The following is a 68907-nucleotide window of genomic DNA, read 5'->3' as shown; positions in this document are numbered from 1 at the left end:
CATTCAATTTACAGTTGTTACCAAATATTGGCTCTATTCCCCATGTTGTACAATACATCCTTGTAGCCCGTCTTACACCCCAAAGTTTGTGCCTCCCACTCCTCCATCCCTGTAGTGCCCCTCCCTCATCCCTACTGATAAGCACTAACTAGTTTGTTCTCTGTATCTTTGAGTCTGCTTCTTTTTTTGATATATTCACTAGTTTGTTGTATCTTTTAGATTCCACCTGTGAGTGATATCGTGCATTATTTGCCGTTCCCTGTCTGACTTACTTCACTTAGCATATTGCCCTCCAAGTCCATCCATGTTGCTGCAAAAGGCAAAAGTTTGTTCCATTTTTATGGCTGAGTAGTAGTCCATTGTACATATACAGTACCTGTTCTTTATCCATTCATTTGTCGACGGACACTTAGGTAGCTTCCATATCTTTGCAATTGTAAATAATGCTTCTGTGAGCATTGGGGTGCATGGATCTTTTCGAATTAGTGGGGTTTTGAGGGGATATATACCCAGGAGTGGAATTGCAGGATCCTATGGTAGTTCTGTTTTTAGTTTTTTGAGAAACCTCTATGCTGTTTTCCCCAGTGGCTGCACCAATCTTACATTCTCCCAACAGCGTACAAGGGTTCCCTTTTCTCCACATCCTTACCTACATTTGTTATTTGTGTTCTTTTTCATGAGAGCCATTCTGACTAGGTGTGAGGTGATATCTCTTTGTGGATTTGACTTGCAGTTGCCTGATGATTAGTGATGTGGAGGATCATTTCATGTGCCTGTTGGCCATCTGCATTTTCTCCTTGAAAAAATGTCTATTCAGTTCTTCTGCCCATGTTTGTAATTGGGTTGTTTGTTTTCTTGATGTTGAGTTGTATGAGCTGTTTATATATACTGGATATTAATCCTTTGTCAGTCACTTCAGCTGCAAATCTTTTCTCCCATTCAATAGGTTGTCTTTTAGTTTGGTCAGTGGTTTCCTTTGTTGTGCAAAAAAGCTTTTAAGTTTAGTTAGGTCCCATTTGTTTATTTTTCCTTTTACTTCTTTTCCTTAGGAGATAGGTCCAAAAAAATATTGCTGTGATTTATGTCAAAGAGTGTTCTGCCTGTGTTTCCCTCTAGGAGTTTTATAGTATCCGGTCTTACATTTAGGCCTTTACCCTATTTTGCATTTATTTTTGTTTATGCTGTTGGACAATGGTCTAATTTCATTCTTTTACATGGAGCTGTTCAGTTCTCTCAGCACCACTTTTTGAAGAGACTGTCTTTTCTCCAGTGTATACTGTATTCCTGCCTAGTTTGTTGTAGATTAATTGACCATAGGTGCGTGGGTTTATTTCTTTGCTTTCTATCCTGTTCCATTGATCTATTTGTCTGTTTTTGTGCCAGTCCCATACTGTTTTGATTACTGTAGTGTGAAACCAGGGCGTATGATTCCTCCAGCTCTGTTGTTCTTTCTCAAGATTGTTTTGGCTCTTCAGGGTCTTTTGTGTTTCCATAGAAAATTTTAAATTATTTGTGCAAATTCTGTGTAAAATGCCAAGAGTATTTTCATAGGAATTGCATTGATTGCAGTTCTGTAGGTTGACTTGAGTAGTATGGTCATTTTAACACTACGGATGCTTCCAATTCAAGAATGCAATGTTATCTTTCCATCTGTTTGTGTTGTCTTCAGTTTCTTTCATCACTGTTATACTTTTCAGGGTACAGGTCTTTTGCCTCCTTAGGTAGGTTTATTCCTAGGTATTCTATCATTGTGATGCAATGGTAAATGAGATAGTTTCCTTAATTTCTCTTTCTGATACTTTGTTTTTAGTGTATACAGATGCAACTGATTTCTGTATATTAATAATAGTATTTAATAAGCTTCAGTTTCTATGTTTGTGAATGGTATTGACCACATATATTTGTACTGATCCAATACAAGGCTGAATTTTGGTATTTGTAAAATCAACTGGGAAACACTCCTTCATAGTTTGTGATCCCAACCTAGATAACACAGCATTGCAATAGGAATTTACTTGGAAATGTGAAAGTAATTACCAGTACAATTAATGGCCACCGGGTTGTTCTTCGGGACACCACGTCGTCGGCTCAGTGGTGCGTGCCCTGCTGTGGGACTGTCCTGTGCCCACCATAGGGCAGGGCCAGGCCCCAGGCATGTGGGCCATAGCGGGAGGGGCTTCCCTGCGGGGAGCAGGCATTGCCAGCACACATCGTCCTGGAGAGAGGCCACATGTGGCGCCCTCAGGAAGGGAGACTGTGGGGGGATGGAGGGCCGATGGGTGGGGTGTAGCGGAGGCACCTTGTTGGGGACCCTGGGGGGGGGACCCGTGGGGTCCGGTGGCCGTTAGAAGTTCCTCTCTGTGTTATCATGCCCTCCGTTCAATGGTTTCAGTCAATGTTTCTCTTTAATAAATTTCTCGGAACGTTTCAGCTGAGTGTGGCCTCCGCAGTGGGCAATGGAGGGAAAGGATTGCTGCGGGTGAGGGTGGGGGTCCAGAGTCGGATTCCTGCTCAGCACCTGTGGGACACCTCTCCAGTGAGAGGGTAGGGTAGGCACTTTGCAGACCCAGACATGGTGAGGGTTCTTCTTCCATTTCATAGGTGAATTGTAAAGTTTTAGCGAAAACTGATAATTGCCTGAAAAGGCAGTAGAGAAGTTAAAATGTAAATGAAAAACTTGATTATCTCAGCAGGAAAAAGGGAACATAGGAGCAACAATAGTTGGACTGACAGTGCTACGGACTGAATATTTGTAATCCTCTCCCCCTCATTCACCTGTGAAATTCTAACCCCCAAAGGGATGGGATTTGGAGGTGGGGCGCTGGGAAGTGATTAGCCCATGATGGGGGAGCCCTCATGGATGAGATTAGCTCCCTTATAAAAGAGACCCCAGACAGCTGCCTCATCCTCTTGTGCCATGTGAGAAGGTGGCTAGTTGATACAACTAGACAAGAAATCAGTCCATATAAAGAAGAGCTTTATTACTGTTGCTTTATTACTCAGCTGTACAAAGGAACGAAATGGGTCGTTTGTAGAGACGTGGATGGATCCTAGAGACTGTCATACAGAGTGAAGGAAGTCAGAGAGAGAAAAACAAATATCGTATATTAATGCATATGTGTGGACCCTAGAAAAATGGTACAGATGAACCGGTTTGCAGGGCAGAAACAGAGACACAGATGTAGAGCACAGACATGTGGACACCAAGGTGGGAAAATGGTGGGGGCGGGGGTGGTGGTGTGATGAATTGGGAGATTGGGATTGACAAATGTACACTAATATGTACAAAATGGGTAACTAGTAAGAACCTGCTGTATAAAAGAATACATAAAATAAAATTCAAAAATTAAAAAAAACAAAAGAAATCAGAATAGGTTTATGACATTATCAATCACAGTAGAAAACCACCTGTAAAGACAAATTGACATATTTGCCACAATGGGCTCTGCTTCGCCAAGTTTGCTCCCCCAACTCCACAGCCTTGCAGGGAGGCCTTCCTATTGGTGCAAGGCCAATGGGCGTGTCTTTTGCCTCCAGAGGCGCCAAACCTTGGGACCTCAGACCCTCAGTGCGCAAGGCTTCTGCTGCTTCCATAGCAAAGCGCCTCCTCACGTGCTCTTCTCATCCAACCACTTTCTCTGTAAAGAGACGTCTAGAACTTTCTCCCGAATCTTCCTGGAGCTTCCGGGAGCACCCGGAAACCCGCGTGGCGTTCGCACGGAGTGCCTGGGACCGTCGGCTGCTGAGACGAGCTCTTCAGCCCCTTCTGAGCGGGACTCCGGAGTCATCCACAGAGTCAGAGCAAGTCAGGAGACAGGCGGGGGCTTTGCCGGGGGCTGGACTCCGCAGGTACCAGGGGCCCTGGGAAGGAGTGGAGGTGGGGGGAGGGCTACGGGCTGCTCGGTTGGGAGTGGGGGAATGGCGGCAGAGGGCAGCGGGTTGAAGGGGGGCTGAGGGAAGGGTCCCCCTGTGTTCGGTTCCGAGGGGAGGATCGCTGGCTGGTGGGGTGGCTGGTGGGGGGCGTTTTCGAGTCGGAGCGTAGAGGGTGGGGCTAATGTCTAAGCGTGGGGGGGCCCGGAGCGGAGGGCTTCCTGCTGGGCGGGTGTGGCCGGCCTTGGGGCCAGAGGAGAGGAGGACTGGCTGAGGGGGTGGGGAGGTTGGGATGGGCTGGCCCCCGCCCCAGGGGCCTACAAGGGAGAGGAGGGCTAAAGGCTGCTGCGTGTGGCGGGAGGAAGGGGGAGGTACTCCTGGCTGAGGCGGGGGTCGATGGGGAGGACTCCTGGGCGCAGGTGCGTTAGGTAGGCGTTAGGGGAGGTCCCGCCGGGGCGGGGCGTGGGTTGGGGGGCGACGACGCTCGTGACAGGAAGGGGGCTCAGGCTCCCGGGTGGGCGGGGGCACGAGGGTTGGGCTCTGCGTCTCGGGTGCGAGAACCGAGAGCCCCTGGCGCTGAGGGTGCTCGTGGGAGGACTCTCCCGTGTGGGGAGGTGAGAGAGGCACTCAGATGTCTGTGCATGAGGGGCCGCCAGCGGAGAGTCAAGGTGAGGAGCCGAGGGAGCGCTGAGGGACCCCCGCGGGATCATCTCAGCCCTGAGAAGCCCTGGGCTTGGTGGCCTGATGTTTTGTCCATAGATTCCCCCTGGGGCTCTCGGGACAGTGAAAGCCTTGGTGTGAGGGTCCGGCCTCGGGTGAACACAGGGGGCGTCCCCGGACCTGCCAGGGCTCAAGCTGAGGACTCTGAAGGAGGACAGAGGGGACCCCACTGATCCCCGCCCCTGCCATCAGCCCTGGGCAGTCCCGGGCCGGAATGAGCACTTGGCAAGGAGATTTGACTTCCGCCTCCAGGTCTCAGAGACACTGGGGACCTGGTGTAAGGGACGGGGCCTAAAGAGGGCGGAGGGAAGAATCCCAGGACCTGCCGGGAGTCGAGGTGAGGAACCTGAGGGAGGAATGAGCGGACCCTGGACCCCAGAAGAGAGGGGCCCCTGGGGAGGCGATAGGGTGGGATGACCCCATGCAGCACTTCCTGACATCCGGGTCTCAGAGACCCTGGTGAGGGGTTAAAAGGGGCGGGGTCTCAGAGAGGCTGGGGAGGGGGTATAAGGGGCGGGGTCTCAGGCGGGCACAGGAGAGAATCCCAGGTCCTGCGTGGAGTCAAGGTGAGGGCCCTGAGGGAGGACTGAGGGCAGCCTGGACCCCAGAACAGAGCTGGCCCTGGGAGGCCATAGGGTGGGATGAGCACAGCAGCACATCCTGACATCCGGGCCTCAGAGAAGCTGGGGACCTGGGATAAGGGGCGGGGTCTCATGAGGGCAGAGGGTAAAATGTCAGGTCCCTGGTGGACTAGAGTTAGAGCCCTTAGGGGACCCTGAGAGAGGACAAAAAGGACCCACCAGGTTCCCGCCCTGGCAGGTGGCCGTGGGAGGCCCCGGGGCGGGATGAGCACAGTAGGCCTGTCCTGACGTCCTGACGTCCGGGTCTCTGAGAGACTGGCGCCCTGGTAGAAGGAGCAGGGACTCACAGTGGCAGACGGGACAATCCCAGGTCCTGCCCAGAGTCCAGCCTGCACGCGAGGAAGCCAGGATTGAGGACGTTAGACCCCAACACAGGGAGGGATCCTTTGCCCTTCCGCGGGGGCCTTGGAGGCGCCAGAGCACGGTCAGCAGATGAGATGTTTCCTGACTTCTGGCTCAGGGTCCTCGGGAGGTCAGGTGTTTGGTGTGAGGGGTGAGGCTTCAGGTCCGCAGAGGGTGGACTCCCAGGACCCCGAGGGCAGACTGAGCAGACCCTCAGTCCTGGTACGGGGGCCTCCACAGAAACCTGCCCCTGTGGTCAGTGCTGGGAGGCCAGGCAGGAGGTGAGGACCCAGAATGTCCCCACCCTAGGACCCTCGGGAGGCCCTGGACAGGTGCGGCCACATGTGGGGCCCCCTCACTGCTTTCTGTTCAGACTCGGGGTCTTGTTCTGAGTTTCCCCTCAGGCCCACAAAGGGGAGAGTCCAGGCCCTTAAGGGGAACGGTGAGCACTACGAGCCAGCCCCGAGGAGACCACCCACCCCAGAACCCAGAACTGGGGGGATCTCACAGAGTCCGGCCCATCCCTCCTACCAGCACCGAGGGGCCCAGGGCTGTGCCACAGTCTACACAAGGGGTGCCCCCTCCATCCCTCTTACAGGGGCTCCAGGAACCGGGAGGCGAAGGCCCAAGTCTGAGGACCGTGTCCTCAGGCCACAGAGCAGAGGAGGCGCAGGCAGTGCCAGGAGTCAAGGGGAGGTGCGTGCCCTGAGTGTGTACCCAGGGGCTCCCCCTCCCAGAACAGAGGGGACCCCACAACACCCGAGTCACCCCACCATCCTGTTCAGCCCCAGAACCTGGGGCCGTGCTGGCTGCACCCTGAGGAGCCCCCTCACTTCCTTCTTCAGGTTGGCAGGGGACAGGCCGCCCAGGAGGAGCGCCCCTGTGAGGCCCGAGGGCACCCCTGAAGACGAGACCTGTAAGTGACTTTTGTCAGAGCTGCCCAGGGTGCCTTTCTCCGCCGAGGCCGCTCACACGCCCTGTCTCCCCCAGGTCCGTGGTCCCTACCTGTCACCCCTGCCCACACTCCCGTCGGCGGCCCGACCCCAGGCATCATGCCCCTGGTCGAGATGAGTGAGCTCCGCCAGCCGGAGGCAGACTTCCAGACCCCAGTCCCGGTCCAGGGCCTGGTGGAGGCACAGCTGTTGGGGGCTGAGGGGGAGGAGGCCGTATCCCCCTCGTCCTCCTCTTCTTACTCTGACCTGTTCCTGGGCACCTTGGAGGAGGTGGCTGATGCTGGAGAACCCAGTCCCCCCCAGAGCCCCTCCCCCACTGCCATGGCCACCCCTCCATGGAGCCAATCTGAAGACGACGGCCTCAGCCCCCAAGATGAGGAAGGGCCGAGCACCTGGCATGACCAGGAAGATGTGCTCCAACATGCTCTATGTCAGAAGGTGGATGAACTGATGGGGTTCCTGCTGTTCAAGCATCACACCAAGGAGTTGACCACAAAGGCAGAAATGCTGACCATCCTCGAAGATTACCAGGACCACTTCCCCATGGTCTTCAGGCGAGCCTCTGAGGACATGCGGCTGGTCCTTGGCCACGACGTGAAGGAAGTGGACCCCAGCAATCACTCCTATGTCCTCGTCCCCACCCTGGGCCTCACCTACGATGGGATGCTGAGTGACAGGCCGAGCATGCCCAAGACCGGCCTCCTGTTGCTGCTCCTGGGCCTGATCCTCCTGGAGGCCGACTCTGTTGCCCCTGAGGAGGTGGTCTGGAGAGCACTTAGCAAGATAGGTGTGTGTGCCGGGAGGGAGCACTACATCTATGGGGAGCCCAGGGAGCTCCTCACCAAAGTGTGGGTGCAGGAGGGCTACGTGGAGTACCGGCAGGTGCCCCACAGCGACCCCGCCCGCTACGAGTTCCTCTGGGGTCCCCGGGCCTACGCGGAGACCAGCAAGTGTCAGGTCCTGGAGCATCTGCACAGGGTCAGTGAATGGGATCCCAGGTCCTTCCCATCCCTGTCTGCAGAGGGTGTGAGCGACGAGGAACAGGGACCCTGAGCCAGAGCAGCAGCCAGGCTCCTTCCAGGCCCACGTCCAGCAGCTTCTCCCGTGGGGCAGGAAGGGAGGCTGATCCTTCACTCTGAGTTTGAAGAGGGAGTGGTCAGCCTTCTAAGCAGTGAGGGCCCGGGCAAGTTGGGGCAACCCGGTGTAGCATCTTTGTTTTCCTGTTTTCTAAGATAACGTGGAAATTCATCTGTTTCCTTTAGTGCTTTTTCAAATGTTGTTCTTTTTCATAGAAGATGTTTTAAATGCCAATACTTTGTATTTTTTATACAATTTTTAAAGGTTACATTCAATTTACAGTTGTTACCAAATATTGGCTCTATTCCCCATGTTGTACAATACATCCTTGTAGCCCGTCTTACACCCCAAAGTTTGTGCCTCCCACTCCTCCATCCCTGTAGTGCCCCTCCCTCATCCCTACTGATAAGCACTAACTAGTTTGTTCTCTGTATCTTTGAGTCTGCTTCTTTTTTTGATATATTCACTAGTTTGTTGTATCTTTTAGATTCCACCTGTGAGTGATATCGTGCATTATTTGCCGTTCCCTGTCTGACTTACTTCACTTAGCATATTGCCCTCCAAGTCCATCCATGTTGCTGCAAAAGGCAAAAGTTTGTTCCATTTTTATGGCTGAGTAGTAGTCCATTGTACATATATAGTACCTGTTCTTTATCCATTCATTTGTCGACGGACACTTAGGTAGCTTCCATATCTTTGCAATTGTAAATAATGCTTCTGTGAGCATTGGGGTGCATGGATCTTTTCGAATTAGTGGGGTTTTGAGGGGATATATACCCAGGAGTGGAATTGCAGGATCCTATGGTAGTTCTGTTTTTAGTTTTTTGAGAAACCTCTATGCTGTTTTCCCCAGTGGCTGCACCAATCTTACATTCTCCCAACAGCGTACAAGGGTTCCCTTTTCTCCACATCCTTACCTACATTTGTTATTTGTGTTCTTTTTCATGAGAGCCATTCTGACTAGGTGTGAGGTGATATCTCTTTGTGGATTTGACTTGCAGTTGCCTGATGATTAGTGATGTGGAGGATCATTTCATGTGCCTGTTGGCCATCTGCATTTTCTCCTTGAAAAAATGTCTATTCAGTTCTTCTGCCCATGTTTGTAATTGGGTTGTTTGTTTTCTTGATGTTGAGTTGTATGAGCTGTTTATATATACTGGATATTAATCCTTTGTCAGTCACTTCAGCTGCAAATCTTTTCTCCCATTCAATAGGTTGTCTTTTAGTTTGGTCAGTGGTTTCCTTTGTTGTGCAAAAAAGCTTTTAAGTTTAGTTAGGTCCCATTTGTTTATTTTTCCTTTTACTTCTTTTCCTTAGGAGATAGGTCCAAAAAAATATTGCTGTGATTTATGTCAAAGAGTGTTCTGCCTGTGTTTCCCTCTAGGAGTTTTATAGTATCCGGTCTTACATTTAGGCCTTTACCCTATTTTGCATTTATTTTTGTTTATGCTGTTGGACAATGGTCTAATTTCATTCTTTTACATGGAGCTGTTCAGTTCTCTCAGCACCACTTTTTGAAGAGACTGTCTTTTCTCCAGTGTATACTGTATTCCTGCCTAGTTTGTTGTAGATTAATTGACCATAGGTGCGTGGGTTTATTTCTTTGCTTTCTATCCTGTTCCATTGATCTATTTGTCTGTTTTTGTGCCAGTCCCATACTGTTTTGATTACTGTAGTGTGAAACCAGGGCGTATGATTCCTCCAGCTCTGTTGTTCTTTCTCAAGATTGTTTTGGCTCTTCAGGGTCTTTTGTGTTTCCATAGAAAATTTTAAATTATTTGTGCAAATTCTGTGTAAAATGCCAAGAGTATTTTCATAGGAATTGCATTGATTGCAGTTCTGTAGGTTGACTTGAGTAGTATGGTCATTTTAACACTACGGATGCTTCCAATTCAAGAATGCAATGTTATCTTTCCATCTGTTTGTGTTGTCTTCAGTTTCTTTCATCACTGTTATACTTTTCAGGGTACAGGTCTTTTGCCTCCTTAGGTAGGTTTATTCCTAGGTATTCTATCATTGTGATGCAATGGTAAATGAGATAGTTTCCTTAATTTCTCTTTCTGATACTTTGTTTTTAGTGTATACAGATGCAACTGATTTCTGTATATTAATAATAGTATTTAATAAGCTTCAGTTTCTACGTTTGTGAATGGTATTGACCACATATATTTGTACTGATCCAATACAAGGCTGAATTTTGGTATTTGTAAAATCAACTGGGAAACACTCCTTCATAGTTTGTGATCCCAACCTAGATAACACAGCATTGCAATAGGAATTTACTTGGAAATGTGAAAGTAATTACCAGTACAATTAATGGCCACCGGGTTGTTCTTCGGGACACCACGTCGTCGGCTCAGTGGTGCGTGCCCTGCTGTGGGACTGTCCTGTGCCCACCATAGGGCAGGGCCAGGCCCCAGGCATGTGGGCCATAGCGGGAGGGGCTTCCCTGCGGGGAGCAGGCATTGCCAGCACACATCGTCCTGGAGAGAGGCCACATGTGGCGCCCTCAGGAAGGGAGACTGTGGGGGGATGGAGGGCCGATGGGTGGGGTGTAGCGGAGGCACCTTGTTGGGGACCCTGGGGGGGGGACCCGTGGGGTCCGGTGGCCGTTAGAAGTTCCTCTCTGTGTTATCATGCCCTCCGTTCAATGGTTTCAGTCAATGTTTCTCTTTAATAAATTTCTCGGAACGTTTCAGCTGAGTGTGGCCTCCGCAGTGGGCAATGGAGGGAAAGGATTGCTGCGGGTGAGGGTGGGGGTCCAGAGTCGGATTCCTGCTCAGCACCTGTGGGACACCTCTCCAGTGAGAGGGTAGGGTAGGCACTTTGCAGACCCAGACATGGTGAGGGTTCTTCTTCCATTTCATAGGTGAATTGTAAAGTTTTAGCGAAAACTGATAATTGCCTGAAAAGGCAGTAGAGAAGTTAAAATGTAAATGAAAAACTTGATTATCTCAGCAGGAAAAAGGGAACATAGGAGCAACAATAGTTGGACTGACAGTGCTACGGACTGAATATTTGTAATCCTCTCCCCCTCATTCACCTGTGAAATTCTAACCCCCAAAGGGATGGGATTTGGAGGTGGGGCGCTGGGAAGTGATTAGCCCATGATGGGGGAGCCCTCATGGATGAGATTAGCTCCCTTATAAAAGAGACCCCAGACAGCTGCCTCATCCTCTTGTGCCATGTGAGAAGGTGGCTAGTTGATACAACTAGACAAGAAATCAGTCCATATAAAGAAGAGCTTTATTACTGTTGCTTTATTACTCAGCTGTACAAAGGAACGAAATGGGTCGTTTGTAGAGACGTGGATGGATCCTAGAGACTGTCATACAGAGTGAAGGAAGTCAGAGAGAGAAAAACAAATATCGTATATTAATGCATATGTGTGGACCCTAGAAAAATGGTACAGATGAACCGGTTTGCAGGGCAGAAACAGAGACACAGATGTAGAGCACAGACATGTGGACACCAAGGTGGGAAAATGGTGGGGGCGGGGGTGGTGGTGTGATGAATTGGGAGATTGGGATTGACAAATGTACACTAATATGTACAAAATGGGTAACTAGTAAGAACCTGCTGTATAAAAGAATACATAAAATAAAATTCAAAAATTAAAAAAAACAAAAGAAATCAGAATAGGTTTATGACATTATCAATCACAGTAGAAAACCACCTGTAAAGACAAATTGACATATTTGCCACAATGGGCTCTGCATCGCCAAGTTTGCTCCCCCAACTCCACAGCCTTGCAGGGAGGCCTTCCTATTGGTGCAAGGCCAATGGGCGTGTCTTTTGCCTCCAGAGGCGCCAAACCTTGGGACCTCAGACCCTCAGTGCGCAAGGCTTCTGCTGCTTCCATAGCAAAGCGCCTCCTCACGTGCTCTTCTCATCCAACCACTTTCTCTGTAAAGAGACGTCTAGAACTTTCTCCCGAATCTTCCTGGAGCTTCCGGGAGCACCCGGAAACCCGCGTGGCGTTCGCACGGAGTGCCTGGGACCGTCGGCTGCTGAGACGAGCTCTTCAGCCCCTTCTGAGCGGGACTCCGGAGTCATCCACAGAGTCAGAGCAAGTCAGGAGACAGGCGGGGGCTTTGCCGGGGGCTGGACTCCGCAGGTACCAGGGCCCTGGGAAGGAGTGGAGGTGGGGGGAGGGCTACGGGCTGCTCGGTTGGGAGTGGGGGAGCGGTGGTGGAGGGCAGCGGGCTGAAGCGAGGCTGAGGGAAGGGTCCCCATGTGTTTGGGTCCGAGGGGAGGACCGCTGGCTGGTGGGGTGGCTGGTGGGGGGCGTTCTCGAGTCGGCGTGCAGAGGGTGGGGCTAATGGCTAAGCGTGGGGGGGCCCGGAGCGGAGGGCTTCCTGCTGGGCGGGTGTGGCCGGCCTTGGGGCCAGAGGAGAGGAGGACTGGCTGAGGGGGTGGGGAGGTCGGGATGGGCTGGCCCCCCGCCCCAGGGGCCTACAAGGGAGGGGAGGGCTAAAGGCTGCTGCGTGTGGCGGGAGGAAGGGGGAGGTACTCCTGGCTGAGGCGGGGGTCGATGGGGAGGACTCCTGGGCGCAGGTGCGTTAGGTAGGCGTTAGGGGAGGTCCCGCCGGGGCGGGGCGTGGGTTGGGGGGCGACGACGCTCGTGACAGGAAGGGGGCTCAGGCTCCCGTGTGGGCGGGGGCACGAGGGTTGGGCTCTGCGTCTCGGGTGCGAGAACCGAGAGCCCCTGGCGCTGAGGGTGCTCGTGGGAGGACTCTCCCGTGTGGGGAGGTGAGAGAGGCACTCAGATGTCTGTGCATGAGGGGCCGCCAGCGGAGAGTCAAGGTGAGGAGCCGAGGGAGCGCTGAGGGACCCCCGCGGGATCATCTCAGCCCTGAGAAGCCCTGGGCTTGGTGGCCTGATGTTTTGTCCATAGATTCCCCCTGGGGCTCTCGGGACAGTGAAAGCCTTGGTGTGAGGGTCCGGCCTCGGGTGAACACAGGGGGCGTCCCCGGACCTGCCAGGGCTCAAGCTGAGGACTCTGAAGGAGGACAGAGGGGACCCCACTGATCCCCGCCCCTGCCATCAGCCCTGGGCAGTCCCGGGCCGGAATGAGCACTTGGCAAGGAGATTTGACTTCCGCCTCCAGGTCTCAGAGACACTGGGGACCTGGTGTAAGGGACGGGGCCTAAAGAGGGCGGAGGGAAGAATCCCAGGACCTGCCGGGAGTCGAGGTGAGGAACCTGAGGGAGGAATGAGCGGACCCTGGACCCCAGAAGAGAGGGGCCCCTGGGGAGGCGATAGGGTGGGATGACCCCATGCAGCACTTCCTGACATCCGGGTCTCAGAGACCCTGGTGAGGGGTTAAAAGGGGCGGGGTCTCAGAGAGGCTGGGGAGGGGGTATAAGGGGCGGGGTCTCAGGCGGGCACAGGAGAGAATCCCAGGTCCTGCGTGGAGTCAAGGTGAGGGCCCTGAGGGAGGACTGAGGGCAGCCTGGACCCCAGAACAGAGCTGGCCCTGGGAGGCCATAGGGTGGGATGAGCACAGCAGCACATCCTGACATCCGGGCCTCAGAGAAGCTGGGGACCTGGGATAAGGGGCGGGGTCTCATGAGGGCAGAGGGTAAAATGTCAGGTCCCTGGTGGACTAGAGTTAGAGCCCTTAGGGGACCCTGAGAGAGGACAAAAAGGACCCACCAGGTCCCCGCCCTGGCAGGTGGCCGTGGGAGGCCCCGGGGCGGGATGAGCACAGTAGGCCTGTCCTGACGTCCTGACGTCCGGGTCTCTGAGAGACTGGCGCCCTGGTAGAAGGAGCAGGGACTCACAGTGGCAGACGGGACAATCCCAGGTCCTGCCCAGAGTCCAGCCTGCACGCGAGGAAGCCAGGATTGAGGACGTTAGACCCCAACACAGGGAGGGATCCTTTGCCCTTCCGCGGGGGCCTTGGAGGCGCCAGAGCAGGGTCAGCAGATGAGATGTTTCCTGACTTCTGGCTCAGGGTCCTCGGGAGGTCAGGTGTTTGGTGTGAGGGGTGAGGCTTCAGGTCCGCAGAGGGTGGACTCCCAGGACCCCGAGGGCAGACTGAGCAGACCCTCAGTCCTGGTACAGGGGCCTCCACAGAAACCTGCCCCTGTGGTCAGTGCTGGGAGGCCAGGCAGGAGGTGAGGACCCAGAATGTCCCCACCCTAGGACCCTCGGGAGGCCCTGGACAGGTGCGGCCACATGTGGGGCCCCCTCACTGCTTTCTGTTCAGACTCGGGGTCTTGTTCTGAGTTTCCCCTCAGGCCCACAAAGGGGAGAGTCCAGGCCCTTAAGGGGAACGGTGAGCACTACGAGCCAGCCCCGAGGAGACCACCCACCCCAGAACCCAGAACTGGGGGTATCTCACAGAGTCCGGCCCATCCCTCCTACCAGCACCGAGGGGCCCAGGGCTGTGCCACAGTCTACACAAGGGGTGCCCCCTCCATCCCTCTTACAGGGGCTCCAGGAACCGGGAGGCGAAGGCCCAAGTCTGAGGACCGTGTCCTCAGGCCACAGAGCAGAGGAGGCGCAGGCAGTGCCAGGAGTCAAGGGGAGGTGCGTGCCCTGAGTGTGTACCCAGGGGCTCCCCCTCCAAGAACAGAGGGGACCCCACAACACCCGAGTCACCCCACCATCCTGTTCAGCCCCAGAACCTGGGGCCATGCTGGCTGCACCCTGAGGAGCCCCCTCACTTCCTTCTTCAGGTTGGCAGGGGACAGGCCGCCCAGGAGGAGCGCCCCTGTGAGGCCCGAGGGCACCCCTGAAGACGAGACCTGTAAGTGACTTTTGTCAGAGCTGCCCAGGGTGCCTTTCTCCGCCGAGGCCGCTCACACACCCTCTCTCCCCCAGGTCCGTGGTCCCTACCTGTCACCCCTGCCCACACTCCCGTCGGCGGCCCGACCCCAGGCATCATGCCCCTGGTCGAGATGAGTGAGCTCCGCCAGCCGGAGGCAGACTTCCAGACCCCAGTCCCGGTCCAGGGCCTGGTGGAGGCACAGCTGTTGGGGGCTGAGGGGGAGGAGGCCGTATCCCCCTCGTCCTCCTCTTCTTACTCTGACCTGTTCCTGGGCACCTTGGAGGAGGTGGCTGATGCTGGAGAACCCAGTCCCCCCCAGAGCCCCTCCCCCACTGCCATGGCCACCCCTCCATGGAGCCAATCTGAAGACGACGGCCTCAGCCCCCAAGATGAGGAAGGGCCGAGCACCTGGCATGACCAGGAAGATGTGCTCCAACATGCTCTATGTCAGAAGGTGGATGAACTGATGGGGTTCCTGCTGTTCAAGCATCACACCAAGGAGTTGACCACAAAGGCAGAAATGCTGACCATCCTCGAAGATTACCAGGACCACTTCCCCATGGTCTTCAGGCGAGCCTCTGAGGACATGCGGCTGGTCCTTGGCCACGACGTGAAGGAAGTGGACCCCAGCAATCACTCCTATGTCCTCGTCCCCACCCTGGGCCTCACCTACGATGGGATGCTGAGTGACAGGCCGAGCATGCCCAAGACCGGCCTCCTGTTGCTGCTCCTGGGCCTGATCCTCCTGGAGGCCGACTCTGTTGCCCCTGAGGAGGTGGTCTGGAGAGCACTTAGCAAGATAGGTGTGTGTGCCGGGAGGGAGCACTACATCTATGGGGAGCCCAGGGAGCTCCTCACCAAAGTGTGGGTGCAGGAGGGCTACGTGGAGTACCGGCAGGTGCCCCACAGCGACCCCGCCCGCTACGAGTTCCTCTGGGGTCCCCGGGCCTACGCGGAGACCAGCAAGTGTCAGGTCCTGGAGCATCTGCACAGGGTCAGTGAATGGGATCCCAGGTCCTTCCCATCCCTGTCTGCAGAGGGTGTGAGCGACGAGGAACAGGGACCCTGAGCCAGAGCAGCAGCCAGGCTCCTTCCAGGCCCACGTCCAGCAGCTTCTCCCGTGGGGCAGGAAGGGAGGCTGATCCTTCACTCTGAGTTTGAAGAGGGAGTGGTCAGCCTTCTAAGCAGTGAGGGCCCGGGCAAGTTGGGGCAACCCGGTGTAGCATCTTTGTTTTCCTGTTTTCTAAGATGACGTGGAAATTCATCTGTTTCCTTTAGTGCTTTTTCAAATGTTGTTCTTTTTCATAGAAGATGTTTTAAATGCCAATACTTTGTATTTTTTATACAATTTTTAAAGGTTACATTCAATTTACAGTTGTTACCAAATATTGGCTCTATTCCCCATGTTGTACAATACATCCTTGTAGCCCGTCTTACACCCCAAAGTTTGTGCCTCCCACTCCTCCATCCCTGTAGTGCCCCTCCCTCATCCCTACTGATAAGCACTAACTAGTTTGTTCTCTGTATCTTTGAGTCTGCTTCTTTTTTTGATATATTCACTAGTTTGTTGTATCTTTTAGATTCCACCTGTGAGTGATATCGTGCATTATTTGCCGTTCCCTGTCTGACTTACTTCACTTAGCATATTGCCCTCCAAGTCCATCCATGTTGCTGCAAAAGGCAAAAGTTTGTTCCATTTTTATGGCTGAGTAGTAGTCCATTGTACATATACAGTACCTGTTCTTTATCCATTCATTTGTCGACGGACACTTAGGTAGCTTCCATATCTTTGCAATTGTAAATAATGCTTCTGTGAGCATTGGGGTGCATGGATCTTTTCGAATTAGTGGGGTTTTGAGGGGATATATACCCAGGAGTGGAATTGCAGGATCCTATGGTAGTTCTGTTTTTAGTTTTTTGAGAAACCTCTATGCTGTTTTCCCCAGTGGCTGCACCAATCTTACATTCTCCCAACAGCGTACAAGGGTTCCCTTTTCTCCACATCCTTACCTACATTTGTTATTTGTGTTCTTTTTCATGAGAGCCATTCTGACTAGGTGTGAGGTGATATCTCTTTGTGGATTTGACTTGCAGTTGCCTGATGATTAGTGATGTGGAGGATCATTTCATGTGCCTGTTGGCCATCTGCATTTTCTCCTTGAAAAAATGTCTATTCAGTTCTTCTGCCCATGTTTGTAATTGGGTTGTTTGTTTTCTTGATGTTGAGTTGTATGAGCTGTTTATATATACTGGATATTAATCCTTTGTCAGTCACTTCAGCTGCAAATCTTTTCTCCCATTCAATAGGTTGTCTTTTAGTTTGGTCAGTGGTTTCCTTTGTTGTGCAAAAAAGCTTTTAAGTTTAGTTAGGTCCCATTTGTTTATTTTTCCCTTTACTTCTTTTCCTTAGGAGATAGGTCCAAAAAAATATTGCTGTGATTTATGTCAAAGAGTGTTCTGCCTGTGTTTCCCTCTAGGAGTTTTATAGTATCCGGTCTTACATTTAGGCCTTTACCCTATTTTGCATTTATTTTTGTTTATGCTGTTGGACAATGGTCTAATTTCATTCTTTTACATGGAGCTGTTCAGTTCTCTCAGCACCACTTTTTGAAGAGACTGTCTTTTCTCCAGTGTATACTGTATTCCTGCCTAGTTTGTTGTAGATTAATTGACCATAGGTGCGTGGGTTTATTTCTTTGCTTTCTATCCTGTTCCATTGATCTATTTGTCTGTTTTTGTGCCAGTCCCATACTGTTTTGATTACTGTAGTGTGAAACCAGGGCGTATGATTCCTCCAGCTCTGTTGTTCTTTCTCAAGATTGTTTTGGCTCTTCAGGGTCTTTTGTGTTTCCATAGAAAATTTTAAATTATTTGTGCAAATTCTGTGTAAAATGCCAAGAGTATTTTCATAGGAATTGCATTGATTGCAGTTCTGTAGGTTGACTTGAGTAGTATGGTCATTTTAACACTACGGATGCTTCCAATTCAAGAATGCAATGTTATCTTTCCATCTGTTTGTGTTGTCTTCAGTTTCTTTCATCACTGTTATACTTTTCAGGGTACAGGTCTTTTGCCTCCTTAGGTAGGTTTATTCCTAGGTATTCTATCATTGTGATGCAATGGTAAATGAGATAGTTTCCTTAATTTCTCTTTCTGATACTTTGTTTTTAGTGTATACAGATGCAACTGATTTCTGTATATTAATAATAGTATTTAATAAGCTTCAGTTTCTACGTTTGTGAATGGTATTGACCACATATATTTGTACTGATCCAATACAAGGCTGAATTTTGGTATTTGTAAAATCAACTGGGAAACACTCCTTCATAGTTTGTGATCCCAACCTAGATAACACAGCATTGCAATAGGAATTTACTTGGAAATGTGAAAGTAATTACCAGTACAATTAATGGCCACCGGGTTGTTCTTCGGGACACCACGTCGTCGGCTCAGTGGTGCGTGCCCTGCTGTGGGACTGTCCTGTGCCCACCATAGGGCAGGGCCAGGCCCCAGGCATGTGGGCCATAGCGGGAGGGGCTTCCCTGCGGGGAGCAGGCATTGCCAGCACACATCGTCCTGGAGAGAGGCCACATGTGGCGCCCTCAGGAAGGGAGACTGTGGGGGGATGGAGGGCCGATGGGTGGGGTGTAGCGGAGGCACCTTGTTGGGGACCCTGGGGGGGGGGACCCGTGGGGTCCGGTGGCCGTTAGAAGTTCCTCTCTGTGTTATCATGCCCTCCGTTCAATGGTTTCAGTCAATGTTTCTCTTTAATAAATTTCTCGGAACGTTTCAGCTGAGTGTGGCCTCCGCAGTGGGCAATGGAGGGAAAGGATTGCTGCGGGTGAGGGTGGGGGTCCAGAGTCGGATTCCTGCTCAGCACCTGTGGGACACCTCTCCAGTGAGAGGGTAGGGTAGGCACTTTGCAGACCCAGACATGGTGAGGGTTCTTCTTCCATTTCATAGGTGAATTGTAAAGTTTTAGCGAAAACTGATAATTGCCTGAAAAGGCAGTAGAGAAGTTAAAATGTAAATGAAAAACTTGATTATCTCAGCAGGAAAAAGGGAACATAGGAGCAACAATAGTTGGACTGACAGTGCTACGGACTGAATATTTGTAATCCTCTCCCCCTCATTCACCTGTGAAATTCTAACCCCCAAAGGGATGGGATTTGGAGGTGGGGCGCTGGGAAGTGATTAGCCCATGATGGGGGAGCCCTCATGGATGAGATTAGCTCCCTTATAAAAGAGACCCCAGACAGCTGCCTCATCCTCTTGTGCCATGTGAGAAGGTGGCTAGTTGATACAACTAGACAAGAAATCAGTCCATATAAAGAAGAGCTTTATTACTGTTGCTTTATTACTCAGCTGTACAAAGGAACGAAATGGGTCGTTTGTAGAGACGTGGATGGATCCTAGAGACTGTCATACAGAGTGAAGGAAGTCAGAGAGAGAAAAACAAATATCGTATATTAATGCATATGTGTGGACCCTAGAAAAATGGTACAGATGAACCGGTTTGCAGGGCAGAAACAGAGACACAGATGTAGAGCACAGACATGTGGACACCAAGGTGGGAAAATGGTGGGGGCGGGGGTGGTGGTGTGATGAATTGGGAGATTGGGATTGACAAATGTACACTAATATGTACAAAATGGGTAACTAGTAAGAACCTGCTGTATAAAAGAATACATAAAATAAAATTCAAAAATTAAAAAAAACAAAAGAAATCAGAATAGGTTTATGACATTATCAATCACAGTAGAAAACCACCTGTAAAGACAAATTGACATATTTGCCACAATGGGCTCTGCTTCGCCAAGTTTGCTCCCCCAACTCCACAGCCTTGCAGGGAGGCCTTCCTATTGGTGCAAGGCCAATGGGCGTGTCTTTTGCCTCCAGAGGCGCCAAACCTTGGGACCTCAGACCCTCAGTGCGCAAGGCTTCTGCTGCTTCCATAGCAAAGCGCCTCCTCACGTGCTCTTCTCATCCAACCACTTTCTCTGTAAAGAGACGTCTAGAACTTTCTCCCGAATCTTCCTGGAGCTTCCGGGAGCACCCGGAAACCCGCGTGGCGTTCGCACGGAGTGCCTGGGACCGTCGGCTGCTGAGACGAGCTCTTCAGCCCCTTCTGAGCGGGACTCCGGAGTCATCCACAGAGTCAGAGCAAGTCAGGAGACAGGCGGGGGCTTTGCCGGGGGCTGGACTCCGCAGGTACCGGGGGCCCTGGGAAGGAGTGGAGGTGGGGGGAGGGCTACGGGCTGCTCGGTTGGGAGTGGGGGAGCGGCGGCGGAGGGCAGCGGGTTGAAGGGGGGCTGAGGGAAGGGTCCCCCCGTGTTCGGGTCGGAGGGGAGGACCGCTGGCTGCTGGGGTGGCTGGTGGGGTGCGTTTTCGAGTCGGAGCGTAGAGGGTGGGGCTAATGTCTAAGCGTGGGGGGGCCGGAGCAGAGGGCTTCCTGCTGGGCGGGTGTGGCCGGCCTTGGGGCCAGAGGAGAGGAGGACTGGCTGAGGGGGTGGGGAGGTCGGGATGGGCTGGCCCCCGCCCCAGGGGCCTACAAGGGAGAGGAGGGCTAAAGGCTGCTGCGTGTGGCGGGAGGAAGGGGGAGGTACTCCTGGCTGAGGCGGGGGTCGATGGGGAGGACTCCTGGGCGCAGGTGCGTTAGGTAGGCGTTAGGGGAGGTCCCGCCGGGGCGGGGCGTGGGTTGGGGGGCGACGACGCTCGTGACAGGAAGGGGGCTCAGGCTCCCGGGTGGGCGGGGGCACGAGGGTTGGGCTCTGCGTCTCGGGTGCGAGAACCGAGGGCCCCTGGCGCTGAGGGTGCTCGTGGGAGGACTCTCCCGTGTGGGGAGGTGAGAGAGGCACTCAGATGTCTGTGCATGAGGGGCCGCCAGCGGAGAGTCAAGGTGAGGAGCCGAGGGAGCGCTGAGGGACCCCCGCGGGATCATCTCAGCCCTGAGAAGCCCTGGGCTTGGTGGCCTGATGTTTTGTCCATAGATTCCCCCTGGGGCTCTCGGGACAGTGAAAGCCTTGGTGTGAGGGTCCGGCCTCGGGTGAACACAGGGGGCGTCCCCGGACCTGCCAGGGCTCAAGCTGAGGACTCTGAAGGAGGACAGAGGGGACCCCACTGATCCCCGCCCCTGCCATCAGCCCTGGGCAGTCCCGGGCCGGAATGAGCACTTGGCAAGGAGATTTGACTTCCGCCTCCAGGTCTCAGAGACACTGGGGACCTGGTGTAAGGGACGGGGCCTAAAGAGGGCGGAGGGAAGAATCCCAGGACCTGCCGGGAGTCGAGGTGAGGAACCTGAGGGAGGAATGAGCGGACCCTGGACCCCAGAAGAGAGGGGCCCCTGGGGAGGTGATAGGGTGGGATGACCCCATGCAGCACTTCCTGACATCCGGGTCTCAGAGACCCTGGTGAGGGGTTAAAAGGGGCGGGGTCTCAGAGAGGCTGGGGAGGGGGTATAAGGGGCGGGGTCTCAGGCGGGCACAGGAGAGAATCCCAGGTCCTGCGTGGAGTCAAGGTGAGGGCCCTGAGGGAGGACTGAGGGCAGCCTGGACCCCAGAACAGAGCTGGCCCTGGGAGGCCATAGGGTGGGATGAGCACAGCAGCACATCCTGACATCCGGGCCTCAGAGAAGCTGGGGACCTGGGATAAGGGGCGGGGTCTCATGAGGGCAGAGGGTAAAATGTCAGGTCCCTGGTGGACTAGAGTTAGAGCCCTTAGGGGACCCTGAGAGAGGACAAAAAGGACCCACCAGGTCCCCGCCCTGGCAGGTGGCCGTGGGAGGCCCCGGGGCGGGATGAGCACAGTAGGCCTGTCCTGACGTCCTGACGTCCGGGTCTCTGAGAGACTGGCGCCCTGGTAGAAGGAGCAGGGACTCACAGTGGCAGACGGGACAATCCCAGGTCCTGCCCAGAGTCCAGCCTGCACGCGAGGAAGCCAGGATTGAGGACGTTAGACCCCAACACAGGGAGGGATCCTTTGCCCTTCCGCGGGGGCCTTGGAGGCGCCAGAGCACGGTCAGCAGATGAGATGTTTCCTGACTTCTGGCTCAGGGTCCTCGGGAGGTCAGGTGTTTGGTGTGAGGGGTGAGGCTTCAGGTCCGCAGAGGGTGGACTCCCAGGACCCCGAGGGCAGACTGAGCAGACCCTCAGTCCTGGTACAGGGGCCTCCACAGAAACCTGCCCCTGTGGTCAGTGCTGGGAGGCCAGGCAGGAGGTGAGGACCCAGAATGTCCCCACCCTAGGACCCTCGGGAGGCCCTGGACAGGTGCAGCCACATGTGGGGCCCCCTCACTGCTTTCTGTTCAGACTCGGGGTCTTGTTCTGAGTTTCCCCTCAGGCCCACAAAGGGGAGAGTCCAGGCCCTTAAGGGGAACGGTGAGCACTACGAGCCAGCCCCGAGGAGACCACCCACCCCAGAACCCAGAACTGGGGGTATCTCACAGAGTCCGGCCCATCCCTCCTACCAGCACCGAGGGGCCCAGGGCTGTGCCACAGTCTACACAAGGGGTGCCCCCTCCATCCCTCTTACAGGGGCTCCAGGAACCGGGAGGCGAAGGCCCAAGTCTGAGGACCGTGTCCTCAGGCCACAGAGCAGAGGAGGCGCAGGCAGTGCCAGGAGTCAAGGGGAGGTGCGTGCCCTGAGTGTGTACCCAGGGGCTCCCCCTCCAAGAACAGAGGGGACCCCACAACACCCGAGTCACCCCACCATCCTGTTCAGCCCCAGAACCTGGGGCCGTGCTGGCTGCACCCTGAGGAGCCCCCTCACTTCCTTCTTCAGGTTGGCAGGGGACAGGCCGCCCAGGAGGAGCGCCCCTGTGAGGCCCGAGGGCACCCCTGAAGACGAGACCTGTAAGTGACTTTTGTCAGAGCTGCCCAGGGTGCCTTTCTCCGCCGAGGCCGCTCACACGCCCTCTCTCCCCCAGGTCCGTGGTCCCTACCTGTCACCCCTGCCCACACTCCCGTCGGCGGCCCGACCCCAGGCATCATGCCCCTGGTCGAGATGAGTGAGCTCCGCCAGCCGGAGGCAGACTTCCAGACCCCAGTCCCGGTCCAGGGCCTGGTGGAGGCACAGCTGTTGGGGGCTGAGGGGGAGGAGGCCGTATCCCCCTCGTCCTCCTCTTCTTACTCTGACCTGTTCCTGGGCACCTTGGAGGAGGTGGCTGATGCTGGAGAACCCAGTCCCCCCCAGAGCCCCTCCCCCACTGCCATGGCCACCCCTCCATGGAGCCAATCTGAAGACGACGGCCTCAGCCCCCAAGATGAGGAAGGGCCGAGCACCTGGCATGACCAGGAAGATGTGCTCCAACATGCTCTATGTCAGAAGGTGGATGAACTGATGGGGTTCCTGCTGTTCAAGCATCACACCAAGGAGTTGACCACAAAGGCAGAAATGCTGACCATCCTCGAAGATTACCAGGACCACTTCCCCATGGTCTTCAGGCGAGCCTCTGAGGACATGCGGCTGGTCCTTGGCCACGACGTGAAGGAAGTGGACCCCAGCAATCACTCCTATGTCCTCGTCCCCACCCTGGGCCTCACCTACGATGGGATGCTGAGTGACAGGCCGAGCATGCCCAAGACCGGCCTCCTGTTGCTGCTCCTGGGCCTGATCCTCCTGGAGGCCGACTCTGTTGCCCCTGAGGAGGTGGTCTGGAGAGCACTTAGCAAGATAGGTGTGTGTGCCGGGAGGGAGCACTACATCTATGGGGAGCCCAGGGAGCTCCTCACCAAAGTGTGGGTGCAGGAGGGCTACGTGGAGTACCGGCAGGTGCCCCACAGCGACCCCGCCCGCTACGAGTTCCTCTGGGGTCCCCGGGCCTACGCGGAGACCAGCAAGTGTCAGGTCCTGGAGCATCTGCACAGGGTCAGTGAATGGGATCCCAGGTCCTTCCCATCCCTGTCTGCAGAGGGTGTGAGCGACGAGGAACAGGGACCCTGAGCCAGAGCAGCAGCCAGGCTCCTTCCAGGCCCACGTCCAGCAGCTTCTCCCGTGGGGCAGGAAGGGAGGCTGATCCTTCACTCTGAGTTTGAAGAGGGAGTGGTCAGCCTTCTAAGCAGTGAGGGCCCGGGCAAGTTGGGGCAACCCGGTGTAGCATCTTTGTTTTCCTGTTTTCTAAGATGACGTGGAAATTCATCTGTTTCCTTTAGTGCTTTTTCAAATGTTGTTCTTTTTCATAGAAGATGTTTTAAATGCCAATACTTTGTATTTTTTATACAATTTTTAAAGGTTACATTCAATTTACAGTTGTTACCAAATATTGGCTCTATTCCCCATGTTGTACAATACATCCTTGTAGCCCGTCTTACACCCCAAAGTTTGTGCCTCCCACTCCTCCATCCCTGTAGTGCCCCTCCCTCATCCCTACTGATAAGCACTAACTAGTTTGTTCTCTGTATCTTTGAGTCTGCTTCTTTTTTTGATATATTCACTAGTTTGTTGTATCTTTTAGATTCCACCTGTGAGTGATATCGTGCATTATTTGCCGTTCCCTGTCTGACTTACTTCACTTAGCATATTGCCCTCCAAGTCCATCCATGTTGCTGCAAAAGGCAAAAGTTTGTTCCATTTTTATGGCTGAGTAGTAGTCCATTGTACATATATAGTACCTGTTCTTTATCCATTCATTTGTCGACGGACACTTAGGTAGCTTCCATATCTTTGCAATTGTAAATAATGCTTCTGTGAGCATTGGGGTGCATGGATCTTTTCGAATTAGTGGGGTTTTGAGGGGATATATACCCAGGAGTGGAATTGCAGGATCCTATGGTAGTTCTGTTTTTAGTTTTTTGAGAAACCTCTATGCTGTTTTCCCCAGTGGCTGCACCAATCTTACATTCTCCCAACAGCGTACAAGGGTTCCCTTTTCTCCACATCCTTACCTACATTTGTTATTTGTGTTCTTTTTCATGAGAGCCATTCTGACTAGGTGTGAGGTGATATCTCTTTGTGGATTTGACTTGCAGTTGCCTGATGATTAGTGATGTGGAGGATCATTTCATGTGCCTGTTGGCCATCTGCATTTTCTCCTTGAAAAAATGTCTATTCAGTTCTTCTGCCCATGTTTGTAATTGGGTTGTTTGTTTTCTTGATGTTGAGTTGTATGAGCTGTTTATATATACTGGATATTAATCCTTTGTCAGTCACTTCAGCTGCAAATCTTTTCTCCCATTCAATAGGTTGTCTTTTAGTTTGGTCAGTGGTTTCCTTTGTTGTGCAAAAAAGCTTTTAAGTTTAGTTAGGTCCCATTTGTTTATTTTTCCCTTTACTTCTTTTCCTTAGGAGATAGGTCCAAAAAAATATTGCTGTGATTTATGTCAAAGAGTGTTCTGCCTGTGTTTCCCTCTAGGAGTTTTATAGTATCCGGTCTTACATTTAGGCCTTTACCCTATTTTGCATTTATTTTTGTTTATGCTGTTGGACAATGGTCTAATTTCATTCTTTTACATGTAGCTGTTCAGTTCTCTCAGCACCACTTTTTGAAGAGACTGTCTTTTCTCCAGTGTATACTGTATTCCTGCCTAGTTTGTTGTAGATTAATTGACCATAGGTGCGTGGGTTTATTTCTTTGCTTTCTATCCTGTTCCATTGATCTATTTGTCTGTTTTTGTGCCAGTCCCATACTGTTTTGATTACTGTAGTGTGAAACCAGGGCGTATGATTCCTCCAGCTCTGTTGTTCTTTCTCAAGATTGTTTTGGCTCTTCAGGGTCTTTTGTGTTTCCATAGAAAATTTTAAATTATTTGTGCAAATTCTGTGTAAAATGCCAAGAGTATTTTCATAGGAATTGCATTGATTGCAGTTCTGTAGGTTGACTTGAGTAGTATGGTCATTTTAACACTACGGATGCTTCCAATTCAAGAATGCAATGTTATCTTTCCATCTGTTTGTGTTGTCTTCAGTTTCTTTCATCACTGTTATACTTTTCAGGGTACAGGTCTTTTGCCTCCTTAGGTAGGTTTATTCCTAGGTATTCTATCATTGTGATGCAATGGTAAATGAGATAGTTTCCTTAATTTCTCTTTCTGATACTTTGTTTTTAGTGTATACAGATGCAACTGATTTCTGTATATTAATAATAGTATTTAATAAGCTTCAGTTTCTACGTTTGTGAATGGTATTGACCACATATATTTGTACTGATCCAATACAAGGCTGAATTTTGGTATTTGTAAAATCAACTGGGAAACACTCCTTCATAGTTTGTGATCCCAACCTAGATAACACAGCATTGCAATAGGAATTTACTTGGAAATGTGAAAGTAATTACCAGTACAATTAATGGCCACCGGGTTGTTCTTCGGGACACCACGTCGTCGGCTCAGTGGTGCGTGCCCTGCTGTGGGACTGTCCTGTGCCCACCATAGGGCAGGGCCAGGCCCCAGGCATGTGGGCCATAGCGGGAGGGGCTTCCCTGCGGGGAGCAGGCATTGCCAGCACACATCGTCCTGGAGAGAGGCCACATGTGGCGCCCTCAGGAAGGGAGACTGTGGGGGGATGGAGGGCCGATGGGTGGGGTGTAGCGGAGGCACCTTGTTGGGGACCCTGGGGGGGGGGACCCGTGGGGTCCGGTGGCCGTTAGAAGTTCCTCTCTGTGTTATCATGCCCTCCGTTCAATGGTTTCAGTCAATGTTTCTCTTTAATAAATTTCTCGGAACGTTTCAGCTGAGTGTGGCCTCCGCAGTGGGCAATGGAGGGAAAGGATTGCTGCGGGTGAGGGTGGGGGTCCAGAGTCGGATTCCTGCTCAGCACCTGTGGGACACCTCTCCAGTGAGAGGGTAGGGTAGGCACTTTGCAGACCCAGACATGGTGAGGGTTCTTCTTCCATTTCATAGGTGAATTGTAAAGTTTTAGCGAAAACTGATAATTGCCTGAAAAGGCAGTAGAGAAGTTAAAATGTAAATGAAAAACTTGATTATCTCAGCAGGAAAAAGGGAACATAGGAGCAACAATAGTTGGACTGACAGTGCTACGGACTGAATATTTGTAATCCTCTCCCCCTCATTCACCTGTGAAATTCTAACCCCCAAAGGGATGGGATTTGGAGGTGGGGCGCTGGGAAGTGATTAGCCCATGATGGGGGAGCCCTCATGGATGAGATTAGCTCCCTTATAAAAGAGACCCCAGACAGCTGCCTCATCCTCTTGTGCCATGTGAGAAGGTGGCTAGTTGATACAACTAGACAAGAAATCAGTCCATATAAAGAAGAGCTTTATTACTGTTGCTTTATTACTCAGCTGTACAAAGGAACGAAATGGGTCGTTTGTAGAGACGTGGATGGATCCTAGAGACTGTCATACAGAGTGAAGGAAGTCAGAGAGAGAAAAACAAATATCGTATATTAATGCATATGTGTGGACCCTAGAAAAATGGTACAGATGAACCGGTTTGCAGGGCAGAAACAGAGACACAGATGTAGAGCACAGACATGTGGACACCAAGGTGGGAAAATGGTGGGGGCGGGGGTGGTGGTGTGATGAATTGGGAGATTGGGATTGACAAATGTACACTAATATGTACAAAATGGGTAACTAGTAAGAACCTGCTGTATAAAAGAATACATAAAATAAAATTCAAAAATTAAAAAAAACAAAAGAAATCAGAATAGGTTTATGACATTATCAATCACAGTAGAAAACCACCTGTAAAGACAAATTGACATATTTGCCACAATGGGCTCTGCTTCGCCAAGTTTGCTCCCCCAACTCCACAGCCTTGCAGGGAGGCCTTCCTATTGGTGCAAGGCCAATGGGCGTGTCTTTTGCCTCCAGAGGCGCCAAACCTTGGGACCTCAGACCCTCAGTGCGCAAGGCTTCTGCTGCTTCCATAGCAAAGCGCCTCCTCACGTGCTCTTCTCATCCAACCACTTTCTCTGTAAAGAGACGTCTAGAACTTTCTCCCGAATCTTCCTGGAGCTTCCGGGAGCACCCGGAAACCCGCGTGGCGTTCGCACAGAGTGCCTGGGACCGTCGGCTGCTGAGACGAGCTCTTCAGCCCCTTCTGAGCGGGACTCCGGAGTCATCCACAGAGTCAGAGCAAGTCAGGAGACAGGCGGGGGCTTTGCCGGGGGCTGGACTCCGCAGGTACCAGGGGCCCTGGGAAGGAGTGGAGGTGGGGGGAGGGCTACGGGCTGCTCGGTTGGGAGTGGGGGAATGGCGGCAGAGGGCAGCGGGTTGAAGGGGGGCTGAGGGAAGGGTCCCCCTGTGTTCGGTTCCGAGGGGAGGATCGCTGGCTGGTGGGGTGGCTGGTGGGGGGCGTTTTCGAGTCGGAGCGTAGAGGGTGGGGCTAATGTCTAAGCGTGGGGGGGCCCGGAGCGGAGGGCTTCCTGCTGGGCGGGTGTGGCCGGCCTTGGGGCCAGAGGAGAGGAGGACTGGCTGAGGGGGTGGGGAGGTTGGGATGGGCTGGCCCCCGCCCCAGGGGCCTACAAGGGAGAGGAGGGCTAAAGGCTGCTGCGTGTGGCGGGAGGAAGGGGGAGGTACTCCTGGCTGAGGCGGGGGTCGATGGGGAGGACTCCTGGGCGCAGGTGCGTTAGGTAGGCGTTAGGGGAGGTCCCGCCGGGGCGGGGCGTGGGTTGGGGGGCGACGACGCTCGTGACAGGAAGGGGGCTCAGGCTCCCGGGTGGGCGGGGGCACGAGGGTTGGGCTCTGCGTCTCGGGTGCGAGAACCGAGAGCCCCTGGCGCTGAGGGTGCTCGTGGGAGGACTCTCCCGTGTGGGGAGGTGAGAGAAGCACTCAGATGTCTGTGCATGAGGGGCCGCCAGCGGAGAGTCAAGGTGAGGAGCCGAGGGAGCGCTGAGGGACCCCCGCGGGATCATCTCAGCCCTGAGAAGCCCTGGGCTTGGTGGCCTGATGTTTTGTCCATAGATTCCCCCTGGGGCTCTCGGGACAGTGAAAGCCTTGGTGTGAGGGTCCGGCCTCGGGTGAACACAGGGGGCGTCCCCGGACCTGCCAGGGCTCAAGCTGAGGACTCTGAAGGAGGACAGAGGGGACCCCACTGATCCCCGCCCCTGCCATCAGCCCTGGGCAGTCCCGGGCCGGAATGAGCACTTGGCAAGGAGATTTGACTTCCGCCTCCAGGTCTCAGAGACACTGGGGACCTGGTGTAAGGGACGGGGCCTAAAGAGGGCGGAGGGAAGAATCCCAGGACCTGCCGGGAGTCGAGGTGAGGAACCTGAGGGAGGAATGAGCGGACCCTGGACCCCAGAAGAGAGGGGCCCCTGGGGAGGCGATAGGGTGGGATGACCCCATGCAGCACTTCCTGACATCCGGGTCTCAGAGACCCTGGTGAGGGGTTAAAAGGGGCGGGGTCTCAGAGAGGCTGGGGAGGGGGTATAAGGGGCGGGGTCTCAGGCGGGCACAGGAGAGAATCCCAGGTCCTGCGTGGAGTCAAGGTGAGGGCCCTGAGGGAGGACTGAGGGCAGCCTGGACCCCAGAACAGAGCTGGCCCTGGGAGGCCATAGGGTGGGATGAGCACAGCAGCACATCCTGACATCCGGGCCTCAGAGAAGCTGGGGACCTGGGATAAGGGGCGGGGTCTCATGAGGGCAGAGGGTAAAATGTCAGGTCCCTGGTGGACTAGAGTTAGAGCCCTTAGGGGACCCTGAGAGAGGACAAAAAGGACCCACCAGGTCCCCGCCCTGGCAGGTGGCCGTGGGAGGCCCCGGGGCGGGATGAGCACAGTAGGCCTGTCCTGACGTCCTGACGTCCGGGTCTCTGAGAGACTGGCGCCCTGGTAGAAGGAGCAGGGACTCACAGTGGCAGACGGGACAATCCCAGGTCCTGCCCAGAGTCCAGCCTGCACGCGAGGAAGCCAGGATTGAGGACGTTAGACCCCAACACAGGGAGGGATCCTTTGCCCTTCCGCGGGGGCCTTGGAGGCGCCAGAGCACGGTCAGCAGATGAGATGTTTCCTGACTTCTGGCTCAGGGTCCTCGGGAGGTCAGGTGTTTGGTGTGAGGGGTGAGGCTTCAGGTCCGCAGAGGGTGGACTCCCAGGACCCCGAGGGCAGACTGAGCAGACCCTCAGTCCTGGTACGGGGGCCTCCACAGAAACCTGCCCCTGTGGTCAGTGCTGGGAGGCCAGGCAGGAGGTGAGGACCCAGAATGTCCCCACCCTAGGACCCTCGGGAGGCCCTGGACAGGTGCGGCCACATGTGGGGCCCCCTCACTGCTTTCTGTTCAGACTCGGGGTCTTGTTCTGAGTTTCCCCTCAGGCCCACAAAGGGGAGAGTCCAGGCCCTTAAGGGGAACGGTGAGCACTACGAGCCAGCCCCGAGGAGACCACCCACCCCAGAACCCAGAACTGGGGGGATCTCACAGAGTCCGGCCCATCCCTCCTACCAGCACCGAGGGGCCCAGGGCTGTGCCACAGTCTACACAAGGGGTGCCCCCTCCATCCCTCTTACAGGGGCTCCAGGAACCGGGAGGCGAAGGCCCAAGTCTGAGGACCGTGTCCTCAGGCCACAGAGCAGAGGAGGCGCAGGCAGTGCCAGGAGTCAAGGGGAGGTGCGTGCCCTGAGTGTGTACCCAGGGGCTCCCCCTCCCAGAACAGAGGGGACCCCACAACACCCGAGTCACCCCACCATCCTGTTCAGCCCCAGAACCTGGGGCCGTGCTGGCTGCACCCTGAGGAGCCCCCTCACTTCCTTCTTCAGGTTGGCAGGGGACAGGCCGCCCAGGAGGAGCGCCCCTGTGAGGCCCGAGGGCACCCCTGAAGACGAGACCTGTAAGTGACTTTTGTCAGAGCTGCCCAGGGTGCCTTTCTCCGCCGAGGCCGCTCACACGCCCTGTCTCCCCCAGGTCCGTGGTCCCTACCTGTCACCCCTGCCCACACTCCCGTCGGCGGCCCGACCCCAGGCATCATGCCCCTGGTCGAGATGAGTGAGCTCCGCCAGCCGGAGGCAGACTTCCAGACCCCAGTCCCGGTCCAGGGCCTGGTGGAGGCACAGCTGTTGGGGGCTGAGGGGGAGGAGGCCGTATCCCCCTCGTCCTCCTCTTCTTACTCTGACCTGTTCCTGGGCACCTTGGAGGAGGTGGCTGATGCTGGAGAACCCAGTCCCCCCCAGAGCCCCTCCCCCACTGCCATGGCCACCCCTCCATGGAGCCAATCTGAAGACGACGGCCTCAGCCCCCAAGATGAGGAAGGGCCGAGCACCTGGCATGACCAGGAAGATGTGCTCCAACATGCTCTATGTCAGAAGGTGGATGAACTGATGGGGTTCCTGCTGTTCAAGCATCACACCAAGGAGTTGACCACAAAGGCAGAAATGCTGACCATCCTCGAAGATTACCAGGACCACTTCCCCATGGTCTTCAGGCGAGCCTCTGAGGACATGCGGCTGGTCCTTGGCCACGACGTGAAGGAAGTGGACCCCAGCAATCACTCCTATGTCCTCGTCCCCACCCTGGGCCTCACCTACGATGGGATGCTGAGTGACAGGCCGAGCATGCCCAAGACCGGCCTCCTGTTGCTGCTCCTGGGCCTGATCCTCCTGGAGGCCGACTCTGTTGCCCCTGAGGAGGTGGTCTGGAGAGCACTTAGCAAGATAGGTGTGTGTGCCGGGAGGGAGCACTACATCTATGGGGAGCCCAGGGAGCTCCTCACCAAAGTGTGGGTGCAGGAGGGCTACGTGGAGTACCGGCAGGTGCCCCACAGCGACCCCGCCCGCTACGAGTTCCTCTGGGGTCCCCGGGCCTACGCGGAGACCAGCAAGTGTCAGGTCCTGGAGCATCTGCACAGGGTCAGTGAATGGGATCCCAGGTCCTTCCCATCCCTGTCTGCAGAGGGTGTGAGCGACGAGGAACAGGGACCCTGAGCCAGAGCAGCAGCCAGGCTCCTTCCAGGCCCACGTCCAGCAGCTTCTCCCGTGGGGCAGGAAGGGAGGCTGATCCTTCACTCTGAGTTTGAAGAGGGAGTGGTCAGCCTTCTAAGCAGTGAGGGCCCGGGCAAGTTGGGGCAACCCGGTGTAGCATCTTTGTTTTCCTGTTTTCTAAGATAACGTGGAAATTCATCTGTTTCCTTTAGTGCTTTTTCAAATGTTGTTCTTTTTCATAGAAGATGTTTTAAATGCCAATACTTTGTATTTTTTATACAATTTTTAAAGGTTACATTCAATTTACAGTTGTTACCAAATATTGGCTCTATTCCCCATGTTGTACAATACATCCTTGTAGCCCGTCTTACACCCCAAAGTTTGTGCCTCCCACTCCTCCATCCCTGTAGTGCCCCTCCCTCATCCCTACTGATAAGCACTAACTAGTTTGTTCTCTGTATCTTTGAGTCTGCTTCTTTTTTTGATATATTCACTAGTTTGTTGTATCTTTTAGATTCCACCTGTGAGTGATATCGTGCATTATTTGCCGTTCCCTGTCTGACTTACTTCACTTAGCATATTGCCCTCCAAGTCCATCCATGTTGCTGCAAAAGGCAAAAGTTTGTTCCATTTTTATGGCTGAGTAGTAGTCCATTGTACATATACAGTACCTGTTCTTTATCCATTCATTTGTCGACGGACACTTAGGTAGCTTCCATATCTTTGCAATTGTAAATAATGCTTCTGTGAGCATTGGGGTGCATGGATCTTTTCGAATTAGTGGGGTTTTGAGGGGATATATACCCAGGAGTGGAATTGCAGGATCCTATGGTAGTTCTGTTTTTAGTTTTTTGAGAAACCTCTATGCTGTTTTCCCCAGTGGCTGCACCAATCTTACATTCTCCCAACAGCGTACAAGGGTTCCCTTTTCTCCACATCCTTACCTACATTTGTTATTTGTGTTCTTTTTCATGAGAGCCATTCTGACTAGGTGTGAGGTGATATCTCTTTGTGGATTTGACTTGCAGTTGCCTGATGATTAGTGATGTGGAGGATCATTTCATGTGCCTGTTGGCCATCTGCATTTTCTCCTTGAAAAAATGTCTATTCAGTTCTTCTGCCCATGTTTGTAATTGGGTTGTTTGTTTTCTTGATGTTGAGTTGTATGAGCTGTTTATATATACTGGATATTAATCCTTTGTCAGTCACTTCAGCTGCAAATCTTTTCTCCCATTCAATAGGTTGTCTTTTAGTTTGGTCAGTGGTTTCCTTTGTTGTGCAAAAAAGCTTTTAAGTTTAGTTAGGTCCCATTTGTTTATTTTTCCTTTTACTTCTTTTCCTTAGGAGATAGGTCCAAAAAAATATTGCTGTGATTTATGTCAAAGAGTGTTCTGCCTGTGTTTCCCTCTAGGAGTTTTATAGTATCCGGTCTTACATTTAGGCCTTTACCCTATTTTGCATTTATTTTTGTTTATGCTGTTGGACAATGGTCTAATTTCATTCTTTTACATGGAGCTGTTCAGTTCTCTCAGCACCACTTTTTGAAGAGACTGTCTTTTCTCCAGTGTATACTGTATTCCTGCCTAGTTTGTTGTAGATTAATTGACCATAGGTGCGTGGGTTTATTTCTTTGCTTTCTATCCTGTTCCATTGATCTATTTGTCTGTTTTTGTGCCAGTCCCATACTGTTTTGATTACTGTAGTGTGAAACCAGGGCGTATGATTCCTCCAGCTCTGTTGTTCTTTCTCAAGATTGTTTTGGCTCTTCAGGGTCTTTTGTGTTTCCATAGAAAATTTTAAATTATTTGTGCAAATTCTGTGTAAAATGCCAAGAGTATTTTCATAGGAATTGCATTGATTGCAGTTCTGTAGGTTGACTTGAGTAGTATGGTCATTTTAACACTACTGATGCTTCCAATTCAAGAATGCAATGTTATCTTTCCATCTGTTTGTGTTGTCTTCAGTTTCTTTCATCACTGTTATACTTTTCAGGGTACAGGTCTTTTGCCTCCTTAGGTAGGTTTATTCCTAGGTATTCTATCATTGTGATGCAATGGTAAATGAGATAGTTTCCTTAATTTCTCTTTCTGATACTTTGTTTTTAGTGTATACAGATGCAACTGATTTCTGTATATTAATAATAGTATTTAATAAGCTTCAGTTTCTACGTTTGTGAATGGTATTGACCACATATATTTGTACTGATCCAATACAAGGCTGAATTTTGGTATTTGTAAAATCAACTGGGAAACACTCCTTCATAGTTTGTGATCCCAACCTAGATAACACAGCATTGCAATAGGAATTTACTTGGAAATGTGAAAGTAATTACCAGTACAATTAATGGCCACCGGGTTGTTCTTCGGGACACCACGTCGTCGGCTCAGTGGTGCGTGCCCTGCTGTGGGACTGTCCTGTGCCCACCATAGGGCAGGGCCAGGCCCCAGGCATGTGGGCCATAGCGGGAGGGGCTTCCCTGCGGGGAGCAGGCATTGCCAGCACACATCGTCCTGGAGAGAGGCCACATGTGGCGCCCTCAGGAAGGGAGACTGTGGGGGGATGGAGGGCCGATGGGTGGGGTGTAGCGGAGGCACCTTGTTGGGGACCCTGGGGGGGGGACCCGTGGGGTCCGGTGGCCGTTAGAAGTTCCTCTCTGTGTTATCATGCCCTCCGTTCAATGGTTTCAGTCAATGTTTCTCTTTAATAAATTTCTCGGAACGTTTCAGCTGAGTGTGGCCTCCGCAGTGGGCAATGGAGGGAAAGGATTGCTGCGGGTGAGGGTGGGGGTCCAGAGTCGGATTCCTGCTCAGCACCTGTGGGACACCTCTCCAGTGAGAGGGTAGGGTAGGCACTTTGCAGACCCAGACATGGTGAGGGTTCTTCTTCCATTTCATCGGTGAATTGTAAAGTTTTAGCGAAAACTGATAATTGCCTGAAAAGGCAGTAGAGAAGTTAAAATGTAAATGAAAAACTTGATTATCTCAGCAGGAAAAAGGGAACATAGGAGCAACAATAGTTGGACTGACAGTGCTACGGACTGAATATTTGTAATCCTCTCCCCCTCATTCACCTGTGAAATTCTAACCCCCAAAGGGATGGGATTTGGAGGTGGGGCGCTGGGAAGTGATTAGCCCATGATGGGGGAGCCCTCATGGATGAGATTAGCTCCCTTATAAAAGAGACCCCAGACAGCTGCCTCATCCTCTTGTGCCATGTGAGAAGGTGGCTAGTTGATACAACTAGACAAGAAATCAGTCCATATAAAGAAGAGCTTTATTACTGTTGCTTTATTACTCAGCTGTACAAAGGAACGAAATGGGTCGTTTGTAGAGACGTGGATGGATCCTAGAGACTGTCATACAGAGTGAAGGAAGTCAGAGAGAGAAAAACAAATATCGTATATTAATGCATATGTGTGGACCCTAGAAAAATGGTACAGATGAACCGGTTTGCAGGGCAGAAACAGAGACACAGATGTAGAGCACAGACATGTGGACACCAAGGTGGGAAAATGGTGGGGGCGGGGGTGGTGGTGTGATGAATTGGGAGATTGGGATTGACAAATGTACACTAATATGTACAAAATGGGTAACTAGTAAGAACCTGCTGTATAAAAGAATACATAAAATAAAATTCAAAAATTAAAAAAAACAAAAGAAATCAGAATAGGTTTATGACATTATCAATCACAGTAGAAAACCACCTGTAAAGACAAATTGACATATTTGCCACAATGGGCTCTGCTTCGCCAAGTTTGCTCCCCCAACTCCACAGCCTTGCAGGGAGGCCTTCCTATTGGTGCAAGGCCAATGGGCGTGTCTTTTGCCTCCAGAGGCGCCAAACCTTGGGACCTCAGACCCTCAGTGCGCAAGGCTTCTGCTGCTTCCATAGCAAAGCGCCTCCTCACGTGCTCTTCTCATCCAACCACTTTCTCTGTAAAGAGACGTCTAGAACTTTCTCCCGAATCTTCCTGGAGCTTCCGGGAGCACCCGGAAACCCGCGTGGCGTTCGCACGGAGTGCCTGGGACCGTCGGCTGCTGAGACGAGCTCTTCAGCCCCTTCTGAGCGGGACTCCGGAGTCATCCACAGAGTCAGAGCAAGTCAGGAGACAGGCGGGGGCTTTGCCGGGGGCTGGACTCCGCAGGTACCAGGGGCCCTGGGAAGGAGTGGAGGTGGGGGGAGGGCTACGGGCTGCTCGGTTGGGAGTGGGGGAATGGCGGCAGAGGGCAGCGGGTTGAAGGGGGGCTGAGGGAAGGGTCCCCCTGTGTTCGGTTCCGAGGGGAGGATCGCTGGCTGGTGGGGTGGCTGGTGGGGGGCGTTTTCGAGTCGGAGCGTAGAGGGTGGGGCTAATGTCTAAGCGTGGGGGGGCCCGGAGCGGAGGGCTTCCTGCTGGGCGGGTGTGGCCGGCCTTGGGGCCAGAGGAGAGGAGGACTGGCTGAGGGGGTGGGGAGGTCGGGATGGGCTGGCCCCCGCCCCAGGGGCCTACAAGGGAGAGGAGGGCTAAAGGCTGCTGCGTGTGGCGGGAGGAAGGGGGAGGTACTCCTGGCTGAGGCGGGGGTCGATGGGGAGGACTCCTGGGCGCAGGTGCGTTAGGTAGGCGTTAGGGGAGGTCCCGCCGGGGCGGGGCGTGGGTTGGGGGGCGACGACGCTCGTGACAGGAAGGGGGCTCAGGCTCCCGGGTGGGCGGGGGCACGAGGGTTGGGCTCTGCGTCTCGGGTGCGAGAACCGAGAGCCCCTGGCGCTGAGGGTGCTCGTGGGAGGACTCTCCCGTGTGGGGAGGTGAGAGAGGCACTCAGATGTCTGTGCATGAGGGGCCGCCAGCGGAGAGTCAAGGTGAGGAGCCGAGGGAGCGCTGAGGGACCCCCGCGGGATCATCTCAGCCCTGAGAAGCCCTGGGCTTGGTGGCCTGATGTTTTGTCCATAGATTCCCCCTGGGGCTCTCGGGACAGTGAAAGCCTTGGTGTGAGGGTCCGGCCTCGGGTGAACACAGGGGGCGTCCCCGGACCTGCCAGGGCTCAAGCTGAGGACTCTGAAGGAGGACAGAGGGGACCCCACTGATCCCCGCCCCTGCCATCAGCCCTGGGCAGTCCCGGGCCGGAATGAGCACTTGGCAAGGAGATTTGACTTCCGCCTCCAGGTCTCAGAGACACTGGGGACCTGGTGTAAGGGACGGGGCCTAAAGAGGGCGGAGGGAAGAATCCCAGGACCTGCCGGGAGTCGAGGTGAGGAACCTGAGGGAGGAATGAGCAGACCCTGGACCCCAGAAGAGAGGGGCCCCTGGGGAGGCGATAGGGTGGGATGACCCCATGCAGCACTTCCTGACATCCGGGTCTCAGAGACCCTGGTGAGGGGTTAAAAGGGGCGGGGTCTCAGAGAGGCTGGGGAGGGGGTATAAGGGGCGGGGTCTCAGGCGGGCACAGGAGAGAATCCCAGGTCCTGCGTGGAGTCAAGGTGAGGGCCCTGAGGGAGGACTGAGGGCAGCCTGGACCCCAGAACAGAGCTGGCCCTGGGAGGCCATAGGGTGGGATGAGCACAGCAGCACATCCTGACATCCGGGCCTCAGAGAAGCTGGGGACCTGGGATAAGGGGCGGGGTCTCATGAGGGCAGAGGGTAAAATGTCAGGTCCCTGGTGGACTAGAGTTAGAGCCCTTAGGGGACCCTGAGAGAGGACAAAAAGGACCCACCAGGTCCCCGCCCTGGCAGGTGGCCGTGGGAGGCCCCGGGGCGGGATGAGCACAGTAGGCCTGTCCTGACGTCCTGACGTCCGGGTCTCTGAGAGACTGGCGCCCTGGTAGAAGGAGCAGGGACTCACAGTGGCAGACGGGACAATCCCAGGTCCTGCCCAGAGTCCAGCCTGCATGCGAGGAAGCCAGGATTGAGGACGTTAGACCCCAACACAGGGAGGGATCCTTTGCCCTTCCGCGGGGGCCTTGGAGGCGCCAGAGCACGGTCAGCAGATGAGATGTTTCCTGACTTCTGGCTCAGGGTCCTCGGGAGGTCAGGTGTTTGGTGTGAGGGGTGAGGCTTCAGGTCCGCAGAGGGTGGACTCCCAGGACCCCGAGGGCAGACTGAGCAGACCCTCAGTCCTGGTACAGGGGCCTCCACAGAAACCTGCCCCTGTGGTCAGTGCTGGGAGGCCAGGCAGGAGGTGAGGACCCAGAATGTCCCCACCCTAGGACCCTCGGGAGGCCCTGGACAGGTGCGGCCACATGTGGGGCCCCCTCACTGCTTTCTGTTCAGACTCGGGGTCTTGTTCTGAGTTTCCCCTCAGGCCCACAAAGGGGAGAGTCCAGGCCCTTAAGGGGAACGGTGAGCACTACGAGCCAGCCCCGAGGAGACCACCCACCCCAGAACCCAGAACTGGGGGGATCTCACAGAGTCCGGCCCATCCCTCCTACCAGCACCGAGGGTCCCAGGGCTGTGCCACAGTCTACACAAGAGGTGCCCCCTCCATCCCTCTTACAGGGGCTCCAGGAACCGGGAGGCGAAGGCCCAAGTCTGAGGACCGTGTCCTCAGGCCACAGAGCAGAGGAGGCGCAGGCAGTGCCAGGAGTCAAGGGGAGGTGCGTGCCCTGAGTGTGTACCCAGGGGCTCCCCCTCCCAGAACAGAGGGGACCCCACAACACCCGAGTCACCCCACCATCCTGTTCAGCCCCAGAACCTGGGGCCGTGCTGGCTGCACCCTGAGGAGCCCCCTCACTTCCTTCTTCAGGTTGGCAGGGGACAGGCCGCCCAGGAGGAGCGCCCCTGTGAGGCCCGAGGGCACCCCTGAAGACGAGACCTGTAAGTGACTTTTGTCAGAGCTGCCCAGGGTGCCTTTCTCCGCCGAGGCCGCTCACACGCCCTCTCTCCCCCAGGTCCGTGGTCCCTACCTGTCACCCCTGCCCACACTCCCGTCGGCGGCCCGACCCCAGGCATCATGCCCCTGGTCGAGATGAGTGAGCTCCGCCAGCCGGAGGCAGACTTCCAGACCCCAGTCCCGGTCCAGGGCCTGGTGGAGGCACAGCTGTTGGGGGCTGAGGGGGAGGAGGCCGTATCCCCCTCGTCCTCCTCTTCTTACTCTGACCTGTTCCTGGGCACCTTGGAGGAGGTGGCTGATGCTGGAGAACCCAGTCCCCCCCAGAGCCCCTCCCCCACTGCCATGGCCACCCCTCCATGGAGCCAATCTGAAGACGACGGCCTCAGCCCCCAAGATGAGGAAGGGCCGAGCACCTGGCATGACCAGGAAGATGTGCTCCAACATGCTCTATGTCAGAAGGTGGATGAACTGATGGGGTTCCTGCTGTTCAAGCATCACACCAAGGAGTTGACCACAAAGGCAGAAATGCTGACCATCCTCGAAGATTACCAGGACCACTTCCCCATGGTCTTCAGGCGAGCCTCTGAGGACATGCGGCTGGTCCTTGGCCACGACGTGAAGGAAGTGGACCCCAGCAATCACTCCTATGTCCTCGTCCCCACCCTGGGCCTCACCTACGATGGGATGCTGAGTGACAGGCCGAGCATGCCCAAGACCGGCCTCCTGTTGCTGCTCCTGGGCCTGATCCTCCTGGAGGCCGACTCTGTTGCCCCTGAGGAGGTGGTCTGGAGAGCACTTAGCAAGATAGGTGTGTGTGCCGGGAGGGAGCACTACATCTATGGGGAGCCCAGGGAGCTCCTCACCAAAGTGTGGGTGCAGGAGGGCTACGTGGAGTACCGGCAGGTGCCCCACAGCGACCCCGCCCGCTACGAGTTCCTCTGGGGTCCCCGGGCCTACGCGGAGACCAGCAAGTGTCAGGTCCTGGAGCATCTGCACAGGGTCAGTGAATGGGATCCCAGGTCCTTCCCATCCCTGTCTGCAGAGGGTGTGAGCGACGAGGAACAGGGACCCTGAGCCAGAGCAGCAGCCAGGCTCCTTCCAGGCCCACGTCCAGCAGCTTCTCCCGTGGGGCAGGAAGGGAGGCTGATCCTTCACTCTGAGTTTGAAGAGGGAGTGGTCAGCCTTCTAAGCAGTGAGGGCCCGGGCAAGTTGGGGCAACCCGGTGTAGCATCTTTGTTTTCCTGTTTTCTAAGATGACGTGGAAATTCATCTGTTTCCTTTAGTGCTTTTTCAAATGTTGTTCTTTTTCATAGAAGATGTTTTAAATGCCAATACTTTGTATTTTTTATACAATTTTTAAAGGTTACATTCAATTTACAGTTGTTACCAAATATTGGCTCTATTCCCCATGTTGTACAATACATCCTTGTAGCCCGTCTTACACCCCAAAGTTTGTGCCTCCCACTCCTCCATCCCTGTAGTGCCCCTCCCTCATCCCTACTGATAAGCACTAACTAGTTTGTTCTCTGTATCTTTGAGTCTGCTTCTTTTTTTGATATATTCACTAGTTTGTTGTATCTTTTAGATTCCACCTGTGAGTGATATCGTGCATTATTTGCCGTTCCCTGTCTGACTTACTTCACTTAGCATATTGCCCTCCAAGTCCATCCATGTTGCTGCAAAAGGCAAAAGTTTGTTCCATTTTTATGGCTGAGTAGTAGTCCATTGTACATATACAGTACCTGTTCTTTATCCATTCATTTGTCGACGGACACTTAGGTAGCTTCCATATCTTTGCAATTGTAAATAATGCTTCTGTGAGCATTGGGGTGCATGGATCTTTTCGAATTAGTGGGGTTTTGAGGGGATATATACCCAGGAGTGGAATTGCAGGATCCTATGGTAGTTCTGTTTTTAGTTTTTTGAGAAACCTCTATGCTGTTTTCCCCAGTGGCTGCACCAATCTTACATTCTCCCAACAGCGTACAAGGGTTCCCTTTTCTCCACATCCTTACCTACATTTGTTATTTGTGTTCTTTTTCATGAGAGCCATTCTGACTAGGTGTGAGGTGATATCTCTTTGTGGATTTGACTTGCAGTTGCCTGATGATTAGTGATGTGGAGGATCATTTCATGTGCCTGTTGGCCATCTGCATTTTCTCCTTGAAAAAATGTCTATTCAGTTCTTCTGCCCATGTTTGTAATTGGGTTGTTTGTTTTCTTGATGTTGAGTTGTATGAGCTGTTTATATATACTGGATATTAATCCTTTGTCAGTCACTTCAGCTGCAAATCTTTTCTCCCATTCAATAGGTTGTCTTTTAGTTTGGTCAGTGGTTTCCTTTGTTGTGCAAAAAAGCTTTTAAGTTTAGTTAGGTCCCATTTGTTTATTTTTCCCTTTACTTCTTTTCCTTAGGAGATAGATCCAAAAAAAATATTGCTGTGATTTATGTCAAAGAGTGTTCTGCCTGTGTTTCCCTCTAGGAGTTTTATAGTATCCGGTCTTACATTTAGGCCTTTACCCTATTTTGCATTTATTTTTGTTTATGCTGTTGGACAATGGTCTAATTTCATTCTTTTACATGGAGCTGTTCAGTTCTCTCAGCACCACTTTTTGAAGAGACTGTCTTTTCTCCAGTGTATACTGTATTCCTGCCTAGTTTGTTGTAGATTAATTGACCATAGGTGCGTGGGTTTATTTCTTTGCTTTCTATCCTGTTCCATTGATCTATTTGTCTGTTTTTGTGCCAGTCCCATACTGTTTTGATTACTGTAGTGTGAAACCAGGGCGTATGATTCCTCCAGCTCTGTTGTTCTTTCTCAAGATTGTTTTGGCTCTTCAGGGTCTTTTGTGTTTCCATAGAAAATTTTAAATTATTTGTGCAAATTCTGTGTAAAATGCCAAGAGTATTTTCATAGGAATTGCATTGATTGCAGTTCTGTAGGTTGACTTGAGTAGTATGGTCATTTTAACACTACCGATGCTTCCAGTTCAAGAATGCAATGTTATCTTTCCATCTGTTTGTGTTGTCTTCAGTTTCTTTCATCACTGTTATACTTTTCAGGGTACAGGTCTTTTGCCTCCTTAGGTAGGTTTATTCCTAGGTATTCTATCATTGTGATGCAATGGTAAATGAGATAGTTTCCTTAATTTCTCTTTCTGATACTTTGTTTTTAGTGTATACAGATGCAACTGATTTCTGTATATTAATAATAGTATTTAATAAGCTTCAGTTTCTACGTTTGTGAATGGTATTGACCACATATATTTGTACTGATCCAATACAAGGCTGAATTTTGGTATTTGTAAAATCAACTGGGAAACACTCCTTCATAGTTTGTGATCCCAACCTAGATAACACAGCATTGCAATAGGAATTTACTTGGAAATGTGAAAGTAATTACCAGTACAATTAATGGCCACCGGGTTGTTCTTCGGGACACCACGTCGTCGGCTCAGTGGTGCGTGCCCTGCTGTGGGACTGTCCTGTGCCCACCATAGGGCAGGGCCAGGCCCCAGGCATGTGGGCCATAGCGGGAGGGGCTTCCCTGCGGGGAGCAGGCATTGCCAGCACACATCGTCCTGGAGAGAGGCCACATGTGGGGCCCTCAGGAAGGGAGACTGTGGGGGGATGGAGGGCCGATGGGTGGGGTGTAGCGGAGGCACCTTGTTGGGGACCCTGGGGGGGGGACCCGTGGGGTCCGGTGGCCGTTAGAAGTTCCTCTCTGTGTTATCATGCCCTCCGTTCAATGGTTTCAGTCAATGTTTCTCTTTAATAAATTTCTCGGAACGTTTCAGCTGAGTGTGGCCTCCGCAGTGGGCAATGGAGGGAAAGGATTGCTGCGGGTGAGGGTGGGGGTCCAGAGTCGGATTCCTGCTCAGCACCTGTGGGACACCTCTCCAGTGAGAGGGTAGGGTAGGCACTTTGCAGACCCAGACATGGTGAGGGTTCTTCTTCCATTTCATAGGTGAATTGTAAAGTTTTAGCGAAAACTGATAATTGCCTGAAAAGGCAGTAGAGAAGTTAAAATGTAAATGAAAAACTTGATTATCTCAGCAGGAAAAAGGGAACATAGGAGCAACAATAGTTGGACTGACACTGCTACGGACTGAATATTTGTAATCCTCTCCCCCTCATTCACCTGTGAAATTCTAACCCGCAAAGGGATGGGATTTGGAGGTGGGGCGCGGGGAAGTGATTAGCCTATGATGGGGGAGCCCTCATGGATGAGATTAGCTCCCTTATAAAAGAGACCCCAGACAGCTGCCTCATCCTCTTGTGCCATGTGAGAAGGTGGCTAGTTGATACAACTAGACAAGAAATCAGTCCATATAAAGAAGAGCTTTATTACTGTTGCTTTATTACTCAGCTGTACAAAGGAACGAAATGGGTCGTTTGTAGAGACGTGGATGGATCCTAGAGACTGTCATACAGAGTGAAGGAAGTCAGAGAGAGAAAAACAAATATCGTATATTAATGCATATGTGTGGAACCTAGAAAAATGGTACAGATGAACCGGTTTGCAGGGCAGAAACAGAGACACAGATGTAGAGCACAGACATGTGGACACCAAGGTGGGAAAATGTTGGGGGCGGGGGGGGGTGGTGTGATGAATTGGGAGATTGGGATTGACAAATGTACACTAATATGTACAAAATGGGTAACTAGTAAGAACCTGCTGTATAAAAGAATACATAAAATAAAATTCAAAAATTAAAAAAAACAAAAGAAATCAGAATAGGTTTATGACATTATCAATCACAGTAGAAAACCACCTGTAAAGACAAATTGACATATTTGCCACAATGGGCTCTGCATCGCCAAGTTTGCTCCCCCAACTCCACAGCCTTGCAGGGAGGCCTTCCTATTGGTGCAAGGCCAATGGGCGTGTCTTTTGCCTCCAGAGGCGCCAAACCTTGGGACCTCAGACCCTCAGTGCGCAAGGCTTTTGCTGCTTCCATAGCAAAGCGCCTCCTCACGTGCTCTTCTCATCCAACCACTTTCTCTGTAAAGAGACGTCTAGAACTTTCTCCTGAATCTTCCTGGAGCTTCCGGGAGCACCCGGAAACCCGCGTGGCGTTCGCACGGAGTGCCTGGGACCGTCGGCTGCTGAGACGAGCTCTTCAGCCCCTTCTGAGCGGGACTCCGGAGTCATCCACAGAGTCAGAGCAAGTCAGGAGACAGGCGGGGGCTTTGCCGGGGGCTGGACTCCGCAGGTACCAGGGCCCTGGGAAGGAGTGGAGGTGGGGGGAGGGCTACGGGCTGCTCGGTTGGGAGTGGGAGAGCGGTGGTGGAGGGCAGCGGGCTGAAGCGAGGCTGAGGGAAGGGTCCCCATGTGTTTGGGTCCGAGGGGAGGACCGCTGGCTGGTGGGGGGCGTTCTCGAGTCGGCGTGCAGAGGGTGGGGCTAATGGCTAAGCGTGGGGGGGCCCGGAGCGGAGGGCTTCCTGCTGGGCGGGTGTGGCCGGCCTTGGGGCCAGAGGAGAGGAGGACTGGCTGAGGGGGTCGGGAGGTCGGGATGGGCTGGTCCCCGCCCCAGGGGCCTACAAGGGAGGGGAGGGCTAAAGGCTGCTGCGTGTGGCGGGAGGAAGGGGGAGGTACTCCTGGCTGAGGCGGGGGTCGATGGGGAGGACTCCTGGGCGCAGGTGCGTTAGGTAGGCGTTAGGGGAGGTCCCGCTGGGGCGGGGCGTGGGTTGGGGGGCGACGACGCTCGTGACAGGAAGGGGGCTCAGGCTCCCGGGTGGGCGGGGGCACGAGGGTTGGGCTCTGCGTCTCGGGTGCGAGAACCGAGAGCCCCTGGCGCTGAGGGTGCTCGTGGGAGGACTCTCCCGTGTGGGGAGGTGAGAGAGGCACTCAGATGTCTGTGCATGAGGGGCCGCCAGCGGAGAGTCAAGGTGAGGAGCCGAGGGAGCGCTGAGGGACCCCCGCGGGATCATCTCAGCCCTGAGAAGCCCTGGGCTTGGTGGCCTGATGTTTTGTCCATAGATTCCCCCTGGGGCTCTCGGGACAGTGAAAGCCTTGGTGTGAGGGTCCGGCCTCGGGTGAACACAGGGGGCGTCCCCGGACCTGCCAGGGCTCAAGCTGAGGACTCTGAAGGAGGACAGAGGGGACCCCACTGATCCCCGCCCCTGCCATCAGCCCTGGGCAGTCCCGGGCCGGAATGAGCACTTGGCAAGGAGATTTGACTTCCGCCTCCAGGTCTCAGAGACACTGGGGACCTGGTGTAAGGGACGGGGCCTAAAGAGGGCGGAGGGAAGAATCCCAGGACCTGCCGGGAGTCGAGGTGAGGAACCTGAGGGAGGAATGAGCGGACCCTGGACCCCAGAAGAGAGGGGCCCCTGGGGAGGCGATAGGGTGGGATGACCCCATGCAGCACTTCCTGACATCCGGGTCTCAGAGACCCTGGTGAGGGGTTAAAAGGGGCGGGGTCTCAGAGAGGCTGGGGAGGGGGTATAAGGGGTGGTGTCTCAGGCGGGCACAGGAGAGAATCCCAGGTCCTGCGTGGAGTCAAGGTGAGGGCCCTGAGGGAGGACTGAGGGCAGCCTGGACCCCAGAACAGAGCTGGCCCTGGGAGGCCATAGGGTGGGATGAGCACAGCAGCACATCCTGACATCCGGGCCTCAGAGAAGCTGGGGACCTGGGATAAGGGGCGGGGTCTCATGAGGGCAGAGGGTAAAATGTCAGGTCCCTGGTGGACTAGAGTTAGAGCCCTTAGGGGACCCTGAGAGAGGACAAAAAGGACCCACCAGGTCCCCGCCCTGGCAGGTGGCCGTGGGAGGCCCCGGGGCGGGATGAGCACAGTAGGCCTGTCCTGACGTCCTGACGTCCGGGTCTCTGAGAGACTGGCGCCCTGGTAGAAGGAGCAGGGACTCACAGTGGCAGACGGGACAATCCCAGGTCCTGCCCAGAGTCCAGCCTGCACGCGAGGAAGCCAGGATTGAGGACGTTAGACCCCAACACAGGGAGGGATCCTTTGCCCTTCCGCGGGGGCCTTGGAGGCGCCAGAGCACGGTCAGCAGATGAGATGTTTCCTGACTTCTGGCTCAGGGTCCTCGGGAGGTCAGGTGTTTGGTGTGAGGGGTGAGGCTTCAGGTCCGCAGAGGGTGGACTCCCAGGACCCCGAGGGCAGACTGAGCAGACCCTCAGTCCTGGTACGGGGGCCTCCACAGAAACCTGCCCCTGTGGTCAGTGCTGGGAGGCCAGGCAGGAGGTGAGGACCCAGAATGTCCCCACCCTAGGACCCTCGGGAGGCCCTGGACAGGTGCGGCCACATGTGGGGCCCCCTCACTGCTTTCTGTTCAGACTCGGGGTCTTGTTCTGAGTTTCCCCTCAGGCCCACAAAGGGGAGAGTCCAGGCCCTTAAGGGGAACGGTGAGCACTACGAGCCAGCCCCGAGGAGACCACCCACCCCAGAACCCAGAACTGGGGGGATCTCACAGAGTCCGGCCCATCCCTCCTACCAGCACCGAGGGTCCCAGGGCTGTGCCACAGTCTACACAAGGGGTGCCCCCTCCATCCCTCTTACAGGGGCTCCAGGAACCGGGAGGCGAAGGCCCAAGTCTGAGGACCGTGTCCTCAGGCCACAGAGCAGAGGAGGCGCAGGCAGTGCCAGGAGTCAAGGGGAGGTGCGTGCCCTGAGTGTGTACCCAGGGGCTCCCCCTCCCAGAACAGAGGGGACCCCACAACACCCGAGTCACCCCACCATCCTGTTCAGCCCCAGAACCTGGGGCCGTGCTGGCTGCACCCTGAGGAGCCCCCTCACTTCCTTCTTCAGGTTGGCAGGGGACAGGCCGCCCAGGAGGAGCGCCCCTGTGAGGCTCGAGGGCACCCCTGAAGACGAGACCTGTAAGTGACTTTTGTCAGAGCTGCCCAGGGTGCCTTTCTCCGCCGAGGCCGCTCACACGCCCTCTCTCCCCCAGGTCCGTGGTCCCTACCTGTCACCCCTGCCCACACTCCCGTCGGCGGCCCGACCCCAGGCATCATGCCCCTGGTCGAGATGAGTGAGCTCCGCCAGCCGGAGGCAGACTTCCAGACCCCAGTCCCGGTCCAGGGCCTGGTGGAGGCACAGCTGTTGGGGGCTGAGGGGGAGGAGGCCGTATCCCCCTCGTCCTCCTCTTCTTACTCTGACCTGTTCCTGGGCACCTTGGAGGAGGTGGCTGATGCTGGAGAACCCAGTCCCCCCCAGAGCCCCTCCCCCACTGCCATGGCCACCCCTCCATGGAGCCAATCTGAAGACGACGGCCTCAGCCCCCAAGATGAGGAAGGGCCGAGCACCTGGCATGACCAGGAAGATGTGCTCCAACATGCTCTATGTCAGAAGGTGGATGAACTGATGGGGTTCCTGCTGTTCAAGCATCACACCAAGGAGTTGACCACAAAGGCAGAAATGCTGACCATCCTCGAAGATTACCAGGACCACTTCCCCATGGTCTTCAGGCGAGCCTCTGAGGGCATGCGGCTGGTCCTTGGCCACGACGTGAAGGAAGTGGACCCCAGCAATCACTCCTATGTCCTCGTCCCCACCCTGGGCCTCACCTACGATGGGATGCTGAGTGACAGGCCGAGCATGCCCAAGACCGGCCTCCTGTTGCTGCTCCTGGGCCTGATCCTCCTGGAGGCCGACTCTGTTGCCCCTGAGGAGGTGGTCTGGAGAGCACTTAGCAAGATAGGTGTGTGTGCCGGGAGGGAGCACTACATCTATGGGGAGCCCAGGGAGCTCCTCACCAAAGTGTGGGTGCAGGAGGGCTACGTGGAGTACCGGCAGGTGCCCCACAGCGACCCCGCCCGCTACGAGTTCCTCTGGGGTCCCCGGGCCTACGCGGAGACCAGCAAGTGTCAGGTCCTGGAGCATCTGCACAGGGGCAGTGAATGGGATCCCAGGTCCTTCCCATCCCTGTCTGCAGAGGGTGTGAGCGACGAGGAACAGGGACCCTGAGCCAGAGCAGCAGCCAGGCTCCTTCCAGGCCCACGTCCAGCAGCTTCTCCCGTGGGGCAGGAAGGGAGGCTGATCCTTCACTCTGAGTTTGAAGAGGGAGTGGTCAGCCTTCTAAGCAGTGAGGGCCCGGGCAAGTTGGGGCAACCCGGTGTAGCATCTTTGTTTTCCTGTTTTCTAAGATGACGTGGAAATTCATCTGTTTCCTTTAGTGCTTTTTCAAATGTTGTTCTTTTTCATAGAAGATGTTTTAAATGCCAATACTTTGTATTTTTTATACAATTTTTAAAGGTTACATTCAATTTACAGTTGTTACCAAATATTGGCTCTATTCCCCATGTTGTACAATACATCCTTGTAGCCCGTCTTACACCCCAAAGTTTGTGCCTCCCACTCCTCCATCCCTGTAGTGCCCCTCCCTCATCCCTACTGATAAGCACTAACTAGTTTGTTCTCTGTATCTTTGAGTCTGCTTCTTTTATTGATATATTCACTAGTTTGTTGTATCTTTTAGATTCCACCTGTGAGTGATATCGTGCATTATTTGCCGTTCCCTGTCTGACTTACTTCACTTAGCATATTGCCCTCCAAGTCCATCCATGTTGCTGCAAAAGGCAAAAGTTTGTTCCATTTTTATGGCTGAGTAGTAGTCCATTGTACATATACAGTACCTGTTCTTTATCCATTCATTTGTCGACGGACACTTAGGTAGCTTCCATATCTTTGCAATTGTAAATAATGCTTCTGTGAGCATTGGGGTGCATGGATCTTTTCGAATTAGTGGGGTTTTGAGGGGATATATACCCAGGAGTGGAATTGCAGGATCCTATGGTAGTTCTGTTTTTAGTTTTTTGAGAAACCTCTATGCTGTTTTCCCCAGTGGCTGCACCAATCTTACATTCTCCCAACAGCGTACAAGGGTTCCCTTTTCTCCACATCCTTACCTACATTTGTTATTTGTGTTCTTTTTCATGAGAGCCATTCTGACTAGGTGTGAGGTGATATCTCTTTGTGGATTTGACTTGCAGTTGCCTGATGATTAGTGATGTGGAGGATCATTTCATGTGCCTGTTGGCCATCTGCATTTTCTCCTTGAAAAAATGTCTATTCAGTTCTTCTGCCCATGTTTGTAATTGGGTTGTTTGTTTTCTTGATGTTGAGTTGTATGAGCTGTTTATATATACTGGATATTAATCCTTTGTCAGTCACTTCAGCTGCAAATCTTTTCTCCCATTCAATAGGTTGTCTTTTAGTTTGGTCAGTGGTTTCCTTTGTTGTGCAAAAAAGCTTTTAAGTTTAGTTAGGTCCCATTTGTTTATTTTTCCTTTTACTTCTTTTCCATAGGAGATAGGTCCAAAAAAATATTGCTGTGATTTATGTCAAAGAGTGTTCTGCCTGTGTTTCCCTCTAGGAGTTTTATAGTATCCGGTCTTACATTTAGGCCTTTACCCTATTTTGCATTTATTTTTGTTTATGCTGTTGGACAATGGTCTAATTTCATTCTTTTACATGTAGCTGTTCAGTTCTCTCAGCACCACTTTTTGAAGAGACTGTGTTTTCTCCAGTGTATACTGTATTCCTGCCTAGTTTGTTGTAGATTAATTGACCATAGGTGCGTGGGTTTATTTCTTTGCTTTCTATCCTGTTCCATTGATCTATTTGTCTGTTTTTGTGCCAGTCCCATACTGTTTTGATTACTGTAGTGTGAAACCAGGGCGTATGATTCCTCCAGCTCTGTTGTTCTTTCTCAAGATTGTTTTGGCTCTTCAGGGTCTTTTGTGTTTCCATAGAAAATTTTAAATTATTTGTGCAAATTCTGTGTAAAATGCCAAGAGTATTTTCATAGGAATTGCATTGATTGCAGTTCTGTAGGTTGACTTGAGTAGTATGGTCATTTTAACACTACTGATGCTTCCAATTCAAGAATGCAATGTTATCTTTCCATCTGTTTGTGTTGTCTTCAGTTTCTTTCATCACTGTTATACTTTTCAGTGTACAGGTCTTTTGCCTCCTTAGGTAGGTTTATTCCTAGGTATTCTATCATTGTGATGCAATGGTAAATGAGATAGTTTCCTTAATTTCTCTTTCTGATACTTTGTTTTTAGTGTATACAGATGCAACTGATGTCTGTATATTAATAATAGTATTTAATAAGCTTCAGTTTCTACGTTTGTGAATGGTATTGACCACATATATTTGTACTGATCCAATACAAGGCTGAATTTTGGTATTTGTAAAATCAACTGGGAAACACTCCTTCATAGTTTGTGATCCCAACCTAAATAACACAGCATTGCAATAGGAATTTACTTGGAAATGTGAAAGTAATTACCAGTACAATTAATGGCCACCGGGTTGTTCTTCGGGACACCACGTCGTCGGCTCAGTGGTGCGTGCCCTGCTGTGGGACTGTCCTGTGCCCACCATAGGGCAGGGCCAGGCCCCAGGCATGTGGGCCATAGGGGGAGGGGCTTCCCTGCGGGGAGCAGGCATTGCCAGCACACATCGTCCTGGAGAGAGGCCACATGTGGGGCCCTCAGGAAGGGAGACTGTGGGGGAATGGAGGGCCGATGGGAGGGGTGTAGCGGAGGCACCTTGTTGGGGACCCTGGGGGGGGGACCCGTGGGGTCCGGTGGCCATTAGAAGTTCCTCTCTGTGTTATCATGCCCTCCGTTCAATGGTTTCAGTCAATGTTTCTCTTTAATAAATTTCTCGGAACGTTTCAGCTGAGTGTGGCCTCCGCAGTGGGCAATGGAGGGAAAGGATTGCTGCGGGTGAGGGTGGGGGTCCAGAGTCGGATTCCTGCTCAGCACCTGTGGGACACCTCTCCAGTGAGAGGGTAGGGTAGGCACTTTGCAGACCCAGACATGGTGAGGGTTCTTCTTCCATTTCATAGGTGAATTGCACAGTTTTAGCGAAAACTGATAATTGCCTGAAAAGGCAGTAGAGAAGTTAAAATGTAAATGAAAAACTTGATTATCTCAGCAGGAAAAAGGGAACATCGGAGCAACAATAGTTGGACTGACAGTGCTACGGACTGAATATTTGTAATCCTCTCCCCCTCATTCACCTGTGAAATTCTAACCCCCAAAGGGATGGGATTTGGTGGTGGGGCGCTGGGAAGTGATTAGCCCATGATGGGGGAGCCCTCATGGATGAGATTAGCTCCCTTATAAAAGAGACCCCAGACAGCTGCCTCATCCTCTTGTGCCATGTGAGAAGGTGGCTAGTTGATACAACTAGACAAGAAATCAGTCCATATAAAGAAGAGCTTTATTACTATTGCTTTATTACTCAGCTGTACAAAGGAACGAAATGGGTCGTTTGTAGAGACGTGGATGGATCCTAGAGACTGTCATACAGAGTGAAGGAAGTCAGAGAGAGAAAAACAAATATCGTATATTAATGCATATGTGTGGAACCTAGAAAAATGGTACAGATGAACCGGTTTGCAGGGCAGAAACAGAGACACAGATGTAGAGCACAGACATGTGGACACCAAGGTGGGAAAATGGTGGGGGCATGGGGGGTGGTGGTGTGATGAATTGGGAGATTGGGATTGACAAATGTACACTAATATGTGCAAAATGGGTAACTAATAAGAACCTGCTGTATAAAAAATTATATAAAATAAAATTCAAAAATTAAAAAAAACAAAAGTAATCAGAATAGGTTTATGACATTATCAATCACAGTAGAAAACCACCTGTAAAGACAAATTGACATATTTGCCACAATGGGCTCTGCATCGCCAAGTTTGCTTCCCCAACTCCACAGCCTTGCAGGGAGGCCTTCCTATTGGTGGAAGGCCAATGGGCGTGTCTTTTGCTTCCTGAGGCGCCAAACCTTGGGACCTCAGGCCCTCAGTGCGTATGGCTACTGCTGCTTCCGTAGCAAAGTGCCTCCTCACCTGCTCTTGTCATCCAACCACTTTCTCTGTAAAGAGACGTCTAGAACTTTCTCCCTCATCTTCCTGGAGCTTCCGGGAGCACCCGGAAACCCACGTGGAGTTCGCACAGAATGCCTGGGACCGTCGGCTGCAGAGTTCCTGGCTGCACTGCTGAGACGAGCTCTTCAGCCCCTTTTGCGTGGAACTCCGGAGTCATCCACAGAGTCAAAGCAAGTTAGGAGACAGGCGGGGGCTTTGCCGGGGGCTGGACTCCGCATGTACCAGGGGCCCTGGGAAGGAGTGGAGGTGGGGGAAGGGCTACGGGCTGCTCGGTTGGGAGTGGGGGAATGGCGGCAGAGGGCAGCGGGTTGAAGGGGGGCTGAGGGAAGGGTCCCCCTGTGTTCGGTTCCGAGGGGAGGACCGCTGGCTGGTGGGGGGCGTTTTCGAGTCGCAGCGTAGAGGGTGGGGCTAATGTCTAAGCGTGGGGGGGCCGGAGCGTAGGGCTTCCTGCTGGGCGGGTGTGGCCGGCCTTGGGGCCAGAGGAGAGGAGGACTGGCTGAGGGGATGGGGAGGTCGGGATGGGCTGGTCCCCGCCCCAGGGGCCTACAAGGGAGGGGAGGGCTAAAGGCTGCTGCGTGTGGCGGGAGGAAGGGGGAGGTACTCCTGGCTGAGGCGGGGCTCGATGGTGAGGACTCCCGGGCGCAGGTGCGTTAGGTAGGCGTTAGGGGAGGTCCCGCCGGGGTGGGGCGTGGGTTGGGGGGCGACGACGCTCGTGACAGGAAGGGGGCTCAGGCTCCCGTGTGGGCGGGGGCACGAGGGTTGGGCTCTGCGTCTCGGGTGCGAGAACCGAGAGCCCCTGGCGCTGAGGGTGCTCGTGGGAGGACTCTCCCGTGTGGGGAGGTGAGAGAGGCACTCAGATGTCTGTGCATGAGGGGCCGCCAGCGGAGAGTCAAGGTGAGGAGCCGAGGGAGCGCTGAGGGACCCCCGCGGGATCATCTCAGCCCTGAGAAGCCCTGGGCTTGGTGGCCTGATGTTTTGTCCATAGATTTCCCCCTGGGGGTCTCGGGACAGTGAAAGCCTTGGTGTGAGGGTCCGGCCTCGGGTGAACACAGGGGGCGTCCCCGGACCTGCCAGGGCTCAAGCTGAGGACTCTGAAGGAGGACAGAGGGGACCCCACTGATCCCCGCCCCTGCCATCAGCCCTGGGCAGTCCCGGGCCGGAATGAGCACTTGGCAAGGAGATTTGACTTCCGCCTCCAGGTCTCAGAGACACTGGGGACCTGGTGTAAGGGACGGGGCCTAAAGAGGGTGGAGGGAAGAATCCCAGGACCTGCCGGGAGTCGAGGTGAGGAACCTGAGGGAGGAATGAGCGGACCCTGGACCCCAGAAGAGAGGGGGCCCTGGGGAGGCGATAGGTTGGGATGACCCCATGCAGCACTTCCTGACATCCGGGTCTCAGAGACCCTGGTGAGGGGTTAAAAGGGGCGGGGTCTCAGAGAGGCTGGGGAGGGGGTATAAGGGGCGGGGTCTCAGGCGGGCACAGGAGAGAATCCCAGGTCCTGCGTGGAGTCAAGGTGAGGGCCCTGAGGGAGGACTGAGGGCAGCCTGGACCCCAGAACAGAGCTGGCCCTGGGAGGCCATAGGGTGGGATGAGCACAGCAGCACATCCTGACATCCGGGCCTCAGAGAAGCTGGGGACCTGGGATAAGGGGCGGGGTCTCATGAGGGCAGAGGGTAAAATGTCAGGTCCCTGGTGGACTAAAGTTAGAGCCCTTAGGGGACCCTGAGAGAGGACAAAAAGGACCCACCAGGTCCCCGCCCTGGCAGGTGGCCGTGGGAGGCCCTGGGGCGGGATGAGCACAGTAGGCCTGTCCTGACGTCCTGACGTCCGGGTCTCTGAGAGACTGGCGCCCTGGTAGAAGGAGCAGGGACTCACAGTGGCAGACGGGACAATCCCAGGTCCTGCCCAGAGTCCAGCCTGCATGCGAGGAAGCAAGGATTGAGGACGTTAGACGCCAACACAGGGAGGGATCCTTTGCCCTTCCGCGGGGGCCTTGGAGGCGCCAGAGCACGGTCAGCAGATGAAATGTTTCCTGACTTCTGGCTCAGGGTCCTCGGGAGGTCAGGTGTTTGGTGTGAGGTGTGAGGCTTCAGGTCCGCAGAGGGTGGACTCCCAGGACCCCGAGGGCTGACTGAGCAGGCGCCCAGCCTTGGTACAGGGGCCTCCACAGAAACCTGCCCCTGTGGTCAGTGCTGGGAGGCCAGGCAGGATGCGAGAAGGAGGTGAGGACCCAGGATGTCCCCATCCTAGGACCCTTGGGAGGCCCTGGGCAGGTGCGGCCAAATGTGGGGCCCCCTCACTGCTTTCTGTTCAGACTCGGGGTCTTGTTTTGAGTTTCCCCTCAGGCCCACAAAGGGGAATGTCCAGGCCGTTAAGGGGAATGGTGAGCACTACGAGCCAGCCCCGAGGAGACCACCCATCCCAGAACTCAGAACTGGGGGTATCTCACAGAGTCTGGCCCATCCCTCCTACCAGCACCGAGGGGCCCAGGGCTGTGCCACAGTCTACACAAGAGGTGCGCCCTCCATTCCTCTTATAGGGGCACCAGGAGCCGGGAGGCGAAGGCCCAAGACTGAGGATTGTGTCCTCAGGCCACAGAGCAGAGGAGGCCCAGGCAGTGCCAGGAGTCAAGGGGAGGTGCGTGCCCTGAGTGTGTACCCAGGGGCTCCCCCTCCCAGAACAGAGGGGACCCCACAACACCCGAGTCACCCCACCATCCTGTTCAGCCCCAGAACCTGGGGCCGTGCTGGCTGCACCCTGAGGAGCCCCCTCACTTCCTACTTCAGGTTGGCAGGGGACAGGCCGCCCAGGAGGAGCGCCCCTGTGAGGCCCGAGGGCACCCCTGAAGACGAGACCTGTAAGTGACTTTTGTCAGAGCTGCCCAGGGTGCCTTTCTCCACCGAGGCTGCTCACACCCCCTCTCTCCCCCAGGTCCGTGGTCCCTACCTGTCACCCCTGCCCACACTCTCGTCGGCAGCCCGACCCCAGTCATCATGTGCCTGCTCAGGATGTGTGAGCTCTGCCAACGTGAGATAGACCTTCAGGCCCCAGTCCCGGCCCAGGTCCCGGTAGAGGCGCAGCTGTTGGGGGCTGAGGGCGAGGAGGCTGTATCCCCCTCGTCCTTCTCTTCTTACTCTGACGTGTTCCTGGGCAGCTTGGAGGAGGTGGCTGATTCTGGAGAACCCAGTCCCCCCCTGAGCCCCTCCCGCACTGCCATGGCCACCTCTTCATGGAGCCAATCTGAAGACGACGGCCTCAGCCCCCAAGATGAGGAAGGGCCGAGCACCTGGCATGACCAGGAAGATGTGCTCCAACATGCACTACATCAGAAGGTGGATGAACTGGTGGGGTTCCTGCTGTTCAAGTATCACACCAAGGAGTCAACCACAAAGGCAGAAATGCTGAGCATCCTCAAAGATTACCAGGACCACTTCCCCGTGGTCTTCAGCCAAGCTTGCAAGTGCATGCAGCTGGTGTTTGGCGTGGACGTGAAGGAGGTGGACCTCTGCGAGCGCACCTACGTCCTGGGCCCCATCCTGGGCCTCACCTGTGATGCAGTGCTGAGCAATGGGCCGAGCATGCCCAAGGCCGGCCTCCTAGTGCTGCTCCTGGGCCTGATCCTCCTAGAGGGCGACTGCGCCCCTGAGGAGGCTATCTGGGGAGTGCTTGCCAACAAGGATCTGAGTGCTGGCAGGCGGTACTATATCCATGGTGAGGTCAGGGAGCTCCTCACCAAAGTGTGGGTGCAGGAGGGCTACGTGGTGTACCGGCAGGTGCCCCACAGCGACCCCGCCCGCTACGAGTTCCTCTGGGGTCCCCGGGCCCACGCGGAAACCAGCAAGTGTCAGGTCCTGGAGCATCTGCTCTGGGTCAATGCATGGGATCCCAGGTTCTTCCCATCCCTGTCTGCAGAGGGTGAGTGCGATGAGGAACAGGGAGCCTGAGCCAGAGCAGCAGCCAGGCTCCCTCCAGGCCCACGTCCAGCAGCTTCTCTCGTGGGGCAGGAAGGGAGGCTGATCCTTCACTCTGAGTTTGAAGGGGGAGCGGTCAGCCTTCTAAGCAGTGAGGGCCCGGGCCAGACGGGGGAACCCGGTGTGCAGCATCTTTGGGTTCCTGTTGTGTCTGATGACGTGGAATGTCATCTTTGTTTTCTTTAGGAATTTGTCAAATATTGTTCCACTTGAAAGAAGGCTTAATGAGCTTCAGTATCTAACTTTGTGAATGACATTAATCACACATGTATTTGCTCTAATTCGGTTCAACGACAAGAGTTTTGCAATTGTGTAAAACAAATTGTAAGATTCCCATATTATTTTGTGATCCTGAACAAGATAACATGGCATTGGAACAGGAATTTACTTGGAAATGTGAAAGTAATTAGCAGTACAACTGAAGGCCACCCCGTTGTTCCTCGGGACACACCATCATCGGCTCAGCGGTGTGTGCCCTGAGGTGGGGCTGTCCTGTGCCCACCATAGGGCAGGGCCATGCCCTGGGCATGTGGGCCAGAGGGTGAGCGGCGGCCCTGGGGGCGCGGGCATTGCTGGCGCCCATCTTCCTGGCGAGAGGCCACCTGCAGGGCCCTGAGGAAGGGAGACTGTGGGGGGATAGAGGGCCGCCGGGTGGGGTGTGACGGAGGCACCTTGCTGGGGACCCTGGGGTGGGGCGGTCGGGACCCGTGGGCTCTGGTGGCCGTTAGAAGTTCCTCTCTGTGTTATCATGCCCTCTGTTCAATGGTTTCAGTCAATGTTCCTCTTAATAAATTTCCCTGAAAGTTTCAGCTGAGTGTGGCCTCTGCTGTAGGCAATGGAGGGAAAGGGCTGCTGCGGGTGAGGGTGGGAGTCCACAGTAGGATTCCTGCTCAGCACCCATGGGACACCTCTCCAGTGAGAGGGTAGGGTAGGCACTTTGCAGACCCAGACACGGTGAGGGTTTTTCTTCCATTTCATAGATCAATTGCACAGTTTTAGCGAAAACTGATAATTGCCTGAAAAGGCAGTAGAGAAGTTAAAATGTAAATGATAAACTTGATTATCTCAGCAGGAAAAAGGGAACATCGGAGCAACAATAGTTGGACTGACAGTGCTACGGACTGAATATTTGTAATCCTCTCCCCCTCATTCACCTGTGAAATTCTAACCCCCAAAGGGATGGGATTTGGAGGTGGGGCGCTGGGAAGTGATTAGCCCATGATGGGGGAGCCCTCATGGATGAGATTAGCTCCCTTATAAAAGAGACCCCAGACAGCTGCCTCATCCTCTTGTGCCATGTGAGAAGGTGGCTAGTTGATACAACTAGACAAGAAATCAGTCCATATAAAGAAGAGCTTTATTACTGTTGCTTTATTACTCAGCTGTACAAAGGAACGAAATGGGTCGTTTGTAGAGACGTGGATGGATCCTAGAGACTGTCATACAGAGTGAAGGAAGTCAGAGAGAGAAAAACAAATATCGTATATTAATGCATATGTGTGGAACCTAGAAAAATGGTACAGATGAACCGGTTTGCAGGGCAGAAACAGAGACACAGATGTAGAGCACAGACATGTGGACACCAAGGTGGGAAAATGGTGGGGGCATGGGGGGTGGTGGTGTGATGAGTTGGGAGATTGGGATTCACAAATGTACACTAATATGTACAAAATGGGTAACTAATAAGAACCTGCTGTATAAAAAATTACATAAAATAAAATTCAAAAATTAAAAAAAACAAAAGAAATCAGAATAGGTTTATGACATTATCAATCACAGTAGAAAACCACCTGTAAAGACAAATTGACATATTTGCCACAATGGACTCTGCATCGCCAAGTTTGCTCCCCCAACTCCACAGCCTTGCAGGGAGGCCTTCCTATTGGTGCAAGGCCAATGGGCGTGTCTTTTGCTTCCTGAGGCGCCAAACCTTGGGACCTCAGGCCCTCAGTGCGCATGGCTACAGCTGCTTCCGTAGCAAAGTGCCTCCTCACCTGCTCTTGTCATCCAACCACTTTCTCTGTAAAGAGACGTCTAGAACTTTCTCCCTCATCTTCCTGGAGCTTCCGGGAGCACCCGGAAACCCACGTGGCGTTCGCACAGAGTGCCTGGGACCGTCGGCTGCAGAGTTCCTGGCTGCACTGCTGAGACGAGCTCTTCAGCCCCTTCTGAGCGGGACTCCGGAGTCATCCACAGAGTCAGAGCAAGTCAGGAGACAGGCGGGGGCTTTGCCGGGGGCTGGACTCCGCAGGTACCAGGGGCCCTGGGAAGGAGTGGAGGTGGGGGGAGGGCTACGGGCTGCTCGGTTGGGAGTGGGGGAATGGCGGCAGAGGGCAGCGGGTTGAAGGGGGGCTGAGGGAAGGGTCCCCCTGTGTTCGGTTCCGAGGGGAGGACCGCTGGCTGGTGGGGTGGCTGGTGGGGTGCGTTTTCGAGTCGGAGCGTAGAGGGTGGGGCTAATGTCTAAGCGTGGGGGGGCCGGAGCGGAGGGCTTCCTGCTGGGCGGGTGTGGCCGGCCTTGGGGCCAGAGGAGAGGAGGACTGGCTGAGGGGGTGGGGAGGTCGGGATGGGCTGGCCCCCGCCCCATGGGCCTACAAGGGAGGGGAGGGCTAAAGGCTGCTGCGTGTGGCGGGAGGAAGGGGGAGGTACTCCTGGCTGAGGCGGGGCTCGATGGTGAGGACTCCCGGGCGCAGGTGCGTTAGGTAGGCGTTAGGGGAGGTCCCGCCGGGGTGGGGCGTGGGTTGGGGGGCGACGACGCTCGTGACAGGAAGGGGGCTCAGGCTCCCGTGTGGGCGGGGGCACGAGGGTTGGGCTCTGCGTCTCGGGTGCGAGAACCGAGAGCCCCTGGCGCTGAGGGTGCTCGTGGGAGGACTCTCCCGTGTGGGGAGGTGAGAGAGGCACTCAGATGTCTGTGCATGAGGGGCCGCCAGCGGAGAGTCAAGGTGAGGAGCCGAGGGAGCGCTGAGGGACCCCCGCGGGATCATCTCAGCCCTGAGAAGCCCTGGGCTTGGTGGCCTGATGTTTTGTCCATAGATTTCCCCCTGGGGGTCTCGGGACAGTGAAAGCCTTGGTGTGAGGGTCCGGCCTCGGGTGAACACAGGGGGCGTCCCCGGACCTGCCAGGGCTCAAGCTGAGGACTCTGAAGGAGGACAGAGGGGACCCCACTGATCCCCGCCCCTGCCATCAGCCCTGGGCAGTCCCGGGCCGGAATGAGCACTTGGCAAGGAGATTTGACTTCCGCCTCCAGGTCTCAGAGACACTGGGGACCTGGTGTAAGGGACGGGGCCTAAAGAGGGTGGAGGGAAGAATCCCAGGACCTGCCGGGAGTCGAGGTGAGGAACCTGAGGGAGGAATGAGCGGACCCTGGACCCCAGAAGAGAGGGGGCCCTGGGGAGGCGATAGGTTGGGATGACCCCATGCAGCACTTCCTGACATCCGGGTCTCAGAGACCCTGGTGAGGGGTTAAAAGGGGCGGGGTCTCAGAGAGGCTGGGGAGGGGGTATAAGGGGCGGGGTCTCAGGCGGGCACAGGAGAGAATCCCAGGTCCTGCGTGGAGTCAAGGTGAGGGCCCTGAGGGAGGACTGAGGGCAGCCTGGACCCCAGAACAGAGCTGGCCCTGGGAGGCCATAGGGTGGGATGAGCACAGCAGCACATCCTGACATCCGGGCCTCAGAGAAGCTGGGGACCTGGGATAAGGGGCGGGGTCTCATGAGGGCAGAGGGTAAAATGTCAGGTCCCTGGTGGACTAAAGTTAGAGCCCTTAGGGGACCCTGAGAGAGGACAAAAAGGACCCACCAGGTCCCCGCCCTGGCAGGTGGCCGTGGGAGGCCCTGGGGCGGGATGAGCACAGTAGGCCTGTCCTGACGTCCTGACGTCCGGGTCTCTGAGAGACTGGCGCCCTGGTAGAAGGAGCAGGGACTCACAGTGGCAGACGGGACAATCCCAGGTCCTGCCCAGAGTCCAGCCTGCATGCGAGGAAGCAAGGATTGAGGACGTTAGACGCCAACACAGGGAGGGATCCTTTGCCCTTCCGCGGGGGCCTTGGAGGCGCCAGAGCACGGTCAGCAGATGAAATGTTTCCTGACTTCTGGCTCAGGGTCCTCGGGAGGTCAGGTGTTTGGTGTGAGGTGTGAGGCTTCAGGTCCGCAGAGGGTGGACTCCCAGGACCCCGAGGGCTGACTGAGCAGGCGCCCAGCCTTGGTACAGGGGCCTCCACAGAAACCTGCCCCTGTGGTCAGTGCTGGGAGGCCAGGCAGGATGCGAGAAGGAGGTGAGGACCCAGGATGTCCCCATCCTAGGACCCTTGGGAGGCCCTGGGCAGGTGCGGCCAAATGTGGGGCCCCCTCACTGCTTTCTGTTCAGACTCGGGGTCTTGTTTTGAGTTTCCCCTCAGGCCCACAAAGGGGAATGTCCAGGCCGTTAAGGGGAATGGTGAGCACTACGAGCCAGCCCCGAGGAGACCACCCATCCCAGAACTCAGAACTGGGGGTATCTCACAGAGTCTGGCCCATCCCTCCTACCAGCACCGAGGGGCCCAGGGCTGTGCCACAGTCTACACAAGAGGTGCGCCCTCCATTCCTCTTATAGGGGCACCAGGAGCCGGGAGGCGAAGGCCCAAGACTGAGGATTGTGTCCTCAGGCCACAGAGCAGAGGAGGCCCAGGCAGTGCCAGGAGTCAAGGGGAGGTGCGTGCCCTGAGTGTGTACCCAGGGGCTCCCCCTCCCAGAACAGAGGGGACCCCACAACACCCGAGTCACCCCACCATCCTGTTCAGCCCCAGAACCTGGGGCCGTGCTGGCTGCACCCTGAGGAGCCCCCTCACTTCCTACTTCAGGTTGGCAGGGGACAGGCCGCCCAGGAGGAGCGCCCCTGTGAGGCCCGAGGGCACCCCTGAAGACGAGACCTGTAAGTGACTTTTGTCAGAGCTGCCCAGGGTGCCTTTCTCCACCGAGGCTGCTCACACCCCCTCTCTCCCCCAGGTCCGTGGTCCCTACCTGTCACCCCTGCCCACACTCTCGTCGGCAGCCCGACCCCAGTCATCATGTGCCTGCTCAGGATGTGTGAGCTCTGCCAACGTGAGATAGACCTTCAGGCCCCAGTCCCGGCCCAGGTCCCGGTAGAGGCGCAGCTGTTGGGGGCTGAGGGCGAGGAGGCTGTATCCCCCTCGTCCTTCTCTTCTTACTCTGACGTGTTCCTGGGCAGCTTGGAGGAGGTGGCTGATTCTGGAGAACCCAGTCCCCCCCTGAGCCCCTCCCGCACTGCCATGGCCACCTCTTCATGGAGCCAATCTGAAGACGACGGCCTCAGCCCCCAAGATGAGGAAGGGCCGAGCACCTGGCATGACCAGGAAGATGTGCTCCAACATGCACTACATCAGAAGGTGGATGAACTGGTGGGGTTCCTGCTGTTCAAGTATCACACCAAGGAGTCAACCACAAAGGCAGAAATGCTGAGCATCCTCAAAGATTACCAGGACCACTTCCCCGTGGTCTTCAGCCAAGCTTGCAAGTGCATGCAGCTGGTGTTTGGCGTGGACGTGAAGGAGGTGGACCTCTGCGAGCGCACCTACGTCCTGGGCCCCATCCTGGGCCTCACCTGTGATGCAGTGCTGAGCAATGGGCCGAGCATGCCCAAGGCCGGCCTCCTAGTGCTGCTCCTGGGCCTGATCCTCCTAGAGGGCGACTGCGCCCCTGAGGAGGCTATCTGGGGAGTGCTTGCCAACAAGGATCTGAGTGCTGGCAGGCGGTACTATATCCATGGTGAGGTCAGGGAGCTCCTCACCAAAGTGTGGGTGCAGGAGGGCTACGTGGTGTACCGGCAGGTGCCCCACAGCGACCCCGCCCGCTACGAGTTCCTCTGGGGTCCCCGGGCCCACGCGGAAACCAGCAAGTGTCAGGTCCTGGAGCATCTGCTCTGGGTCAATGCATGGGATCCCAGGTTCTTCCCATCCCTGTCTGCAGAGGGTGAGTGCGATGAGGAACAGGGAGCCTGAGCCAGAGCAGCAGCCAGGCTCCCTCCAGGCCCACGTCCAGCAGCTTCTCTCGTGGGGCAGGAAGGGAGGCTGATCCTTCACTCTGAGTTTGAAGGGGGAGCGGTCAGCCTTCTAAGCAGTGAGGGCCCGGGCCAGACGGGGGAACCCGGTGTGCAGCATCTTTGGGTTCCTGTTGTGTCTGATGACGTGGAATGTCATCTTTGTTTTCTTTAGGAATTTGTCAAATATTGTTCCACTTGAAAGAAGGCTTAATGAGCTTCAGTATCTAACTTTGTGAATGACATTAATCACACATGTATTTGCTCTAATTCGGTTCAACGACAAGAGTTTTGCAATTGTGTAAAACAAATTGTAAGATTCCCATATTATTTTGTGATCCTGAACAAGATAACATGGCATTGGAACAGGAATTTACTTGGAAATGTGAAAGTAATTAGCAGTACAACTGAAGGCCACCCCGTTGTTCCTCGGGACACACCATCATCGGCTCAGCGGTGTGTGCCCTGAGGTGGGGCTGTCCTGTGCCCACCATAGGGCAGGGCCATGCCCTGGGCATGTGGGCCAGAGGGTGAGCGGCGGCCCTGGGGGCGCGGGCATTGCTGGCGCCCATCTTCCTGGCGAGAGGCCACCTGCAGGGCCCTGAGGAAGGGAGACTGTGGGGGGATAGAGGGCCGCCGGGTGGGGTGTGACGGAGGCACCTTGCTGGGGACCCTGGGGTGGGGCGGTCGGGACCCGTGGGCTCTGGTGGCCGTTAGAAGTTCCTCTCTGTGTTATCATGCCCTCTGTTCAATGGTTTCAGTCAATGTTCCTCTTAATAAATTTCCCTGAAAGTTTCAGCTGAGTGTGGCCTCTGCTGTAGGCAATGGAGGGAAAGGGCTGCTGCGGGTGAGGGTGGGAGTCCACAGTAGGATTCCTGCTCAGCACCCATGGGACACCTCTCCAGTGAGAGGGTAGGGTAGGCACTTTGCAGACCCAGACACGGTGAGGGTTTTTCTTCCATTTCATAGATCAATTGCACAGTTTTAGCGAAAACTGATAATTGCCTGAAAAGGCAGTAGAGAAGTTAAAATGTAAATGATAAACTTGATTATCTCAGCAGGAAAAAGGGAACATCGGAGCAACAATAGTTGGACTGACAGTGCTACGGACTGAATATTTGTAATCCTCTCCCCCTCATTCACCTGTGAAATTCTAACCCCCAAAGGGATGGGATTTGGAGGTGGGGCGCTGGGAAGTGATTAGCCCATGATGGGGGAGCCCTCATGGATGAGATTAGCTCCCTTATAAAAGAGACCCCAGACAGCTGCCTCATCCTCTTGTGCCATGTGAGAAGGTGGCTAGTTGATACAACTAGACAAGAAATCAGTCCATATAAAGAAGAGCTTTATTACTGTTGCTTTATTACTCAGCTGTACAAAGGAACGAAATGGGTCGTTTGTAGAGACGTGGATGGATCCTAGAGACTGTCATACAGAGTGAAGGAAGTCAGAGAGAGAAAAACAAATATCGTATATTAATGCATATGTGTGGAACCTAGAAAAATGGTACAGATGAACCGGTTTGCAGGGCAGAAACAGAGACACAGATGTAGAGCACAGACATGTGGACACCAAGGTGGGAAAATGGTGGGGGCATGGGGGGTGGTGGTGTGATGAGTTGGGAGATTGGGATTCACAAATGTACACTAATATGTACAAAATGGGTAACTAATAAGAACCTGCTGTATAAAAAATTACATAAAATAAAATTCAAAAATTAAAAAAAACAAAAGAAATCAGAATAGGTTTATGACATTATCAATCACAGTAGAAAACCACCTGTAAAGACAAATTGACATATTTGCCACAATGGACTCTGCATCGCCAAGTTTGCTCCCCCAACTCCACAGCCTTGCAGGGAGGCCTTCCTATTGGTGCAAGGCCAATGGGCGTGTCTTTTGCTTCCTGAGGCGCCAAACCTTGGGACCTCAGGCCCTCAGTGCGCATGGCTACAGCTGCTTCCGTAGCAAAGTGCCTCCTCACCTGCTCTTGTCATCCAACCACTTTCTCTGTAAAGAGACGTCTAGAACTTTCTCCCTCATCTTCCTGGAGCTTCCGGGAGCACCCGGAAACCCACGTGGCGTTCGCACAGAGTGCCTGGGACCGTCGGCTGCAGAGTTCCTGGCTGCACTGCTGAGACGAGCTCTTCAGCCCCTTCTGAGCGGGACTCCGGAGTCATCCACAGAGTCAGAGCAAGTCAGGAGACAGGCGGGGGCTTTGCCGGGGGCTGGACTCCGCAGGTACCAGGGGCCCTGGGAAGGAGTGGAGGTGGGGGGAGGGCTACGGGCTGCTCGGTTGGGAGTGGGGGAATGGCGGCAGAGGGCAGCGGGTTGAAGGGGGGCTGAGGGAAGGGTCCCCCTGTGTTCGGTTCCGAGGGGAGGACCGCTGGCTGGTGGGGTGGCTGGTGGGGTGCGTTTTCGAGTCGGAGCGTAGAGGGTGGGGCTAATGTCTAAGCGTGGGGGGGCCGGAGCGGAGGGCTTCCTGCTGGGCGGGTGTGGCCGGCCTTGGGGCCAGAGGAGAGGAGGACTGGCTGAGGGGGTGGGGAGGTCGGGATGGGCTGGCCCCCGCCCCATGGGCCTACAAGGGAGGGGAGGGCTAAAGGCTGCTGCGTGTGGCGGGAGGAAGGGGGAGGTACTCCTGGCTGAGGCGGGGCTCGATGGTGAGGACTCCCGGGCGCAGGTGCGTTAGGTAGGCGTTAGGGGAGGTCCCGCCGGGGTGGGGCGTGGGTTGGGGGGCGACGACGCTCGTGACAGGAAGGGGGCTCAGGCTCCCGTGTGGGCGGGGGCACGAGGGTTGGGCTCTGCGTCTCGGGTGCGAGAACCGAGAGCCCCTGGCGCTGAGGGTGCTCGTGGGAGGACTCTCCCGTGTGGGGAGGTGAGAGAGGCACTCAGATGTCTGTGCATGAGGGGCCGCCAGCGGAGAGTCAAGGTGAGGAGCCGAGGGAGCGCTGAGGGACCCCCGCGGGATCATCTCAGCCCTGAGAAGCCCTGGGCTTGGTGGCCTGATGTTTTGTCCATAGATTTCCCCCTGGGGGTCTCGGGACAGTGAAAGCCTTGGTGTGAGGGTCCGGCCTCGGGTGAACACAGGGGGCGTCCCCGGACCTGCCAGGGCTCAAGCTGAGGACTCTGAAGGAGGACAGAGGGGACCCCACTGATCCCCGCCCCTGCCATCAGCCCTGGGCAGTCCCGGGCCGGAATGAGCACTTGGCAAGGAGATTTGACTTCCGCCTCCAGGTCTCAGAGACACTGGGGACCTGGTGTAAGGGACGGGGCCTAAAGAGGGTGGAGGGAAGAATCCCAGGACCTGCCGGGAGTCGAGGTGAGGAACCTGAGGGAGGAATGAGCGGACCCTGGACCCCAGAAGAGAGGGGGCCCTGGGGAGGCGATAGGGTGGGATGACCCCATGCAGCACTTCCTGACATCCGGGTCTCAGAGACCCTGGTGAGGGGTTAAAAGGGGCGGGGTCTCAGAGAGGCTGGGGAGGGGGTATAAGGGGCGGGGTCTCAGGCGGGCACAGGAGAGAATCCCAGGTCCTGCGTGGAGTCAAGGTGAGGGCCCTGAGGGAGGACTGAGGGCAGCCTGGACCCCAGAACAGAGCTGGCCCTGGGAGGCCATAGGGTGGGATGAGCACAGCAGCACATCCTGACATCCGGGCCTCAGAGAAGCTGGGGACCTGGGATAAGGGGCGGGGTCTCATGAGGGCAGAGGGTAAAATGTCAGGTCCCTGGTGGACTAAAGTTAGAGCCCTTAGGGGACCCTGAGAGAGGACAAAAAGGACCCACCAGGTCCCCGCCCTGGCAGGTGGCCGTGGGAGGCCCTGGGGCGGGATGAGCACAGTAGGCCTGTCCTGACGTCCTGACGTCCGGGTCTCTGAGAGACTGGCGCCCTGGTAGAAGGAGCAGGGACTCACAGTGGCAGACGGGACAATCCCAGGTCCTGCCCAGAGTCCAGCCTGCATGCGAGGAAGCAAGGATTGAGGACGTTAGACGCCAACACAGGGAGGGATCCTTTGCCCTTCCGCGGGGGCCTTGGAGGCGCCAGAGCACGGTCAGCAGATGAAATGTTTCCTGACTTCTGGCTCAGGGTCCTCGGGAGGTCAGGTGTTTGGTGTGAGGTGTGAGGCTTCAGGTCCGCAGAGGGTGGACTCCCAGGACCCCGAGGGCTGACTGAGCAGGCGCCCAGCCTTGGTACAGGGGCCTCCACAGAAACCTGCCCCTGTGGTCAGTGCTGGGAGGCCAGGCAGGATGCGAGAAGGAGGTGAGGACCCAGGATGTCCCCATCCTAGGACCCTTGGGAGGCCCTGGGCAGGTGCGGCCAAATGTGGGGCCCCCTCACTGCTTTCTGTTCAGACTCGGGGTCTTGTTTTGAGTTTCCCCTCAGGCCCACAAAGGGGAATGTCCAGGCCGTTAAGGGGAATGGTGAGCACTACGAGCCAGCCCCGAGGAGACCACCCATCCCAGAACTCAGAACTGGGGGTATCTCACAGAGTCTGGCCCATCCCTCCTACCAGCACCGAGGGGCCCAGGGCTGTGCCACAGTCTACACAAGAGGTGCGCCCTCCATTCCTCTTATAGGGGCACCAGGAGCCGGGAGGCGAAGGCCCAAGACTGAGGATTGTGTCCTCAGGCCACAGAGCAGAGGAGGCCCAGGCAGTGCCAGGAGTCAAGGGGAGGTGCGTGCCCTGAGTGTGTACCCAGGGGCTCCCCCTCCCAGAACAGAGGGGACCCCACAACACCCGAGTCACCCCACCATCCTGTTCAGCCCCAGAACCTGGGGCCGTGCTGGCTGCACCCTGAGGAGCCCCCTCACTTCCTACTTCAGGTTGGCAGGGGACAGGCCGCCCAGGAGGAGCGCCCCTGTGAGGCCCGAGGGCACCCCTGAAGACGAGACCTGTAAGTGACTTTTGTCAGAGCTGCCCAGGGTGCCTTTCTCCACCGAGGCTGCTCACACCCCCTCTCTCCCCCAGGTCCGTGGTCCCTACCTGTCACCCCTGCCCACACTCTCGTCGGCAGCCCGACCCCAGTCATCATGTGCCTGCTCAGGATGTGTGAGCTCTGCCAACGTGAGATAGACCTTCAGGCCCCAGTCCCGGCCCAGGTCCCGGTAGAGGCGCAGCTGTTGGGGGCTGAGGGCGAGGAGGCTGTATCCCCCTCGTCCTTCTCTTCTTACTCTGACGTGTTCCTGGGCAGCTTGGAGGAGGTGGCTGATTCTGGAGAACCCAGTCCCCCCCTGAGCCCCTCCCGCACTGCCATGGCCACCTCTTCATGGAGCCAATCTGAAGACGACGGCCTCAGCCCCCAAGATGAGGAAGGGCCGAGCACCTGGCATGACCAGGAAGATGTGCTCCAACATGCACTACATCAGAAGGTGGATGAACTGGTGGGGTTCCTGCTGTTCAAGTATCACACCAAGGAGTCAACCACAAAGGCAGAAATGCTGAGCATCCTCAAAGATTACCAGGACCACTTCCCCGTGGTCTTCAGCCAAGCTTGCAAGTGCATGCAGCTGGTGTTTGGCGTGGACGTGAAGGAGGTGGACCTCTGCGAGCGCACCTACGTCCTGGGCCCCATCCTGGGCCTCACCTGTGATGCAGTGCTGAGCAATGGGCCGAGCATGCCCAAGGCCGGCCTCCTAGTGCTGCTCCTGGGCCTGATCCTCCTAGAGGGCGACTGCGCCCCTGAGGAGGCTATCTGGGGAGTGCTTGCCAACAAGGATCTGAGTGCTGGCAGGCGGTACTATATCCATGGTGAGGTCAGGGAGCTCCTCACCAAAGTGTGGGTGCAGGAGGGCTACGTGGTGTACCGGCAGGTGCCCCACAGCGACCCCGCCCGCTACGAGTTCCTCTGGGGTCCCCGGGCCCACGCGGAAACCAGCAAGTGTCAGGTCCTGGAGCATCTGCTCTGGGTCAATGCATGGGATCCCAGGTTCTTCCCATCCCTGTCTGCAGAGGGTGAGTGCGATGAGGAACAGGGAGCCTGAGCCAGAGCAGCAGCCAGGCTCCCTCCAGGCCCACGTCCAGCAGCTTCTCTCGTGGGGCAGGAAGGGAGGCTGATCCTTCACTCTGAGTTTGAAGGGGGAGCGGTCAGCCTTCTAAGCAGTGAGGGCCCGGGCCAGACGGGGGAACCCGGTGTGCAGCATCTTTGGGTTCCTGTTGTGTCTGATGACGTGGAATGTCATCTTTGTTTTCTTTAGGAATTTGTCAAATATTGTTCCACTTGAAAGAAGGCTTAATGAGCTTCAGTATCTAACTTTGTGAATGACATTAATCACACATGTATTTGCTCTAATTCGGTTCAACGACAAGAGTTTTGCAATTGTGTAAAACAAATTGTAAGATTCCCATATTATTTTGTGATCCTGAACAAGATAACATGGCATTGGAACAGGAATTTACTTGGAAATGTGAAAGTAATTAGCAGTACAACTGAAGGCCACCCCGTTGTTCCTCGGGACACACCATCATCGGCTCAGCGGTGTGTGCCCTGAGGTGGGGCTGTCCTGTGCCCACCATAGGGCAGGGCCATGCCCTGGGCATGTGGGCCAGAGGGTGAGCGGCGGCCCTGGGGGCGCGGGCATTGCTGGCGCCCATCTTCCTGGCGAGAGGCCACCTGCAGGGCCCTGAGGAAGGGAGACTGTGGGGGGATAGAGGGCCGCCGGGTGGGGTGTGACGGAGGCACCTTGCTGGGGACCCTGGGGTGGGGCGGTCGGGACCCGTGGGCTCTGGTGGCCGTTAGAAGTTCCTCTCTGTGTTATCATGCCCTCTGTTCAATGGTTTCAGTCAATGTTCCTCTTAATAAATTTCCCTGAAAGTTTCAGCTGAGTGTGGCCTCTGCTGTAGGCAATGGAGGGAAAGGGCTGCTGCGGGTGAGGGTGGGAGTCCACAGTAGGATTCCTGCTCAGCACCCATGGGACACCTCTCCAGTGAGAGGGTAGGGTAGGCACTTTGCAGACCCAGACACGGTGAGGGTTTTTCTTCCATTTCATAGATCAATTGCACAGTTTTAGCGAAAACTGATAATTGCCTGAAAAGGCAGTAGAGAAGTTAAAATGTAAATGATAAACTTGATTATCTCAGCAGGAAAAAGGGAACATCGGAGCAACAATAGTTGGACTGACAGTGCTACGGACTGAATATTTGTAATCCTCTCCCCCTCATTCACCTGTGAAATTCTAACCCCCAAAGGGATGGGATTTGGAGGTGGGGCGCTGGGAAGTGATTAGCCCATGATGGGGGAGCCCTCATGGATGAGATTAGCTCCCTTATAAAAGAGACCCCAGACAGCTGCCTCATCCTCTTGTGCCATGTGAGAAGGTGGCTAGTTGATACAACTAGACAAGAAATCAGTCCATATAAAGAAGAGCTTTATTACTGTTGCTTTATTACTCAGCTGTACAAAGGAACGAAATGGGTCGTTTGTAGAGACGTGGATGGATCCTAGAGACTGTCATACAGAGTGAAGGAAGTCAGAGAGAGAAAAACAAATATCGTATATTAATGCATATGTGTGGACCCTAGAAAAATGGTACAGATGAACCGGTTTGCAGGGCAGAAACAGAGACACAGATGTAGAGCACAGACATGTGGACACCAAGGTGGGAAAATGGTGGGGGCATGGGGGGTGGTGGTGTGATGAGTTGGGAGATTGGGATTCACAAATGTACACTAATATGTACAAAATGGGTAACTAATAAGAACCTGCTGTATAAAAAATTACATAAAATAAAATTCAAAAATTAAAAAAAACAAAAGAAATCAGAATAGGTTTATGACATTATCAATCACAGTAGAAAACCACCTGTAAAGACAAATTGACATATTTGCCACAATGGACTCTGCATCGCCAAGTTTGCTCCCCCAACTCCACAGCCTTGCAGGGAGGCCTTCCTATTGGTGCAAGGCCAATGGGCGTGTCTTTTGCTTCCTGAGGCGCCAAACCTTGGGACCTCAGGCCCTCAGTGCGCATGGCTACAGCTGCTTCCGTAGCAAAGTGCCTCCTCACCTGCTCTTGTCATCCAACCACTTTCTCTGTAAAGAGACGT

At 54.7% G+C, this 68907-nt stretch overlaps 6 protein-coding genes across 6 annotated transcripts; all 6 read left to right on the top strand.

Moving 5' to 3' along the window:
• Positions 1-11309: 11309 nt before the first annotated feature.
• Positions 11310-15503, top strand: LOC308609893 (melanoma-associated antigen 8-like; the record flags this gene model as incomplete). Its single annotated transcript, XM_081259171.1, has 4 exons — positions 11310-11720; positions 14043-14140; positions 14290-14360; positions 14435-15503. The coding sequence occupies 4 exons, from the start codon at positions 11310-11312 to the stop codon at positions 15448-15450; spliced, it is 1596 nt and encodes a 531-aa protein (XP_081115297.1). The 3' UTR covers positions 15451-15503.
• Positions 15504-19181: 3678 nt separating this feature from the next.
• On the top strand, positions 19182-23374 carry LOC308609892 (melanoma-associated antigen 8-like; the record flags this gene model as incomplete). Its single annotated transcript, XM_081259170.1, has 4 exons — positions 19182-19592; positions 21914-22011; positions 22161-22231; positions 22306-23374. The coding sequence occupies 4 exons, from the start codon at positions 19182-19184 to the stop codon at positions 23319-23321; spliced, it is 1596 nt and encodes a 531-aa protein (XP_081115296.1). The 3' UTR covers positions 23322-23374.
• Positions 23375-34923: 11549 nt separating this feature from the next.
• On the top strand, positions 34924-39117 carry LOC308609891 (melanoma-associated antigen 8-like; the record flags this gene model as incomplete). Its single annotated transcript, XM_081259169.1, has 4 exons — positions 34924-35334; positions 37657-37754; positions 37904-37974; positions 38049-39117. The coding sequence occupies 4 exons, from the start codon at positions 34924-34926 to the stop codon at positions 39062-39064; spliced, it is 1596 nt and encodes a 531-aa protein (XP_081115295.1). The 3' UTR covers positions 39065-39117.
• A 12620-nt stretch (positions 39118-51737) lies between these two features.
• LOC308609890 (melanoma-associated antigen 8-like) lies at positions 51738-54814 on the top strand (the record flags this gene model as incomplete). Its single annotated transcript, XM_081259168.1, has 4 exons — positions 51738-51764; positions 53410-53507; positions 53657-53727; positions 53802-54814. The coding sequence occupies 4 exons, from the start codon at positions 51738-51740 to the stop codon at positions 54812-54814; spliced, it is 1209 nt and encodes a 402-aa protein (XP_081115294.1).
• Positions 54815-57753: 2939 nt separating this feature from the next.
• Positions 57754-60830, top strand: LOC308609889 (melanoma-associated antigen 8-like; the record flags this gene model as incomplete). Its single annotated transcript, XM_081259167.1, has 4 exons — positions 57754-57780; positions 59426-59523; positions 59673-59743; positions 59818-60830. 4 exons carry the CDS (start codon positions 57754-57756, stop codon positions 60828-60830), a joined length of 1209 nt encoding a protein of 402 aa, XP_081115293.1.
• A 2939-nt stretch (positions 60831-63769) lies between these two features.
• LOC308609888 (melanoma-associated antigen 8-like) lies at positions 63770-66846 on the top strand (the record flags this gene model as incomplete). The annotated part of the gene is made up of 4 exons (XM_081259166.1): positions 63770-63796; positions 65442-65539; positions 65689-65759; positions 65834-66846. The coding sequence occupies 4 exons, from the start codon at positions 63770-63772 to the stop codon at positions 66844-66846; spliced, it is 1209 nt and encodes a 402-aa protein (XP_081115292.1).
• Positions 66847-68907: the final 2061 nt, after the last annotated feature.

The sequence above is a fragment of the Mesoplodon bidens genome (genome assembly GCF_964165515.1).
Source record: "Mesoplodon bidens genome assembly, contig: HAP1_SCAFFOLD_999, whole genome shotgun sequence".
In the NCBI taxonomy this organism is placed as follows: Eukaryota; Metazoa; Chordata; class Mammalia; order Artiodactyla; family Ziphiidae; genus Mesoplodon; species Mesoplodon bidens.
This window is presented reverse-complemented; position numbering and strand designations above follow the sequence as displayed.